A 72,089-nucleotide genomic window follows, 5' to 3' on the forward strand; every position below is an offset into this window, starting at 1 on the left:
TGTTGATGATCGAAGAAGCCATCGAGCCTATCGGTGACGACACAGAGGAACTCTCAATGAAAGCACCAATGTCGGTGTCAAAACCGGCGGATCTCGGGTAGGGGGTCCCAAACTGTGCGTCTAGGCGGATGGTAACAGGAGACAAGGGACACGATGTTTTACCCAGGTTCGGGCCCTCTTGATGGAGGTAAAACCCTACGTCCTGCTTGATTGATATTGACGATGTGGGTATTACAAGAGTAGATCTACCACGAGATCAAGGAGGCTAAACCCTAGAAGCTAGCCTATGGTATGATTGTTGTTCGTCCTATGGACTAAAGCCATCCGGTTTATATAGACACCGGAGAGGGCTAGGGTTACACAGAGTTGGTTACAATGGTAGGGGATCTACATATTCGTATTGCCAAGCTTGCCTTCCACGCCAAGGAAAGTCCCATCCGGACACGGGACGAAGTCTTCAATCTTGTATCTTCATAGTCTTGGAGTCCGGCCGATGATGATAGTTCGGCTATCCGGACACCCCCTAGTCCAGGACTCCCTCACTCTTCTTGGTATGAAATTGCCAACCTTCATTAAGTCTTGCTTTCCGAGAGCCCTCATTTCATAAAATTCCACTGGCCAGTTAATTCATTATGCTTATTTTTCAATTGAAGTTGCATCCGAACATGTTTCTCAACATGAAAAAGAAAGTCATATTGAGTTGTTAGAGAAATCAAGTTATAGCCAAAATAGTGTACCATCACATCGTTTTGATACTAAGCAGGAAAGTATAGGAATGCAATGAGGAAAGACAGATAAACACATCGCCTTGTTTAATACTTTCAAAGCATCAGTTAAATGACTATTCTGCTCCATTCGGAAATACGCAAAAGTATGTCCCTTATTTGAGATCTCTTAAGATCAGCTATTTGCTAATATGATAAAGGTGGATGCTATACTTGTCTGAAAACAGAAACTATGATGATTCACATTACTGGCTTGCTTTCCTTTGGCGGGAAAGCTAACAGGTGAACTTGCTCAACATAAAGTGGAAGGAAAGTGTAGTAGAGATATTACTCGCTGTCTGAGAAGATCTACTTGAGACCTCTGAACCAACTTCATTCCACAGGAACGAAAGCTGAATGAAAGTACTCAAGCTTCAAACTCCTTGCTAACCGATAAAAGGAATCAAGCTTCAAGGACTATATGATTAGCTCTTCCACATCCTCTCCACCGTTCATAAGGCTTTCAAGTAATATTGAGATATCTACAGAAAAGAGAAACAAACATTCTTAGTTGGTCCACTATTAGCGAGGCCTAAAGTCTTCACTTCATCAATCTAGGAATAACACTAAAGTACCACCCCTCACTACATTCTTGTTCACTGAACATAGATCTCTAAAGAACAGTGCACTGGTACACGATATGATCTGTCGTCATGACCCACGAACTGAGCTTCTCACTAATCGAAATGGTCCTCTCAGCATGTTTCAAAGGAAGAAAGAGATCGTTTTCTCAGGATATTAGTCACCCAAGCCATAGGAAAGAAAGCCACTGGAGTGCGACGCTCAAACATTGCTAGATGATGATAGAGAGCATATAGGGCATCCAACCATATTTGTCATTTGCTTGATATTTATACGGTACAAGAAGAATCTGTATTCGCAATGAGAAATAACATATGGAATCTGCCACCCAAAACAATAGGAATAGGCTTGCTTGTCCGCTCTTAGATCAGTTCATAGCTCAGGCTCTGGTTTCGAGCAGATGTGAATGAATTCATTTCTACTCTACTTCGGGGAATGGCCTGTCATTTGTACATTCATATTCGTATTGGATTGTTGGAAGGAAGAAGTTGGCATTCTCGTTCGAAGGAAAGGTACTTGTTCGAGGAAAGAAAGCGTATTAGTGCTCTGGGCTAATCGGTCGGGTAGAAGCTCGTAACAAGAGCAAGCATCGGAGAAAGTATATGTACTCGTTCTCGAGTCAGGAAAGCACTTGTTGGCATTGGCGTCGGAAAGTAAAAGCAAGCAAGTAGTTTCGGCATTGGCTGCTACTTCTTCCCCATGGGCCAGGTTCTGTTCTTGAAATAGCATAAGTGATCCTGCGAAACCGGCGATGCCAGACCAATCAAGCGTATCATGTCGACTTTCGAATCCGGGACTTGACTATCCTTAAGATAGCAGTTCCCTAGTCAGGAAAGCGGAGTCACTAGAACGATATGAGATACACGCACATCTCGATAAGCCAATCCCAATCCCTTCAACCCAACCTTTACCAAAAGGGGAAACTGTAACAACAATGACCCTGGCTCGGATTCCAATAGGGCTTTTGCTTCTTCTGCTTGGCAAGGTCAAGTATATACACAGTCTAAAGCCACAAGAGAAGGTATGATAGGACAAGTGCCGTTCGATGCGTTGTAACCATTTCCATGTTCTGGTCCGGGTTCTAGGTCTAAAAGAAGCATTGGCTGTGTTGATCTGTCTCCAGGTCGTCTATTTGAAAGGGAAAGCCCAGTGTGTTCGTTCCTCTACTATACGGAATCCTTGATATCTTGCCTTGGTTCCGACTCTAAACCGTTCTAAACAGATTCTTTCTGCATACTGATGTTGGCAGTTATGCCTAGGTGATAGATGTATGTTGCTGGATTGGAAAGCTATACGATCCCTTTTATTCAATTATGACCGCTGAGAGGACGGCGCAATAGTATCAATTACCTTTCCACAATTTTTGAACGGTAGGTTCGGAGGTAATCGTATAGATGATGAGTAAATATCCGAGAGTTGGCCAACAACTTGAAAGCTGTCATAATGGTCCCGTGGAGACCCGCCTGATAGAAACATGCTGAGAAATCAGTGTTCTAGCTGCCCGTATACCAATCTCCGTTCGAGTCGACATTCTTAGTCATCTATGAGTGCTTGGCTCTACCTTTTAAGCTAGTCTAACAACAGACTCTGCTATTACAGTTCCATCTAAAGATAGAGTATTCTTTGATCAGTTGAATCATAGTAGAAACTATCTAAAACCAGGATTCTATTAGAATAGGTTCTCAGTGCTCGTGAACGGCAGTACTATTGTTTATTTTACATGTGGTGGAGTGACACGAGATTGGGATCACCACAATGAACCGAAACAGATTCACCTTAGCTTTGAATGAGGGTCGTCTTATATACATAACGATTTGGAATTTCCTGAATAATAAAAGGGAGATTATTTTCTCTAAGGTGATAGGACTAACACAACCTCCATTAGCATGCCTCGGCAAAGCTTATTATGATATATTGTTAATGAAAATGTCAAAGTAGCACTCTCTTTCCTCTACTCGCCCCTGGCGCCACCGCTAACCACTATTATCATATATAACTAGATCACGTACAGAGTTTATTACACTTATAATTAGATCACGTACGCAGTTTACACTAGAATAAATCTACGGTTCTGTTCAGTATGAGCAATAGAAGTAGATGGACTTAGAGTAGAAACTTATGACTAGGTCCTATGACCAGAGTTATGTGGATGACTGTACAAGAAGGATACGATAAATGGGCGACGTTTTTCGACCCTGGAAGAACAAACTGACAACATCCGCTCCATCTTTGAGTGGGATCTGGATGGTATCGAACTAGACCTGCGAACGCGACGGATTGAGAAGTATCTAAATCAGATCCATAATCCTAATAGCCGCTTTTGGCTACTCGTAGTTGATCAACTAACCAAACTTTTCCCCTGAATCAAAAAAAGCAAGTGTAGGTAGTAAGTATCTAATCTAATATGTCCACGAACTCAGTAGAATCTCCGAAACCCACCTTAATCCATTTTATAAGGAATCTGTCTCCTTCCGTAATCCATTCCTCCATCCCACACTCTTCTTATAGTTATGAGTGAATCTGAATCAAAAAAATATATACTATACCGAAGACAAAGAGAAGACATCAGGGAGCGGAGAGAGAAGAGAGCGGTTGTTGGAACAGCAAGCCCTACTTCCTTCACTGGGACACTGGCACCAAACAAAAACAAAACTAGACTGCCCGAACAACAAGTCCTGCCCCTTCCTCCCGGATCTGCACGTTGAACAAACAAAGACACTCCCCCTCATCCGAAAAAAACGAGTATTATTTCTCAGCTGGCAACAAAGAAACGCCTAGCAGAAGAAAGTAGTTATTCTTGCATCTCTGCTACTAGGAAAGTAAGTCATTGACAAAGGACCCAACCCTTCTGAATTCGCTGAGCGAGACCTAAGATCGGAATGAACAGCAGTCGAAACCCTGAGCCCATCGTGTCTGCCAGCTATGCAATGGCTCTACTTGAGATTCCGTAGGGAGAGCAGTCGCTAACCTTTCCTTCGGTCAATCACGAGAAATTTGCGAATCGAATCCGTTGTCATTAGAGTGATCAACTATATACGCTAATTATTCAAACAGATGCTCTCCGGTGGAAATGAACCACGAGAGACTAAGCCCTGCCGATAGCAGTAGAAGCGTTAGCCACAGAGTGACTTTTTAATTGACACCCACTAGTGGTCAGTTTCTACTTCCAAGTTGACTGGACCAGGTACCACATTTACCATAGGATATGCTTATCTGACGAGGTCCCTCGAGTCATCTCTGCCACTTGGAATTGCTTATGAGCTGTTCTTAAATGCTCTTCTTGGTATGAAATTGCCTACCTTCCTTAAGTCTTGCTTTCCCGAGAGCCCTCATTTCATAAAATTCCACTGGCCAGTTAATTCATTATGCTTATTTTTCAATGAAAGTTGCATCCGAACATGTTTCTCCACATGAAAAAGAAAGTCATCTTGAGTCGTTAGAGAAATCAAGTTATAGCCAAAATAGTGTACCATCACATGGTTTTGATACTAAGCAGGAAAGTATAGGAATGCAATGAGGAAAGACAGATAAACACATCGCCTCGTTTAATACTCTCAAAGCATCAGTTGAATGACTATTCTGCTCCATTCGGAAATACGCAAAAGTATGTCCCTTATTTGAGATCTCTTAAGATCAGCTATTTGCTAATATAATAAAGGTGGACGTTGTACTTGTCTGAAAACAGAAACTACGATGATTCACATTACTCGCTTGCTGTCCTTTCGCGGGAAAGCAAACAGGTGAACTTGCTCAACATAAAGTGGAAGGAAAGTGTAGTAGAGATATTACTCACTGTCTGAGAAGATCTACTTGAGACCTCTGAACCAACTTCATTCCACAGGAACGAAAGCTGAATGAAAGTACTCATGCTTCAAACTCCTTGCTAGCCGATAAAAGGAATCAAGCTTCAAGGACTATATGACTAGCTCTTCCACATCCTCGCCACCATTCATAAGGCTTTCAAGGAATATTGAGATATCTACAGAAAAGAGAAACAAACATTCTTAGTTGGTCCACTGTTAGCGAGGCCTAAAGTCTTCACTTCATCAGTCTAGGAATAACACTAAAGTAGCACCCCTCACTACATTCTTGTTCACTGAACATAGATCTCTAAAGAACAGTGCACTGGTACACGATATGATCTGTCGTCATGACCCATGAACTGAGCTTCTCACTAATCGAAATGGTCCTCTCAGCATGTTTCAAGGGAAGCAAGAGATCGTTTTCTCAGGATATTAGTCACCCAATCTTCCCAATAGTATTCCTTAACTCATGAATTGATACACTTGTTCATTCTCTTTCTATTTCCACTGGTTTCTTTTGTTCACTTGCAATGCGGCATTTGAATCCATTTTACTCCACTTCTCTCTCTTTTCTTCCTGATGAGGGTGATGTACTCCGGGTACCTGATCATCATGACTGGAATTCCAGAGGATTCCTTGAGTACTCGTTACTTCGAGGTCAAATGGTGCGATGGTATTCATCCAAAATAGGAAACTGGTAGCGACTTGCATTTGATGGACTCTTCCTTCCTGTAGGAATAGGGGAGAGTGGTAACGTGAGCCACCTTTCCTTTATACAGCAGTAATAGCACATGCAAGTTCCTAGGGTCTATATAGCTAGTCAAGGATCATAAAACAATTAGCAAATCATCATGTGGAATGATGTAAACTAGACTTAAAAAGTGAAAGAAGCCCTCATACCCACTCCTCTTTCCCCACCAAACCAACGAGTAGTAGGTTGGTGTGCCTCGGTATCTCTATTTGCTAAGATGGATACCTACACCACTCAATAGTTCCAATTCATTGTTTTTTATCCCATAGGAAAGAAAATGCTTCCAGCAATTTTTTCCTTTCCTCCTCCGTCATACGACGGTCTTCACAATCTTCCATCGGAGGCTTTTCTCAGTTTTCCTCCTCCGTCATACGACGGTCTTCACAACCTTCCACCGGAGGCTTTTCTCTGTTTTCCTCCTCCATCATACGACGGTCTTCACAACCTTCCACTAGAGGCTTTTATCTGTTTTCCTCCTCTTTAGCCATTAGTTCTTTAGTCATATCTTTGATCTTCTTTAGGGGCAATTTAAACATGTTCGCATCCCGCGGGAAGCGGAAAGCCAGAAAGAGAATTTCCTCCGGTTTAAGAACCGAAAGGAGTTTATCCAGATTTGGTACCAAACCCGGGAAAAACCCTAAATGTTGTCTTAAAAACGCTATATAAGCAGGGTTATAGGAATCAATAGATTCCCCTCCCTCCGCTTCGGAGGAGCAACTTCTTCTATGGCTATGGACAAAACGAGAAAAGGATTCGGTGCGATGAGTCTCATCCGTGTAATATTTTGGAATTCCTCTTCCAACTCGTCCCGGAATGGGCGTTATGGCAAAGAACAAGAAGAAAAAGACAGAAGGAATTTGTCCAATAGTAACAAATGGTGCCTCCACAGGTTGACATCCGATCCAACCTAGTAGTAAGCAATCCGCCAAAAGCAACCAAAATATTCCTTGGTGAATCGGTCGAAAACTTGAACTACGCACATACATTTCTTTAAAAAAGGTAAAGCCAAGAGAGATATAAAAACTGGTGCTATTGCGGCTACACCTCCCGCTTTGTCAGGTATACTGCGAAGAATGGCATGGATCGGTAGGAAATACCATTCCGGCACAATATGAGGCGGGGTGGGCATCGGATTAGCAGGTATATAATTGTCGGGATGCCCCAAAACATTAGGAGCAAAAAAATCCAAATGGAAAAAAAGATAGCAGAAGCTACCCGACCTACAAGATCCTTTACATAAAAATAAGGGTAAGAAGCAATTTTATCCATCTCAGAATGTACACCCAATGGATTATTTGATCCATATTGATGCAATGCGGCCAGATGAAGAAGACTGGCGCCTACTAAAATAAGGGGGAGTAAATGATGGAGACTAAAAAAACGATTTAAGGTGGCATTGTCCACGGAGAAACCACCCCAAAGCCAAGTCACTATGGTATCTCCTACTACTGGTATGGCGCTAGCTAAGCTTGTAATTACTGTTGCTCCCCAAAAGCTCATCTGACCCCAAGGTGGTACGTATCCTATAAAAGCTGTCACAATCATTAATAGGAATATGACAACTCCGAGACACCGAACAAATTCCCTAGGACTGCTATAACTCGCATGATATAGACCACGAAAAATATGAAGGTGAACCACAATGAGAAACATACTTGCCCCATTAGCATGCATATAACGGAGCAACCAGCCCCCTTCAACATCTCTCATAATGTGTTCTACGCTGTTGAAAGCTAGATCCACATGAGGTGTGTGATGCATAGCTAAAAAACGCCAGTCACTATCTGAATGACTAAACAAATACCTGCTAACGAACCGAACCCCCACCAGTAACTAAGATTGCTCGGGGTTGGATAATCTATCAAATGCTGGTTATGTGTGGAGTATATAGGTTGTTTAAGAAGAGAGAATCGTTGGTTCCTTATAGTCATTTCTCTTTTCTATCGTTACAACTCCTCTTCCCCCTTATTTACCCCCTTGCCTTGATGGAAATTGGCTTCGCTGCGCCCTGAATAATCAAAAAGCTGCATGAGAAGATTCATCCCATTTTGGCGAGAGGGAGGCAACGAATCACCTGGGCTACGGATTTGTCGGTTAGTTGATTCTCGAAATAAGGTCTTTCAAAAAAAAACTGCCGCTTTCTCTGCCGGTTTCTTAAGGCTTCAAACGAACGACTAGTCATTAAGAAACCCATGAAATCCAAGTCTATTTTTGACCTTTCATGAAGAAGTTTTGCCTGCACGCAAACTACGTAGCCCTTTTCAAAAGAACGTCGATTTCCATCTCAACAAAGAAAGAACTCAAAATAAATGAAAGCAATATTGTTGTCCTATTACTCTTTTTTTCCTGGTGGAGCTTTGGAAAGGAGAGAATTTGAATAAAGTAACTCTTGGAAACTCTTATTGGATGAGAGAGAGTCAATATGATATTGGCGTGGGTTCTACCAACTAAACGAAGAAGTTTTTGATTGGATAAATAGCGTATGATGATAGACGCTTCTTCGGCACACAAGGAGACATACCTCCCGTAGCTGACCCCTGAATTCAAGGATACTGCCGGCTTTGTTACTAACGGATAGAAACCCCTTAATACAACATTTGTTTTTCATAAATGTCATAAGGTAGGTAGACCCGGTCTTGCGCTCGTCCAGTTAGGTGGCACATTGTGCTAAGTGCTCGAACCGTTGGCTGATCTCAGCTGTACCACCAGCAGGAAGATCGAATGGCTTAGCGCATCCTGCGCCTACTGGACCTGACTTCGTAGGATACTCTGATAGACTAGTCGAATGGCAATGGCCTAGTGGTTCTATCTGCTTGCCGATTCCTATTAAGAATACGAGAGTGACAAATGAGATGGAGATCTTGGCTATCATCAAACCATCCTCCCTCCGCTTATCTCTTTCCTTTCTATATGATAAGTCTACCCGCGCCTCAAGGGCCGGTCATTTACGCTCTCCACTGCATGAACAGCATTCCCAACAAGATCTGTACGGCTTCCGTTGTCTCCTTTTAGATTCCCGACTCTAGCTCATAGGTATCCATAAGAGCGACCAGCCCTGAATGCTTAAACCTATCAATCCTCTCCTAAATTTCTTTCTTTTTGTCGTTGGGCAAGGAGCAATCCATTCAGCACTTTCCGATGGGGACCAAAAGCCACTGGGGTACCAAGAAGTCAGATTCAGTTCAGTCCTGTTTTCAAGATCCGATTCAGTGTTTGGGGATGGCTTGGTCCAAGCCCACATCCATAGTAGATGGACTTGAGTAGGCAAGTATGCCACCAACTGATATGATTCATTATGACAATTATGATATGGACTGGACGGTTGTGCAACCGATTGTACTGACTCGCTTACCCCCGAGAACACCTAAGACATGGGGGTTATTTATGCGAGTAAGCCTAGCAAGGACCAAGATCTCGATCTAGCCTAGTTGGGGCTTTAGAGTCACATGACACAGTACCAAGAATGGGAGAACCAGTAACAATTGATACGGGTTTCCAACCAATGGATCTTCTTACCTTTGGACCGGAACCTTTAGCTGTTTCCTACTCGGTCTACAGCTTGGTTTGAAATGAGGGAGCCATACCGTGTGGTTGAAGCAGAGTACCGGTTTGTAGTGGATAGGGCACTATCTCTATTCGTAGCAGCATTGTGTATTGCTCTCACTAGGAAAGGGGGACATAACCCCTACTATAGAGCAGGAATGGAAGGGAATGAGCTCGGCTGCTTCTCCCCCACACTTCTTTATTTCTCCATGCCCCTAGTTAGTTAGTACTTTCGAGTTAAGAGCGAGAAAATGAACTATTTCATTTAATAAAAAAGTGCAACGGCTGTAGGGTGAAAAGGCCTCGGATTGCGTATAGCAAAGTTGAAGAAGGCATTCTAGGAGCTAAAGGCGTCTCACTCGTCTCTCATTCGCTCGATGCTTAAGTACAGGTTTGCTTCTACGTCTACAGTTGAACTTGAAGGCCTTGGATTCCGAAACCTGTAGAGCTTGCATGGTGAAGAACAAGTACGTACTTCATACGAAGAAATGGTAGTCGGACTCCTCTGGTTTTCTCCACAGTAGGAGTAAGCATAATCCTAAAGTCGGCCCAATGGGCTATATTTCTTTAGAGTACTCAAAAAGTATGCTTTTGTCGGAGGGAGATTGCCGGGTCTATGTAGAATAGAGAAGCAGCAAAAGAAAATAAATTGAGTAGCCAAAGGCCTCGTGCACAGTATGGAAGGAAGAGGAAAAATGCACGGTACGCAATGTATGATGATGAACGTATGGAGTTAGTTTGGTGGGTTGGTTGGGGAGTAGGGCCGGGGGGAGAAACTTGTCCCTTCTTGATGGCGAGTATATGCTTCGACCGATTCTTGTGCTCCCTATGCGCGTGTTCTTGATCACCGAACAAGTTACAAAATAAGTTTATGCGCTCCTATCCTTGTTCTTGTGAGTCCTTGTGAAGCTACATTGGTGATGGTTGGTGGTAGATGCGGATTACCAGCGAGCTCTGGATGCTACTCTTAGGGATATTATTACTGTGCTTTTTTGCTATGGTTAGTCATGATTACTGATCAGTTGAGCAGTTCTTTTGAATGTACCAATTTTATTTTTTCATTTATTTGTTTCCCCCCATTTGAAACAGGGCTCAAGTCGCTTCCTGAGATGCATTTCACACCTGACTCACCTCCCACGCCTAAAATGTCTCCAGGTAAACGTTTTTCTGCTTGTCTAGTAATTCGGTGAATCTGCGGCCACTAATGCCATTCAGAGACTCTTGGCCATTTCGGCTTTCGCACCATATGATCCCTGCTCATCTGCCCACAACAAAACGGAATTTTTTTATTTTCACTTGCGGTGTTCTCTCCATTTCTTGTTATATGCTGCTATAGGGCTATAGGAATACAGATTCAAACTTGATTGTATGATAAAACTGATTATTGATTCAATTCTTCTACTCGCAGCATCTGTTCTATTAACTTGTAACTGCCTACTAATTACAGTATCGAGTGTCCTGGTGATGCGGATGCTATATATATAGTCTTCTCAAACTCTGAGTGCACAGATCTGTTAAGTTGTAACTGTACCTTCTAGTTTTTTAATCTGAGCAATCGTTGATCATCTCATCCATTTGATCGTTTGAACACTGGAATTAATATCTTTGCGGAATCGTTGATCATACTTCGTGTGTACTAATTGAAATCAGTTGTGCATGTCCGTGCTGCTGCCGCCCCAGGACAAGTGAAGTGCCCCCGTCGACTATGGAGGAGCTTTCGACGTCCGTGCCGCGCGATCGGTCGGGATCGGTGGCCTTCAGTTCCTGCCGGATTTCCCTTGTGACGTTAGTCCTCGCAGCAGCAGCTGCAGCCTTGATCACGTTGCTGTTCTGATACATGCTTGTCTGACCTCGCTCTTGAACTTGTGCATGTCTGCTTCGTCTTTCTTGATCGGTTCCTCGTGTTGCATACAATGAAGTGGTGTCATGTGACGCTGGGCATAATCTCTGAAAACTCCTGACTGGTTCGGTGTGGTTTTGTTTATTCAACACCAATTGCCTTAGCTTTCTTTTTCTGAAGGAGACAGAGAAGAGAGTAGCTAGATTTCTTTTTCTATTTTGATTTACAAATGGTCCGGTTTTATTTCAAAATGGTCCGTACTTTTCGATCTTTGGGCTTATTAAGCTTAAGAATCTTACTTAATAGGAGAAAATAGCCTCCTAAACATATGGCTAGCAACTGGTTCACCAGGAGTACGCAAGAAAGGCAAAAGCACTACGAATTATTGATTTAGGAATGGGAATGGGCTAGAACCCTGGGTTCTTCCTTATATAATTAATGGTCTTTTCATTCTAATACTCTATCCGAGAGTTCTCAGTATTTAGCAAAGCTGTTCCTATCTAACGGATAAAAACAGGATCAAATGACAAAGACATTGTTTGTGGAGAAAGAGGTGGCTTTTCCCGGATGAAATGAAACATTTGATTTGTGTAACAGGAGAAAGATTTCCCACTCCTTAGCCATAAAGATATGTGGCCATGAAAAAGGGAGGGGATTCAGTGGAACAGGATTGGCCGGGCGGTAGAGTCGTGGAAACACTTGTTGATTCCTATTTTGGACCCTAGCTCCATGGAACAATATGCTACTGCGGAAACATGGAAGAATTGCAATCTTAGATCAAAACACTATGTGTGGAAAGCTTGATAAGGGTCAGTTACTTGTACATTTGATTAGTATGAGCCACTCACATCGTTTTTTAAGGATAGGTGGGAGTAGGACCCTACAATAAAGAGCAGATAGCCCACATGAATCATGGGAATAACAATACGAGGCCTTTGACGAGTAAAGGAGAAATGCAAGATTTGGATCCGCGATTTCAACAAGTAGTTCGTGCTTCGTCGGCAGGGGAGACTATAGGCCATGAAAACCCACCCCTGGTATCTCCACCTGTGGATTGAGAGTCAAAAAGTGTGAATTTCGTATGTCCCGCTGGCACACGATTTCGATTACTTTTCTGGTTTCCCGTTTCGGAGATCCGATAATGGAATGCTAAATCGATATCTGGGGTCGAGCCAGGGTACTTATCCTCCCGTCTATAAATCAATGACCAATAAAAGACCAAAGCGGTGATAAATCAAGGGGCGGACAGGAGCAGCATCGTAGCTAGGAACAGGTGCTGCACCGTAGCTAGTAGGAAGAAGTACAGCATAGCTACATTCCCCATAGGGTTGGCGCCCCTCTTCTCCAATACAAATTGAATCATAGCAAGGGCTAAGCTATCTTAAAACCTACTATCAATCTGTTTATAGAACTCAATACTACTATCCATGAGATCATCATAACAAAAACTAGAATTGCCCAGCGAAATAGGAATAGAAAGAAATCCAGGGTAACTTGTATCATGAGATGGGTCCATTCCAATTGGAATTCCGTACGGCTACAACTCTTTTTAAACGAGTCGAAGTCCAGTCTTGTCACTTTCCCATCATCCCTTTCCGCATCGTCCTTCTCTATTGGGGGCTCCCAACACCTCAGCCAATTCGTGCAGCATCTTATTCAGGATCTCGGTGCTCCCAAAAGTTGTGAGCGACTCCAGGAACAAGACTCTGCCACCTCTGTGCGTCACCGAATGAAGGAAGGAAAGAGCATGTCGTACATAAACCTGGATTTTTTCCATGTCGTCCGTATCTACGCACGGCACGATACATAAATCCTGCAACAGGAAGCACAATTTTGCTACTGGATCAACATCCACCGTCTTCTTCGGACTCAGACACAAGAACGAAACCGCCAAAAACATGAAACAGAACAAAGAGGAGTAGTACAGCAACTGAATCATAGTCTGACACCGTCGATGGTTGGCTGTCGTGAGGAGGGTGCATTGCAGCAGTTGCTGGTAGGATTTTGGTGTTGCTATGTTCTTGCCGCAGATGATGATATATGTAGATGGGTGAGGTTTTGGACTCGAGATATTGCTGGGAGATCACATTTGCCGTCGCATTCCAAACAATTCGTGAGCCGTTTAGCTGGTTTAGTGGACATTTGCCTTGTTGATCAACTGTTTGGTATACCCAGTTCTGTAGAATTGTTTTGTGCCTGGAACTCCGAACGACCCTTATACTGTTTTGCTTTCTGCTGCTTCTTGTTCTGCTTTGCCGAGAGAATTTCACCTCTGTGGAATGCCCTATAGCTATATTTAGCTATATTACTCCTCTAGCTATATTTAGCTAGTTCACCGCTGTATACGACCAAGGTTTACACCTGAGAGTCGTAGTAAATCCTTGCATTCGTGAAACTGACCAGATGAGAACGAAACTGGTGGGAACAATCAACTATACGGCAGCTGCGAAGTTCTAGTTGGCTTCTGAAAATCAACTATGCTGAAATAGATTCTCTTTTGAGAGCCCTACATATACCGATCAAACATTCCATTTCAGACTTGTCTGCTTTACTATCTAATAAGTTTGATAGAAATCAAGGCGGGTATAGCTTCCTTTGATCCATACCGTAATATTCAAGCTGACTTTGTCAACTTATTCCCCTTTTTTCAGGTTGAATTGACAACGCTGTACTTTCTTCAACCATAGGAATCAGAATTTCGTAGGTAGAGGGGGCCAAGGTGCCAGAAACATGGATTTCATGGAAACAAGGTAATCCGTAGTTGGTAGCAGATGTTCCGCGGGATCAGATATCCTCCGTCTTGTCTCTGCATTCGAGGAATGCTTGTAGCTGTGCTAGGCGTGAGAAGAACTCTACAATACGATTTCTACGATTGGTACCAGATTGGAATTCATTCTCGGAACTCTCCTCTAGAGAATGGCCTGGCTAAAGAGAGTGATAGATCCATCGTGTCGTGTGGAAACTAAAGCTAGGCGCCGCTATTCGTCCTCAGCCGTATTCTCATTCTGGGAAAAGGTATGGCTCGTTCTGGGAAACGATCAGTAGTAGTGGTGGATGGCAGGTATGGAAGGATCCCGGCAAGTTCCTATCTGAGATTACCACCGGCCCTGCCCTGAGCTGACTTCTTTGCTAGTAGTGAAGTGCGTTTTCACTTAGCTGGAAAAGTCCATAATCCGATTTGACCTCGGGAGCCTGTCCATGGATCTGATCAAAGCATGGGGAGTCCGCGGAGAAGAAAAACTCTATTTTGCTATGGGCCAAAACTAGTGTTTTTTCGGATTTCTAGTCTAGTTTAAGTGCAGGGCTAGAGAGTTCTCTTCCAGTATTCTTAGCTGACTGTCCGCTTGCTTGACTCGAACAAATAGCTTTTGTTTCCACAAGGCAGATCCCATTCCTCGAATGCAAAGGACAAGAAAGACGGATTCTGGCTGGAAGGAAGGGTTCTCGTATTGGTTCTTCTGGTGCGCTACTTCCTTGTGCTGTGCCAGATTGGAATTGGTATTGGAATCCTGGTTGGTAGAAGGAAGCTCGGGTATTGCTTATTGTTGAAAGCACTCGTTTGTTCCGGCTCGTGAGTTGAAAGCACTCGTTTGTTCCGGCTCGTGATGTGTCTGACGCATGCATAGAATCAAGATCTATTGAGACCAGGATGTTTGTTTCTTCCTCGAAACAAGAGATACGCTCTGGCTTATTTGCATTCGACCGGAGAACCTCACTTATCAACTGCCCTGGATTGGATCTACTTACGATTTGAGAAACTGGCTCCAGAACCCCTGTTTTTGATGCAGAATCGGTGGTTCCTTCTCTTTTTCGTGATTTCATCCATAAATCAATGGAAAGAGCACTTTATTCAGTGAATTGACACGTTCCTGATGCTTTTACAGTAGCAGCAGTCTCGGTAGCAGAAGTAGATCCGAGTGTAGATACCGGGATCATATCACCACTATTGACTATTTCAATTCATTCACATCTGCTCGTATCAATCAAAGTTTCCTATCAAGCAATCCCAGCAGCAATCAAGTTGGCACCCACTATATAAGATGCACTATTTCCTGATCTTGTCCCAAACCCAACTCGGCACTTTTAGACCTGGCCCTCCCTTCTCCGACAATATATGCAACCTTAAAGAAAAGAGACCACTCTCAGAACGACCCTTCGGAAAGCCCCACAACAAGCTATCCCAGAAGAAATTGTATAACTTGGCCAAAGTATTCACTTCCAGTTCCCTTTGCAATAAGATCACAGTAGATACTGTTTAGAAGGCTCACTCTCTCGTCTACAAAAAAGAGATGTGTGCTTACTTCTTGGAGATTGACTCCTGCCGGTAAGTGCACACCCTCAGTAGTATCTCTATAGACTTTATAGAGTATTTCCAATTGATAAATGATTTGTTCTTTCAGAACATCTTTGGATATATCAGTTACTTGTGTTTCAACATTAATAGCATTTATGTGATGGATCATCCGGCCAGCCCTAACGGCGACAAGAATAGCTATCGACAATGACAAACCCAATGAGACAATATACTCAAATAGAATCGTTTCCATAAAAATCTGCCATCATTTTTTTAGTCATACTTGTCCCTTAGCGGACTCACTCTTGTCTTGCTTCATCTAAGGAGTGATAAGTGCCAGGAGTCTGCCTCTAGCATCAATACATGTCCTAGTTACGAACAAAGAAGCGGTGCTGTCTCCTTAGCGTTAGCGGCCTTATGCCTATTTCAGTATACGCCCGTGTCAATATGTCTAGACTTACCTATACCCATGCTTCCTTCTTCTTTGACTAGCTTGCTTCCCCTATCAAATAGAACGGGAATGACTGCGTGCTTGGCCATCGTTAGTAAGCCCGCGTAGGGTAGGACCATCATCGAGCAAATGTTCCTTCAAAGGCGCGGAGCGTGCTATGGCAGATTTTCATCCCGCAAGAGGATGCGCCTAACTAAAACGCCGAAAGGCAGTGCAGCCCAATCCGTTGCTTTGCTTGTTGGGTCCACTTTTTGAAAGTTTCTTTGTTCGTAACATTAGTAGTTACTCACTGCATTAGTAGTTACTCACTGGGTGGGTGCACCAACGGCTTTCTAGGAATTTGAGTTGCTCAATACGGACGGAAAGATTCTTTCGTGAAATAAAAGAACGGCAGGTTGATGAGGGAAAGGAAACCAGATCTTTTTTCTATGGTATGGCCTGGGTGGCCTAAGCGAAATCCCGAGATATGAAGGAGCCGATCAATCTACCCGCCCGAGGTAAGCTTGCTCCTCACTTGAGTTGAAGCTGCCTCCGCTCCCTGCCGTCATACGGATTGATTTACTTTATCTTGACATACGCTACGCATATATTTGCTAGAGATATCAATCGAAATAAATAGGAGCTTTCTGAAAATAGAAATCGATATATCCATGGTATTGAATGGACAAGAATTGAATGGGATTGTGGCACCCAGTGATACACTACGCCATGTTACGAACAAAGAAATGATCAAGAATTTCATTATGGCATGGCGCTATAGGCCATCGATTCGGTTATAGGAGTAGACGCGGGCAATGGCAAAGAGGAACATTTGGATGGACGACCTCCAAGACACGAGTCACTACTTTAGAACTACGTTATTCCCTGGCGTCAGGTACACATCCGGGGTTGAAGAAGGGACGCATATCAAATAAATGCGATCTAGATCCCTTTAACAGATTAGCAGCATCTTCGCATTCCGAGCCGAGACTATTATGATTACCTACCGAATTGGAGGAATCAAAGATCCTTACTTGAGGAACTTAACTGGCACTCTACTGATTGGACTTTACCGACTTCAGAAACCAGACAAGATTCTATACCGAGCTGACCTATCAACCAGACGGACTTGAACAACTGACCTGTCTGCTATTGTTATTGCCGGGCCTCCAGACCATACCAATTCACCGAGTTAGAAACCGGACCAGAGCTATTAACCGACTTGACGTGCTTTCCTGACTGACAGACCGGACAGACCAATCCAACGAACTGACTTTGCTAGCTTATCGAGCCGAGGAGACAAGACGGATCCATATAAGGATACCAGCAACCCGAAGAGAAGAACCCCAGTTTATTAGAGAGATCCGTTCTATTTCACTAGTTGGGTTTCTGTCTCGGCCTGGCATCTTTGGACAAGAATAAGAAGTATAAGTAGCAGCTTCCTATTCCTTAGTACTTTCCTGTAGTGTAGTTTCTCAAACCAGTGCTTTTCCTGGAATGGATAGAATTCCTCAACTCTAGGAAAACCTGGTATGACAAATTCCGTATAATATGCAAAATTCCGTTTCCGTATAAAATAAATAAGTAGACTAGCTCTGGACCGGAAATCGAAACCCTGGAAACAAAAGACAGGACAGGTATGAATCACTAAACCTGAGAGCTTCCTTCTCTTCTCCCAAAGCCAACTCTGGATTTTCCTCCTTCCGGCAAAGTCAGAGTGATGCTATCTCTCCTCTCCCCGGCCCTCCGGGATGAAGAATGTCCAACATCCTCTTCTTGGATACCAGATTCCATCCTTATCCACCTGGCTAGAAGCTGGCTAGAAGATCGAATTTCTTGGAATGAGTATCTTTGAGGTGTTTACGTAACTCATCCAGTCCAGAAATAGCTTGACCTGTCCAATTTCGAACGAATCAAGATATCCTATCGTTCCGGTAGCTATAGTAGCTATCTGTTCTTCCACTGGGAGAAGGTTTGATTGGGATTGTTTAAGCAATTCCCGTCATAAAAACAATGGATTCTGGCTAGTTTTATCGAGAGCAGAGGCGAATAATAGGCTTGTCACTCTGCGAATTGAGCTAGTTCCTATTTGGATTTGCCAGCTACTTGTTTCATTGCGGCACATTTGAGCCGCTGATCCTACTCTGGAAAGTGAAATACCCACATGAATAGCAGGTCGAATTCCGGCATGGAATAGATCCGCAGATAAGAAGATTTGTCCATCTTGGAGATTACATTAGTAGGAATATAGGCGGAAACCACTCCAGTTGGGCATACTCTCTTCGCCTAAAAGAGAATTGCATTGAGTGGCTCTTTCTAAAAGGCGTGAATGCCAATCAAATCAACCCTATCCTTATGGAGAATAGAGATCCACCCACCCACCTTCTATATTCTCCCATCCCCGAGGGAAGACCACGCACGGCCGAGAAAGAAGTGTCTCGTATTCAGCAGCTCGCCTAAGTCCTAACGTTAGTGGAAAGAGTAAGATAAGAAAGCTTAAGCGTGGTAGCCCACAGACCAAATATGAGAAGTTATGTTTTGAAAGCTTCTTATTGAGTCTAGTACTATCCTTTGGAAATTCTTGGTCCTCAGATCTGATACCATAACCAGCATCTACATGCTCATGCTGCAAACTATCACATAGGTCCTATTTCAGGTTCATTTACTTTCTCAAATAAGTAACTTTGTCTAATGTTCCCCGAACGAGTAGTTAAAACAACCACCCCCTGATCCGAAAGGAATGGGTGTTCCTGAGGCTTATTCAAAGGGCTTTCTAGTGAGTTAATGGGGAATGAGGGTATCACCCATAACCAGTTTGAAGATGCAAAAATTCTGTTCTTGTCAAGGAGGGGGATTAGCTACACAACCAAGGAAGGCCTTTTTAGATTATTAATATTCTGACTGCTTTTCACTCTTGTCTAGATCTTGCTTTTGCTTAGAGGGCAGGCCGCAGGACAAAGCAAGAGCTTGAATGCGAGGGGCGCTGCGAATGTTTGCTTCGAAGGAGCCTGTGAGCCAGCGATAATTAGACCCGTTAGTTAGTAGGGACAACTTGAAGTAGGGACAACTTGAATACTCCGCCTGTGTCTAATCATCCACTCGACCAGCCAATGAAACGAATTGAGATGAAAGTGATCGAAAGTTATCTCCCGTAGAAGGAGCTATGTTTGCGAAGGATCGAAGAGAGCGTTGAGGGCGCTAGCAACAGCGTGTTTGTTTCAACACAAGAAGTGCCGATCCAAGCTTTAAGAACTCAATCGTCCGTCCGACCGAATCACTCGTTTATGGCTCTGATTCCAAGTCAGGGTTTAAAACAGCGGTGACCCAGCTAGTTGAAAAGTTTTTACTTGGAACACCAGACATGAGAGCCAGCTACAGAGACAGCTAATGATATCAAAGTTGACGAAACAAGAGAGTTTCATTCAATTCTTTTCAGAGTGTACGCCTATGATCAATAGTTCCTTATGTAAAGGATCTTTCCCTTCTCATATTCTATTCGAGAGTTCTCAGTATTTAGCAAAGCTGTTCCTATCTAACGGAGGGCTATTGGATCAAATGAAAAAACATTGTTGAGAAATAGTAGCCACCCGAAGTAGAGGGAATCCAACCTTGCCCAGTCGATGCTCAAGTGGCCCAAAGAAGCAATCTGAAAAGGGAAGAGCTTGTTCTGAAGGAACCGCACTCAAAGGGAATGTTTACTTTATCAAATCATTCTTACTCCTTGGTTACCCCTGATGAAACGAGCCTATTCATTTGACCATTCACTAGTTTGTAAACTGCGCCTACTTCATGCACAGAACTCCGCTCTACTGGAGGCTTGGCATGCTCGAAAAGAAAAAAAGCGGAGTCAATCTTTTCAAATTCCTTGCGAACAATACCGAAGACTTGCGGCGTGTAGTTGCTTGCGTGAGATTTCTCAAGATTGTAGAAAGGGGTTTTTAAAACAGGTTCCTTCCGTCTGAGAGGCTTTGCAATCCAACTCAGTCTCCTTTGTGTGCGCGCACACGCAAGCCAAGTTTCACTTTTAATACCCCTGCCTTCCCGACCACGGATAGGCTGCGGGGCTTTGCACTTCGGCCCCATTGTGTGAATACCACATCAAGGTGACAGGATTCGAACCTATGGCCCTCTGTACCCAAAACAGATGCGCTGACCAGACTGCGCTACACCTCGTCCCCCCCTCAGAACATATGGATCTACCCGATCGATAAAGAAAAGAACCGCAGCGCTGTCGCCCACCCCGCTTTGGGCACGGGGAGGCGAGAACCACCGCTTTTAGGAAAGAAGCCTACAATTTGATTCTCGTCTCGTTTCACTTGCATTTTATTTCGTTCAGTCTCGTTCTGAGAGTGGAATCGAACCACTCACTCCGTTTGGATTTCGAGTCCAAAGGGCCCAGCCAGCGAAAGAGGATTTACAGTCCCACGCAGCCTGCCAGAACCTTTTTCTTGCTTGATTTTTATACGATTTTTTGAGCAACTAGCGCGAAAGCCGTTGCGCGTTAGCGCATCCGTTTTCTTGCTTGATTTTTATACGATTTTCTGAAGTGATCTGTCCAACTAAGTAGAAAAGGACACTAGAGTGTGGCTACACGTGGTATAGGGCTGCTCGTCCCGCCTGGTGTTTAGAAATGACATCCAATCTTTCGGTACCTATCATATATTCTAGGTGGATAAACTTATTTTTGATCAGCATCAATGGGAGATCTGATGTTTTAGAATGACCTTCCCCCGATCAGAGAAGGGGCTTGGTCTGGAACGGATTGAGACGGAAAGCGGTAATCAATCGCCGCGTGGTGGAACGCTTGTTGGAGAAGGGTAAGCGCCTCCATGTCGTAGGGGTGGGTAGGCCAATAGAAGACTAGGGAACTTAGCCTAGCCACTCAGTTCTGCCCCGAGCCAAGTCTATTTAGTGTCAGCGAACACATACCACTATCTATATATAGGTTTTTCTTTTTCGTAGAGGTTGTCGCTTAGGTCCTTGGACCCTTCCTTCATGAAGCTTGAGGAAGCACTCACTTTTCTATCCACGGCATTCTTGGTTCTGCACTTAGTCTTGAACCTGTGTTGGTTTGGGACGTCAATCTCATTCGTCAGCGGTGTGTGCCGCGTACTATGATTGCTTTCTTCTTGCTGTCAAATCCCAGTCTATCTTTCACTGAGCTTCCTTCGCTTGGAATTCAAAGTCCAAAAAAAAGAAAGAAAGCGTACTGTGAGGTATGAATGATCAAATGTCTACGGGTGTCATTGAATATCATGGGGTACGAACTTCTAAGGTCATGGCGTAGGGTATTGGATAGGCTGGTCCGCTGGTCGAAGTCATTGCAGGGTGTGCTACGGACAGCTATTGTTCCTGGGCATTTCCTTTCTCTCGTCATCACGCCAACATACACAAGGCTTGCCTTCACAGGGCCCCACCTTGACTTGCCATCATGGCTACACTCTTTTCATCAAAGCAACTCTTCTTAAGAAGACCCCTTGGTCCCCACAACGAAGTTCCTCCATAGAGAACCCAACTGCACAGCACCATCGCAAAGGTTTCTTCGTAACTCGATTAGTCTCACTCAAGAGAACTCATCTACACGGAAGGTCTTTTAAGTGCCAGTTGTACCCGCACAGAAGTTCTGCGCCCTCAACTACACCAGGATGCCCCCTGCAGTAGCATCACAACTTTTCTCACCATGGACAGCTCGCCAGTCTTCTTGCATCAGCCACACCTAATTACAAATGACCTTGGCCTCTCCATGCTCGTCATTTACATTTAAACTGCACACCCCCTTGTTGAGGTCTTACTCCAAAGGTACGGCCTCTAGCACATGACCATTCCTCACTCAAGTCATCGACACCCTCGTCGATGTACGTGTTGAAAGAAGAAATTCCACTATCTCTCAAACGAAATGAGGTTTTTGAACTCCTATATAACAGAGTTTCATTGATGCCAAAGGGGGTTTTCCTCAAACGATTGGAACCAGAATAAAATAAAAAAAAGAATGAAAGAGTCAATCTATCTTAGTCAAGGCGCTCGCTCTGCCACAAAGGGAGGCACTGGCAAAATCTAAATAGAAAAGAGATGTTTCCAATTAAACCATAGATGTCCACTTCATACTTATAGTATTCTATTTCGGCTTGCTTGGGTTCATTCAAGGCATCTTCATATCTATTAAAGAAATCAATCAGCTCCTAATTAGGTCCCCCAAGGCGAGCGAAGTGACGTTTTTATTTCTCTTCCTCCGGTCAGAAAAAAAAAGATTTCTAGGACCGGATGCATAACAAGAAAAGACAGAATAGTAGTGGTGCCTGCGCGCAAACAATCTTAGAACTGAGCTCTTGTAAAGGTGGGCGTTCCTACGCTCAAAGCCCATATCTCAGATGCATGCCCATTGGAATAGCCCATCACCAGGATGAAATTATCCATTTAGCGCAGTTCCCCTTTCCTCTCTTCTTATATAAACTTCACATCCTAAACACCAAAAGGAAGGGAGAAGCGAACTCGACCTGGTGGTTTTTTATCATTTCATTGACCTTCGAACCGCTCTTGCCCTCCCCTTTCACTTTCTTTCCTAAATGTGTGACTGATACCAATCCCTATGTTGTACACTCTTCCACTAACTAGAGAGAACCATGCCTGAAGTAGAAAGAACCAATTACAAGTGTTCATAGTGGTCTAAGAAAATCAACCCTGACCGTGAAGGTTCCTAGTGTTGATACCAGTTGTTGGAGATAATGGAAGGAAGCAACAAAACAGAGAGAGGATCCAGTGTAATCTTAACTACATCTCAGCTCTTATACAAAAGCTTATGTTACAATACATGGTACCAGTCCAATTTATAGAAAATAGCAAACCGACACAAAGTCATTATCGACTCAAGTAACAACTATTTCTATTTTGTTCACAGCTCATTCCTAGCTAAGACATAACGGCGGGTAGGCAAACAACTTGATTCAGGTCAATACAATACTCTTCTTCGAACTTGCAAGCTTGGGACACAAGCGTAAACTGAAAAAGAAGTAAGACCAGGTACACTGCTAAACATAAGTATAAAGAGGTGGAAGGCTGGCTGTGCTTGTGCTCACCTACAGGTCTGTCCCAGCATACAGTATCGAAAAAGACTGTCTCTTATTTTTGATTTGTCTGAATCAGCGTATATTAACTAATACTACTTTATCCAGTCAATAATGAATTGAAAGGTCGTCTTTAATTCAAAAGTGCATAAGCAAGCAAGGAACGGAAGGCATGCTAACTACACTACTAGAGTCAAGAAAAAAAACGACACTACAAACCAAACTACTTGAGTAAGAATCAAAGCTTATTGAAGATGCTAGAAAATCTATGAACAAGTACCAGGTTAGTAATTCAATTGTGATATCTTCTGCAGCGTTTTCTCTCTGTTGCTATTCTCAGCACTTTGGAAAGTATCTATGCAAAGGAATTAGTATTAAGAATAGCTTGGTTTGGTGCAAATGTAATATAAAAAAGGCATTCCCCTATATGCTGTTAGATGTACTGCAAAAAGGTCAAGTTAAAGAAATATTAGGAAAATTGTTTCGGCTGTCTGTGCTATCATTTTTCTGGAAGCTTTTAAGCCTGTTGTCCAGATGCTGCTGCCTAAAAGTAGTTCTTTTAAATTGTTTTCTTGTGGTCTTGTTCTCTGTATTGTTTTTGGAAACAAAGTACTCTGTATTGTTCATGTGCTGAACTTCATAGTTGGAGGTAGCACAGCAGCAGCAGCTACTCTCACCAGGTGCCTTTCGCCAAGGATACCGTCAACCGATTAAACCTTTGCTAATGGTGGAATTGCCAAACCTTTGCCCATGCCGAAAAAGAAGCCAAGTCCGATTCAATAATTACCTTTCTTTTGTCTCTATCTTTGGACTGAATCAGAATCAGAAGAAAAGCAAGGCTATCCTTCGTTGCACACCTAATGGAAAGCACTGGCTAGATTTCCGATGAAGGAAGCCGTCTACTAACCGGAATACTACAGCAGAGGACAAAACTAGGGACTTCGAAAACGAGGATAGTTTGCCAGGTAGGGATACCGTTGTTCGAATTGAAAAAAGATACCTTTCCCCAGAGAGATAGGATTCGAAAACAAACCATTCATGAAACTCATGCAGGAGCATGCGGTGGTCACATTAATGGACATGCGCTAGCTAAGAGAACTTCTTAAGTTAGGGTACTATTCTATTGGCTGGCTTACTATGGGGAAGGGGAGAAGGCAAGCCGCGTATGGATTGATCCCTAATTCAGTTCTTTTTTCGTGGTTTTCTTTCCATCTCACAACTTCCATTTCTTGAGCCGACCTTGCCCGCAGGAGGTATGATTCCGATCTTTGAATCGAATTGGATTTTTTGTCTTAAAGTGAGGGCGATGAGTGGGGAAGGAAGCTGACGATTTTATTAGTGTGTAAGGTGGCCCCGAGAGCTGAACCAAAGCCGGCCGTTTCGAGACCAGGGAGCTTTAACAGTTTCTACTTAAACTATGTGTTCAGCTATGTGTTCAGATTATGCTATTTTATTAGTAGCTTTCGGTCTCGATTCGCCCTTACCTCGGAGGGATCAACTACTTCGCTTAGGCAAAAGATTGAAAAAGTCTGTATCTGTCTACATGTGCCTCCGTCTATGTTACCCCTTCCCCGGAAAGGAGATTATACGTTTAGTAAAAAAACGAGAATAAAAAATCAAAAAGAAAGAAGAGAAAGAACTGGGAGTTGGCGCCTACATAACAGGTAGCTTGCTTACCAAGCCGTCCTGGCAAGCTCCTACAGTTCTCTTATTACTCTTGACTTGACTTATTAATAAGAAAACTACTCACTAACAAAATGAAAGACGATCTAGAATCTACCCAAGAAGATAGAGAGTCCCACATACGAGAAAAGGTCACAAATGGAGTTGAACCAAGTAACATTGCAAAGGCATAATGATAGTAGGGTCGGGATATCCCCGCCCTCCGAACCGGACGTGAGGGTCTCCCCTCATCCGGCTCTCCGCAGGGGAATCTCCACTCACTGCTTCCCCTAATATCCTCCCTTTACCACATCATGGGGGTTTACAGGAGATCCCAGAGACTCGCTCGGAAAGGCTGCTATACCAAACATTATTACTTAACTACAAAGAAAGAAAAGACTATAGTAGTCACTAGACTGACTATAGTAGTCCGTCCGGCTGCTCTTGCTTAAATCATTACTCTTCATTCTCCCGTGCTCTAGCAATTGCGCTCCCTAGACCACTACCATTTAGTTAGGTAGGGACAATCAATCCATAGTTACGGGAATAACGGAATGCATGGGGATAAAAAAAAATAGAAAAATGCAGATTTTCTATGAAATCCTTTCTTTCCATAGATGTATCTGGTCTGAGACGGTACAGTACTCTACGAGAGGAATGCAATGGGATGGATGGTAGAGGGCTGCCTGCGCCCAAAAGCGATGATTCACTTGTCCCCTTGTCTATAGGGACCTTGTGGCATACAACCGCCACGACTCCTGCGTTATAGCCGCCCCTTTCTCTCTTTCTTTTGACTGCCTCGTGGACGGACGAAAGAAGGGAAGTTACAGAAGGGGGCAGTGAAGGCTCGCCAAGTAGACAGCAAGCCCCCACCCCGTCAGTCCTGTGTTGCCGTAGCGTGCCCTACTTCAATAAGGTATTACCTCGCCGATTTTAAAGGGGATGGGATTGGATTCATTCACTTGCATTCCTGCTAGCACTACAAAAAGCTCCGGTCTTAACGCCCCTACGGAAGCTGTGCAGCCTTTCCTCGGGTTCGTAGAGTCGGGTTTCCCGTTTACCCACAACGGAGGAGCCGCCCCCACCAACCAAAGCAGGTAGGCGGCCACGGTTCATAACGCACTCTTCGCACAACAGATCCACTTTGAAGTTGACTTATTCGCTCGGCCAATCGTCGGAATGTGTACGAGATACCATAAGGGCCCAATATCTCAATAGCACCCTTGTCTAAAGCTTCGAATGAGACTGAATATCCGAAACGCAGGAACGATCTGACTAGAAAGTCATTCAAAACTTGATCGAAGAACCAGCGTTTATTGAAGAAGCTATAGAGTCGATTACAAAAAGTACTAGTTTGAAAGGCTCGTTGGAATTGATCCGCTACGAGATTTACATTATACGCTAGAGAAGCACCTGAAGTACTAAACAGAATAGGTATTAGTTTTGTAATGGTTGGGGCAGCAAACTCGGATTCGGCAAGAATCTCATTTTTTGGTAGTACGAAGGGGGAATTGGCCCAAAAATTGGATAGGGGTAAAGACGCAGCCGGGTGCCGGCGGCTTATTCAAGTGCCCCCCGAACCGCGCGAAATGGTCGCCTATTACACGGCTCACAAACTCTGCCTGGGGTGGGGCTACCTATTATTCGTAGGCGGTACGTACGGCGCACGCAGGGCCTCGGTTTGCTGCGTGGACTGTCTATGCATTTCCTACAGAGTGTAATGGAACCCAGCTCAGCTCCGCCGAGCCAAAAGAAAAGAACAGAACAGCCGGAGGCGAAGAGTAGAGTATAGCCAAGGGGCTTTCGTCGTCCGTAAAGGACCTAACGGAAGACCGTGCTCCGAAGTGTGCACTTCGAGTTTTGTTTTAAGAACACTTGGCCTTACCCCTTCATTTTGAGCCATGTCTAGGTAGAATCGGCAAGATTGAACCGAGGCCCGCCCGGGCACCGCCGGGGGACAACCAGACCAACCAGTAGGCTTTCTTTCCGAAGTTTCCTCCCGGGGCCCTTAAATCATTGAATTCATAGGCATAGGGGCGTCCCAGGCAGTGGTTCATTCAATGAGAAAGAAAGACAGGAGGGCAGGATTCGTCGTGTCGGGCTAATTCATTCTGGGAAAAAAGGGGGAAGGGAGTCACCTGAGCTATGCGAAGGGAAGGAAGTCGTGGGCTGAGCCGGAGGTCACTTTTCCCGATCCATCCCGAAGGGTTTTTTCCCTCTCTCGCCCCATCATCGTACCGAGTCCTGCTATCGGCTCATCCCTATCTATTCATCTCTTTTTTTACAGAGATTTTTTGGATCTCTCTTGTTCATAGATCTTGAAAGCGGATCAATCGAAATTTCTCAAAGGATCTATCTATAGAAAGATCTAGATCTCTATCATCATCTATCTCTATATCTAGATATGGAAGAACCCTCAAAGCCAGTTGAGGGAGTCCTGGACTAGGGGGTGTCCGGATAGCCGGACTATCATCATCGGCCGGACTCCAAGACTATGAAGATACAAGATTGAAGACCTCGTCCCGTGTCCGGATGGGACTTTCCTTGGCGTTGAAGGCAAGCTTGGCGATACGGATATGTGTATCTCCTACCATTGTAACCAACTCTGTGTAACCCTAGCCCTCTCCGGTGTCTATATAAACCGGATGGCTTTAGTCCGTAGGACGAACAACAATCATACCATAGGCTAGCTTCTAGGGTTTAGCCTCCTTGATCTCGTGGTAGATCTACTCTTGTAACACCCACATCATCAATATCAATCAAGAAGGACGTAGGGTTTTACCTCCATCAAGAGGGCCCGAACCTGGGTAAAACATCGTGTCCCTTGTCTCCTGTTACCATCCACCTAGAAGCACAGTTCGGGACCCCCTACCCGAGATCCGCCGTTTTTGACACCGACATTGGTGCTTTCATTGAGAGTTCCTCTGTGCCGTCACAATTAGGAGGGATGCCTTTTCCCATCGTTAAAGATGGTGCCGTCATCAAGGGAGCTTTGGCCCCCGGCCAAACTATCCGGCTAGGCGGTTTTCTTATGACCGCCTGTTCGGCCGCCGCTCCGACAATGACCTCTCGAGTCATCAAAAGCGATCTTCACGTCAACTCGGAATTCGCCGAGCAGCTAGATCCAATGGAGCTCTCCTCCATAAATGAGCTCTTGGATCGCATTGCCGCCCTGGGAGTCTCCACAGACTACGATCAGATTGGGCTTAAAACCGATCTGAGAGAAATTAACTCTCCCCAGGCTACCCACCACGTTGTCGTGGTAGAGGAACAACGCAGCAACTCTTCCTCTATGTTAAAAACCAGTTATGTCCAGATTCCCGATCCCTTCATGCCAGATTCCCGCGGAAGGATGGATGTCAATCAAGTACTGAACCTAAAGTCAGGCATCAGACCAGATTTGTCGGATAACATCCAGTAATCCAAGCTTCCAAATCCGGAAACTTCTCGGCCTTTGAGCCTCAGACCGGGCGGGGTTCCGAATTTAATTCCACCCGCCCACCCAAACATAAGCAATCTATCTCAAATACGACAAGACCCCGATGAAACAGTACATCACTACTGGGCCAGATTCCTCCTGGTCGTGGACAGGATAAAAGACTGCCATGAGGAAAGTGCAATCTCAAGTTTCTGCAACAATTGCACGGACAAGGGAATCATGAAGGCCATAAGTCGTCACGAAGTTACACGCTTCGCCGATCTGGCAACCATTGTACAAAAATATTGTGCGATGGAGAGTGCCTGGAAAACCGAAACCAGGTTTTGGGACAATCCGGCCCTGAATACAACCCTAGTTCGAAATAAAAGGGTGCGTCATACTCAAGGACCTGGGTTAAAAACCAAAAAGCAGAAACCCCCTACAGGGCACGGAACCGTACTGGAGGGATGGCTCAACGGACCCTGTAAAATCCACAGTATGGAGGGCGCCACTCCAACACATATCCTTGGAGCATGTTGGATATTACGGCAGGTTGCCAAAAGTGGCGAAAGCTTCCTAGCCCCGGGCAACCAGCACAACAGTACCAGTACGGTATCAATAGTCTTCGAGACTTTCGCATCAAATAACATGCGGAAACGAACAATCCGCAGCCTCGCCAAAGTCTACCAAGTAGCAACAAAAAATCCATGGAGCGATACGGCTATCACCTTCAATGCCAGCGATGAACCTAAATTCCGAACAGCTCGAGCACCAGCCGCATTGGTCCTCAGTCCGATAGTGGACGGCTTTCGTCTTACCAAGGTACTCATGGATGGCGGCAGTGGATTAAACCTCATCTACGAGGAAACCCTCCAAAAAATGGAAATTGACTGGAGCCATATTGAGCGAAGCAGCACAACCTTCAGAGGAATAATCCCTAGTCAAGAAGTACGCTGCGCAGGAAAAATCACACTAGATGTAGTGTTCGGCTCGCCGGACAATTACAGGTCCGAAGAGGTCACGTTCCAAGTGGCCCCATTCGGCAGCGGATATCACGCCTTGTTAGGGAGAGAGGCATTCACAATCTTCCAAGCTATACCCCATTAAGGGTACATGAAGCTCAAAATGCCTGGGCCGAATGGAATAATCACTCTTGCCAGTGATCCAGATATAGCACTCCGCGCTGAAAATAAGACAGCCGCACTGGCCCTAGAGGCATTATCGGAAGCCCTAGCGGCAGAGGAACTCACTGCGCTGCGCTGCACGGTGGATAGGGACGATGTGATACTCGATAAGAGGTCTAAATCCACCTCTTTTAAACCAGCAGATGAAATAGTCAAATTCCAGGTCCATCCAACGGACCCTACAAAGACGGCCTCCATTGGGGCACAATTAAATCCTGATGTAGAATCCGCACTACGAGAATTCCTTCGGGAAAACTGGGACATTTTTGCCTGGCACCCTTCAGACATGCCAGGAATCCCACGCAGGCTGGCAGAACACAACCTAAATATCCTAAAAGGATTCAAGCCAGTCAAATAGGCTATTCGGCGATTTTCCGAACCCAAAAGATATAAAACATCCAGACTGGCTAGCCAACCTGGTAATGGTACCCAAAAAGGACAAATCCTGGCGCCTTTGTGTCGATTTGAAAGACCTTAACAAGGCATGTCCAAAGGACCCTTTCCCTCTCCCCCGTATCGACCAAATCATCGACGCCACTGCAGGACACGATTCATTGTGCTTCCTCGACGCATACTCCAGATACCATCAAATTAAGATGGCGGAAAAAGACCAGACCACAACGGCATTCATTACTCCGTACGGACCATTCTGCTTCAACACAATGCCCTTCGGACTCAAAAACGCCGGCGCAACATATCAGCACATGATTCAGACATGTTTGGCCACCCAGATAGGCAAAACAATGGAGGCGTACGTAGACGATGTGGTCGTTAAGACCAAACACGTCGAAACTCTAATAGACGATTTGAGCTTACATTCTCCAACCTCCGAGCATACGACATTAAGCTCAACCCGGAAAATTGTGTTTTCGGCGTACTAGCCGGTAAGCTCTTGGGCTTTATTGTATCCGGTAGAGGAATTGAAGCAAACCCATCCAAGATCCGGGCTCTGTCACAATTGGATATCCCAAAAGACCTCAAACAGATACAAAAATTGACGGGATGCGTGGCGGCTCTAAGCCGCTTTATCTCCCGTTTGGGAGAAAAGGCGCTGCCCCTCTATCGCCTCCTCCGGCGCACCGAACACTTTGAATGGATGGATGCTGCCACAGCCGGACTCGAAGAAATTAAGGCCATATTGGCAACAAATCCGGTGCTGGCTGCGCCCAACTTGGGCGAGCCCATGTTATTATATATCGCGGCAACACATCAAGTTGTCAGCGCCGTACTCGTCGTCGAACGAGAAACAGAAGGGCAAAAATTCCCTCTTCAAAAACCAGTGTACTACGTATCCACTGTCTTAACTCCATGCAAGTCCCGGTGCCCACATTATCAAAAGATAGCGTACGCGGTGTTCATGGCATCCCGGAAGCTGCGACACTACTTTCAAGAGTGTTCCATAACGGTGGCCTCTGAAGTACCTCTCAACGATATTATAAATAATCGCGATGCGACGGGCAGGATTGCAAAATGGGCCATTGACCTCTTACCATTTGACATAACCTACAAACCACGGCGAGCTATAAAGTCGCATGTTTTGGCTGACTTCATCGCCGAATGGACCGAAGCCGAACTCCCTAAAGAGTACAGTGCATACTCCAATTGGATCATGCATTTCGACGGCTCCAAAATGTTGGCTGGCTTGGGGGCTGGCGTCGTCTTGACGTCCCCAACCGGAGACACAGTCCAATACGTACTTCAAATAATGTACATGGACTCCAACAATGCAGCCGAATACGAGGCCCTTCTACATGGCCTCCGGATGGCAATCTCCATGGGTATTCAACGCCTAGAGGTGCGTAGGGATTCAAACCTCGCAATATCCCAAGTAAATGGAGACTTTGACGCCAAAGATCCAAAAATGGCAGCCTACCGTAACGCCGTCCTAAAAATGTCAGCCCGGTTCGAAGGACTCGAATTCCACCATGTAGCCCGGGATAATAACTAGGCAGCAGACGTGTTGGCACGCATCGGCGCAAAATGCGACGCCGTCCCTCCAAACATCTTCCTGGAACGGCTTTTTAATCCATCCGTATTATGGGAAGAGGAGTCCGGAAATAACAAGCCGGAACCAACTGCACCACCCAACACAGAACATTCTGACATAATTGGTGGCTCAGCCAATGAAATAACACCTTCAGCCCACGAAATAATGGCAGTAATTACCCCGTTGATAGAACCATTCCTAGCCTACTTAATCAGGCAGGAACTTCCCGAAGACCAAAATGAGGCCCGCTGCATAGTTCGGCGATCTAAAGCCTACAAGGTCCATGAGGGAGAACTTTATAAGAAAAGCACAACCGGAGTCCTTCAAAGGTGTATCTCCGAAGAGGAAGGGCGAAATCTCCTGGCTGAAATTCACGCCGGACTCGGCGGGCACCACGCTGCAGCCCGGGCCCTTGTAGGCAAGGCCTTTCGTACAGGATTCTATTGGCCGACAGCTCGGGCAGATGCTCAGGACTTAGTACAAAGATGCGTTGGTTGCCAGCTCTTTGCTAATCAAAGCCATATGCCACCCACTGCCCTCAAAACTATACCCATCACTTGGCCGTTCGCAGTCTGGGGGCTTGACATGGTTGGACCCCTTAAAGGGGGAACCCACAAGCACAAATATTTATTGGTCATGGTGGACAAATTCACCAAATGGATAGAGGCCAAGCCGGTTAAAACGGCAGAATTCGGACCTGTGATAGACTTCATATCCGGGGTAGTACACCGTTTTGGCGTCCCCCACAGCATATCACTGATAACGGCACGAATTTCACGGCCGACGAGGTTAAACTCTGGTGCAAAAACATGGGCATCAAGCTCGACTACGCTTCAGTCTACCACCCTCAAACTAACGGTCAAGTGGAACGAGCAAATGGTCTAATCATGAGCGGCATTAAACCCAGATTAGTGTGGTCCCTCACAGAATCTAACACGCACTGGGTAGAGGAGCTCGACTCCGTACTCTGGGGCTGCGGACCACGCCAAACCGCACTATCGGATTCACACCATTTTTTATGGTATACGGCGCCGAGGCAGTTTTGCCCTGCGATATAATTCATGACTCACCTCGCGTGCGCATGTACGAAGAAAGAGAAGCCGAGTTGGATCGGCAGGACAGTTTGGACGCCTTAGAGGAGGAGCGCGACGTGGCAAAATCCCGTTCCGCATTCTATCAGCAGCAGGCTCGAAGATATCAAAGCAGAGAAGTACGGGCCAAAACTTACAATGTTGGCGAGCTAGTTGTACGCCTGCCGGACAAGAAAAAGGACAAACTTAAGCCCAAGTGGAAAGGTCCCTTCATCATCGACCAAGTCCTTACCGGTGGTGCATACCGTCTACGTGACGCATCTAACAACCGACTCGAGCCAAACCCATGGAACGCAGCCCGTCTCCGAAGATTCTACGCCTAGCGCCGGACTCAGAGTTCGTCTCCTTCCTCAGTCCACCTTTCATATTTTTTCGTTGTCTTTGTTTTCCCTCCTTTTCGTCCCTCTTTCAGTACAAGCCTCTTGAGGGCTGATCTGCACTTTGTTCGCACTCACTCGATGTGCTACTCGCACTCGTTATACCTGGGGGCTTCTTTAACAGAAGCTTATCTATATGGGCTTCATGCCCAAAACATGTGTCATACTTCCGCATGTACCTTTTACTCACCATTATATGCATCGATATGACTTAAGTTTTGGCCAAGCTGGGTTGCCTGGCTCCTGTGCTTACCCCTACGTTCCCGTTTGTTCGGCTAGGCGCTAAAGGGAGCACCTCTGCGATTGTTACTGCCGGGTTAGCCGGATGTGTACCTCAGACTGGGTGAAGCCGAAGGCTAGCGTTCTTAAGGGAATATTTGGTCGGTGACCTGAAAGATGATTTATTAGTTATTTATTTATCTGCCCCCAGATGCTTTTTCTGCTCTTTTCGCAGTCCGGTCATGCACTTTAGGGCATGCCTCCCAGGGAAAGGAACCCCTAACGGAACTATTCTCCCTGGAAGATGTTTCTTACTAACCATGTAATATAACATAGCTAGTTGGGCACTTGTCTGATAAAGCACTTATGACCCCTACGCCTTGTCTCCATGCATGCCCCGGTTTTTTTAACCGTAAGGGTATTCGGACACACTTCGGACTATTGGGTCCCGAGGTTGAAGCAAAACGGTCCGCAAAGAAAAACGATCTACAATCTGGCTAGAAGGCATTTTACATGTGATTTTAAATTACATCGTCAAACTGACTGATTGTACTCCTCTTCAATCCCATCTAACAAGCTGTCTAATTTACAGTCTTGTTGGGAATATTTCACGGCCAACTCTACTTGGCCGTACATCAGACTCACAGGGATCTCCTTCCCATCAGGCCCCGCAGGTCCGACCTCGGCCATGTGGTTTGGATCAGACTTCGGGTACCGCGTCTTCACCATGGCCCAGGCCTCCCTGGCGCCTTGACGGCTGGCTGATATCTTCCACAGACGGAGACACCGCCGTACTCCCTGAAGCTTCTCAGCAAGCCCTCCAAGACCCTCTGGTAGGGAGACGGAAGGCCATAAGGCCTGAACGATGCTGCTCATCGCCTGCTGAACACGTTCGTGTAGTTGCAGCAGCTCGGGAAGAGGGTCTCCTGTGGAACCAGGCATCTCCTTCGCCGGACGACCCGTGAGCACACCTACAGACACATTTCTGTCAATCGACTTCCTCGCCAAACTCTTCTTTTCAAAAGAGTTTGCTCAAGCACTTACTATAAATGCCGCGACGAAGCTGCCGATTCTCCTTTACGAAGTTAGACAGCTGGACCCGAACATCTTTTAGTTCTTCGCCCAGCTGGGTGTTGGCATCTTGGAGTTTGTTCCTCTCCTGTTGCACCTTCATAAGCACCTTCTCGCCGGCCTTCAGCTGGCGCAGCAGATGTTGCTTGTCCGGATCTAGTCCGGCACCTTCTGCAATATTATTGTCAGACTATACACACGTCGCACTTCATAAACTATTTCTCTTTTCGAAATATGAATTACCAGAGGGGGTCTCTGTGGCTCCCCTGGCAGCGGCCAGTGCGGCCTCAAGTTGGGCCTTGCATTCTTGAAGCTCCTGGGACAGGTGGGTATTCTTCTCTGTTAGATCCTGCATAACAAATGATCCTTAAATCAGTTAGTTTAACTATTTTAAGTCTCAGGGGATACTGGCATATATAGCTATTAAAATTCCTCACCCGTATGTCTTTTACATACTGCTCCGTGGCTCTGGTTAAACCATCTTGAGCAGCACAGAGGTGCGCGTCTCCCACATTAAAGGCATTCAACGCCTCGGGGGAGAAACACGCGTGACGAAGAACTGTCCAACGGCGCCTGTAATTCATGGCGCTCTCCACCTCGGACCTGGTGGCGGACAACCTGTCGGCATCCTCCGTTGGAGGAGCATCTGGCTCGCGCCTTGCGCTCGCCTCCCTCTCCGGACCAGGCGTTGGAGCTTGGCTGGCGGAGGCTTGGTTGGAAACCTCTCCGGACTTAGTCTGGCGAGCGCTCTTTCTCCTGGAAGAATCACGAGCATTGATATACCTCCCAGCAGTCTTTCCCTTAAAGGACAATGGTGCACCATACCTTTGCGGCGACGTTTCGATTCGCGCCGCACTCCTCTTCCGCCTGCTGGGCCGCACTGACCTTGGTTGGTCGGTCGCCGCGGGCTCGGCTTCCCGCCAAAAAGGCACCTCCTGCAAAGCACCATTGGTACACGGTGGTCAGAAATAAGCATTAAAAAGGTGACGGTGTCAACTTCGGTCGTACTCACCTAGGAAGCCGGGGATAAACCGGGGTAGTCAGCCATAATGGCGACTAGAGCATTGTCTATGCTGAGCTGGTGGAACACCCCGTCGATCAGTTCCACCGTTATGTCCGGATCTTCTCCGGAGGCTGGATCAAGGGATCTTCCCGGATCCTCGGGTTGCAGAGTCGGGCTTTCTATGCCCTCCACATCCCGGCGCAGTTCCTGCATCGAAATCATAAAATAAGATACTTATCTTTGAAGGCATGGATCGGATATATAAACGTTCGCTTACCCAGCTCCGAGGGTTATTCATGGAGAATCCATTCAATGGACTCGTGCGGAGGAAGTCCTCCTTCTCCCCCTTGTACAAGCCGGACAGGATCTTCGCCAGATCGGCGGCGGATCCCGGCCCCTTGCGACCATGATGGGTGGCGTCATTCTCCCCGTTAAAATCCCACATAGGGTGGCCCCTATATTGGAGCGGCTGCACCCCTCGCATAATGCATGTGGCCATGACTCCAATCATGGTTAATCCGGAATGGGACAGTAACCGTATCCGGCCCATCAGGTAATGGACGCTCCTATCATCTTCGAGTTGAGGGCTCCGCGGGCGCCAACTCAGGCGTTTCTTCAAAGGAGCGTTGCTAAACTCCGGGAGGCCGATCCGAACTGGATCCGGCAGCGGGGCGTCTTCCATATAGAACCACTCCGAAGGCCAGTCTTCGGACGCCTTCTTTGGGGTTCCGGATAGATATCCGGTCCCGGCGATGCGCCATATTTCGGCTCCGCCCACTTGATATATCGACCCCTCGTGAGAACGGGGTACGAGGCAAAACAGTCTCTTCCACAGCACAAAATGGGGCTCGATGCCTAAGAACAGCTCGCAAACAGCTACAAATCCCGCGATGTGCAAAATGGAGGCAGGTGTGAGGTGGTGAAGTTGGAGTCCGTAGAACTCCAGGAGCCCCCGGAGAAACGGATGTATGGGAAATCCGAGTCCCCTTATTAGGTAAGGGACGAAGCATACCCGCTCTCCTTTGGAGGGATTGGGGACGCTCTCCGCCTACTTCCCTCCCTTGTAGGTGGCCAGTCCGGCTCGAACCGGAACCATAAAGGCTAGGGGAAGGTATCCCTCTGCTTGGAGCGTCACTAACTCGCTATGCGGGACTGAGCATCTCCTCCAATCTCCTGGCTGAGGACTGGGAGCGCGAGAAGAGGAGCCGCGTCGACTATCCAAGTTGGAATGGATTCTTGTCAAATGCGCTTCAATGAGTACTTGCGGAAGGAGGATGGTGTGATTCGAATCTGGATCCACACCTCTCTTATAGGCGGCTTACTCGCGCAGCTAGGGGGTAAAACGTAAAAATACCCTGGCTTTTCGCATTCATGCAACACGTGGAAGGGGGCCATTATTGGACGTGGAAGCTAAGGAGCGCAGCATTTATGAAGAAACCGAACACTATTCGGCTAACACATGGAACATGGAGAAGAACCCGCCTTGCAAACGCCGAAGACAACATATGCGCCGAACTCGTCGTCATTGAAGCCTGGTTCGGGGGCTACTGAGGGAGTCCTGGACTAGGGGGTGTCCGGATAGCCGGACTATCACCATCGGCCAGACTCCAAGACTATGAAGATACAAGATTGAAGACTTCGTCCCGTGTCCGGATGGGACTTTCCTTGGCGTAGAAGGCAAGCTTGGCGATACGGATATGTAGATCTCCTACCATTGTAACCGACTCTGTGTAACCCTAGGCCTCTCCGGTGTCTATATAAACTGGATGGCTTTAGTTCGTAGGACGAACAACAATCATACCATAGGCTAGCTTCTAGGGTTTAACCTCCTTGATCTCGTGGTAGATCTACTCTTGTAATACCCACATCATCAATATCAATCAAGCAGGACGTAAGGTTTTACCTCCATCAAGAGGGCCCGAACCTGGGTAAAACATCGTGTCCCTTGTCTCCTGTTACCATCCGCCTAGACGCACAGTTCGGGACCCCCTACCTGAGATCCGCCGGTTTTGACACCGACACCAGTCCCCAACGACGATGCCCTTTGGGCGAAAGGAAAGGGGCCGCCATTCTCTTTCTTTCCTCAATCGTTCCGATCATTTATCTCATTCCCTTTTGTTTGTTTTTTCGGGTTGGTTCGTTTCCTCCTCCTATCTACGCAATTCTCTGTCTTCGTTCGTGATCGTCTTAGGCGAAAGGATAGGTATAAATTTTGTGGAGGGGCGGCTGTGAAAGGGCGATTCCCCCTTTTCCATTGAAGTAGGGAAGGGGGTGATTGATCTTTTTTTTGAATCAGGCCTTACTGACCAAGTGGTGGTATAAGCTTCATTGCAGATGAAAAGAAGTCCTTGTGAGCGGAGCTACAAAAGGAAGTTCAAGCTCAAGAAATCCTCTCAATAGGGATTGGGCAAGCAAGTGGTTTGTTTATTTGATCTTACCCGGTTGTGAGATGGGACGTGAAGTCAACCAAGTACATGTGTGTTCATAGTGTCCCCAGCACCTTCCTCCTAGCTGAGTATGAATGCTGAAGTTAGCTGGAGTGTGGGGCGAGTGCGTGGTAGATGGAACTCCTATTTACCGCATTTCTTCTTGCACTTCCAACTTGAAGAGGAAGAAGCATCTCTCTTTGCATCTTCAATAGATAGGAAAAAGGATCTTGACCTGAAGCCTTCGACCAATGAAAGGGAGACTTGGTGAAGTCAGAGGTGGTTTTCCTTCCCTAGATTCATGGAAGGACTTTTTGAAGTTTGAGTGAGGAAGGAAAGCGGGAAAGGTCTGATACAAAGGAAAGGGTTGCGAGGCTTAACGATTTAGAATATAGCTGTTGAGGTGGCACCTGTTACCCCGGGGCAGGGGTATATGCCCGTAGCTTTCTTCTGTCACTTCTTTCGGATCAATGAAGTGGAAAAGTAATAGAGTAAGGGACCCTTGTTTACAAAGAAAGCTGTCACTCCAAGAACTCGAAGTCAAGCATCTTCGGGAATATCCAGATTAGTATTCAACTAGAGAAAGGATAGAAATCTCCTTTGCTGAGTTTTCTTCTCCAGCAGATGTAGCGGTAAAAGATTCTATTCTTTCCGCGGTCTAGTTACGTCTTTCCTCTCCCTATCTAAAGAGCTCTATTAACATAGACCCTCTCCTGACTCTCTATCATTTTAAGAAAGCAGCAAATCCTTCTCTCTATTCTACTATCCGATCTCGTCTGTTGAAAATCGATCTGAAATATGGTCATATCTTCGTTATCCCAATAGTAAACCTTCTTAGTTCTATTCGCATCTCGGAAGATGCAAAAGATCTGTTATTAGCTTATTTGTAAGCTGTCGAAGGTCCTTAAAAGCCTTGATTTGTGGCTTACGGCTTACTTGCCTTTTTCCTTAAAGCCTATATAGACAGACATAGACTGAGGGCATTCTGGGCATCCATGCTCCTGGCAATGGTAAGATCCGAGATGTCAGTTGCTTGGCTTCAAGCCTCAACCTTATTATTACTCCTACTAGGGTAATCAGGTTTAAGTTAAGCCCGAACAGCTTAGTTTTCCACTTCTCTTCTGACACAAGCTTCTTTGCCAAGCCTTCCCCATCAACTGGAAATCCAGTAAGAAAGGCAAGGGGCGCAACGGCAAGGCAATCTCAAATCATAATGGGAGTTTTATTTAGGTTTATTTAGATAGATTCACCTTTGGGGTTGTTACAGAATCGGTTCTTCAAGAAGGAGCTCTTTCTACAGTGGATGCATCGAATGCAAGCTATAAGGAAGAATAATTCTCTTAGCAGACAAGAATGAAATTCAATTAGTCCCACACTTCCCGGAGGAATCGAAGAGTACGCAAGCACATTCATTTAATGGGAAAGCTTTCCTTGGCTAGGCCCCTATGAAGAAAGATGCCAATTCCCAAAAGCAGTAACAATAGCAATAGCGGTAGGAGTAGCATTAGGAATTAAGACCGTCGGGCCTCATTCATCAAAGTAGCAGTCCTTAGGGGATGAAAAAGAGCCCAGATTCCCCGCAACAAGCTTGGAAAGGAAGAAGACACGAAGGGAGGAGTTCCGCTTAGCCTTTCATCCTCTTTGATAGAAGTAGCTCTTTTGTTTGCCAGAATGGCTTGTTAGCAAGAAAATGCCTTCTTAGGAAGTGAAGAAGAATACGCCTGCTTGAGAATGCCCTCTTGTTGTTCTCGAAAGATGGAGGGGGCAGATTTCACTAAGGAAAGGAACTGAACTAATGGACGAGGAGGAAGAGAATATAGAAAAATTGCCGACATTCAAGCATACTATAGATGTTACAGAATTGCTAAAGGGAAGTTCTAGTAGAAAGGACAACTAAGCGAAAGGCCTTCTTAGAAAGGCAGAGTGACAGGTAATGCCCTATTTCCTAACAGTGAAATCTAAGATCAGACAAGAAAGAAGCTAAAGGCTAGGCAAAGAAGACGAGGGAGAAATCGTAGGTGAAAACGTTGGGTTACCAACTCGGGTGGGTTCTCACACCAAAGTTCCTTTGCTTCGGGCAAGCCCAATTACAAACAAAAGAGAAGGTCGGTCCCGTACTCAGACCAAATCAGAAGGGCGGTACTCACTCGGATGGAAGAATCCCAGGTCGGTCCCGATACCCGAACAAAGGCTAGACCGAAGGTCCCGTCACATGGGTTAGGTGCTTAGCTGAAGGTGGAAGGCGAAGCCAAGGCAAGAGCAAGGGTTGAAAGACAATATAGAAGATCGGAACTCAATACGATTCAACCAATCCAAATTGCTTTGCTAAAGATACCCGTTCCGCTGTTCCTTTACCGGCAACAACTATTGAATAACAACCTTCGCTTTTCTTTCGCATCGGATCTCGGCATTAGCAAATCTAAAAATAGAGTAGATCCCGGGGCGTACCTAATGGTTTCATTGATTTTAATGGATTGATCCATTGTACTGTTGTAGGAATCCTCATCCGATGTATGAATCCCGTGGAGGAATTGGGGAAACAAATCCAATTATTTGATTTTGATAGGAGCAGTGCCGGTATTGAGGGTTTATCTATCTCTTCACTCATGAAGTTAATACAAGTGAGGATTGATTTCAGTTATTCATATAAGAAATAAGAGGAATAAATAATCTCGGGGAAGACAGGCTTTCTCGCTCTCGGCACATCTTCGCTAGGGATTCTTCTCTACCTTCTTGTGTTGAGATGCCATCAACTCTTTCCTGGGGAATCAGGTCAATACAATACTCTTGGAAAAGCAAGCTATAGCAGATCCTTGAGTATAGAGAAAAAGGAATGGAGTTTCATTAGCTCTCTGCGCACATCCAGTATAATACCTTTGCGAGCCCCTATGGAAAGGGGTGTCGTGTTCTCTTTACAATGGGGGTGATCCTGGTTTCCAAAAGCTGCTGGTTGGTTGTATCTTTTTCTATTGGCAATCCCCAATCCGTTTCTTGTTCGTTATGAACAAAAGAAGCCGATCCCAGTTTTGGTGTTTATCCAGCGGAGGCTCGTATCTCTTCCATGTGAGACCAGCAACCTCAGATCATCCTGGACTTATGTGCTGGAATAGCTTCGTTATGAGTTGAAGCAACCTCAGCTACTATTCCTACTAAGGAGGAGTCGCCTTTTTCAATTCCCTCCCTTTTGCAATCCCATGTTGATGTAAGGAAGCTGGTTTAGAGTATTGGCAAAAAAAATTACATGCAGGTCCAGATCTCCTTGAGTTCGTTGGTGGTTGACTACCGGGAAAGGGCAGAATAGCAACAGTGAGGAAGCATACCACCCAAAGCAAGACGTGAAAACCTTCTTCGTATCCAAAAGCCCCTTTTAGTCTGTCTGGCCTTAGTATTTATGGTACATAATCGCATATTCTCCCCCTTTCTCATATCTCCACGGAAGTAAGTACTGGTATGATCGGAACTAGTATTTAGATATATGTGACCCTCTAGCGGTTTGACTCCGTTGATGGTATACAGAACTTCCTTCCTGCGAAAGGTCGAGTTCGTAAATCAAGCTTGTAGAAAAAGCGAGTACCGGTATTTGATGGTGATGGTGAGGATGACTAACCTTGCTCTTGGAACCATGAATATTTTCTAGATACTACGGGCATATACCTTCTTCCGAAGGGTCCCCATCCTATCTTTTTCGCCTTCCGCTCTAGAATCGACTATTGGTGGGTTGTAACGTGAACCTATGGATCTCAATGAACAGCTTCGATACCACAAAAGGATGGGCAAGAAAGACAGCAGGTGTTGAGCCAAAGCCCTAGTTCATACACAATCATGATGTCGGTCAACCATCTGAACCGGGATTCCTGTTATTCATACGAAGGAACAAGAAAAGAAGAAGTATGGGATAAATGGTTTTTGAGTTGGGCATGATGAAAGCGGGTACAATGGCATTACTTAGAAGCTATTATGTCCTGTCTTGGCTTTAGCAATAAGCTTGTGCGACTGATGACTCCCTCCATCCCTGGCATCGCCAAGACTAATGGATAAGGTTTTGTCGCATCTTAATCGAACCGCATGCGGAGCTCAACTCCTAAGAAAATAATAAGAAATATCTAGTTTTGTTTCATAAGTGGCGAGCCAAGGAATAAGAATACCGCCCCCTAATCTGTATTTCAAAAGCGGATTTAGCGTTGTAAGAAATAGAATTATGCATAGATTGACTTGTAAAGAAAGACGAACCGAACAGTGCTAAGCAAAACTCTCTTATTTCTATGCTCGATTCAATCTCTACTCATCTGCTTTTAGTTCTACTTTCTGTATACGAAGTCCAAGCTTTTCGAGCTGCTCAGTTCTTGCTATGTCATTTCTTGGTTTTTAGTGCATTCACTCAATTCTCTGTGAAGTCCACGGACATGTTGTGGTTCATTGCAGAGAACAACCATCACATGGATCAAGCTATAAGGAATCACCCGCGAGCGAGGGAAAGTCTCAATTACAGTAGTTATGGAATACACCAATCATAACTCTGGTCTGGTCCCTAGTTCCCTAAGTAGTTAGTGAAACTTCCAGCTGGACTGACTGGATTTAGAGCTTAATGCTCCTATCTTTGAACTAGACTCTTAGCGATTATTTCATGAAGATAGCTACTTTAATTGATACAAGAATGCCTACTTTGGACTAATAGGATCTACTCCTACTTGAATGCCAATCCAATATCTTTCCCAATAGGAATTCCTAATCCCTAAATCCAAGCAAGGCATGATTGTTAGTCAGGATAACCAGCTTACGTACCGCATTAAGAAGTACTGACTATGCTTTTTTCCAAACTTTTCTTGCAGTACTTCAGTAAAGCTACCCCATTTTAATAACATAGGGATTCGAGATATCATCATTTTCACAGGTCCTTGTCAAGCTGCAGCAGAATCAGATTCGAGTATAGCATCATTTAGTTGGAGTTCTGAAATAATCTGGATCCCCTTTGCTATTTTAGCAATCTCTGCTGCTCAGTTTCATCCCTTTCTAAGGTAGAAAACCCATCCATATATGTACGAGTGAGAGATGTCTTCCGTCCCGGAGAACCGTCTTCTCTCCCTCCTTAGGAAAAGGAGATCTAGGTAGAGGAGGTAGAAAATAATAGATACCATCTATTCTATTAACTAGTCATCAAAAAGCAACCTATATAGAGGTCAAGTTTGATAGGGTGAAGTGGACTATTAGATCCCCGGCTTACCATTAGAAATAAAGTTTAGCCGCCGATGTCAATGTGTTAAGCACATAGGATATATTCGGCGAAAGTCAGTAAGAAGTAGAGTGAATTCTGAAACTCCAGCATTTAGGCCCGGATAGAATGGGTCCTCAAGCTTAGAATCATTTGGCCTAACCTTTAAGAAAAGTTAGCATCTTTTCATCCGGGTCGTACTAAAGGCACGTAGACCGAACACACGACACCTGTCCCAATGGCTGGTACACTGACGGTGGCTTATTGGTTCCTTCCTCCCTTCCATCCTCAAGTCTTACTTTCCTTGATGCCTTAGTTTACTTGATGCTCGATTCATTCCTCCCTATATTCAATCTCTCGTGCCATATTCTTTTTCAGGTTTGACATTACTTCCCTTTCCTATCTTTTTACTTTTCTCAAGGACATAAGATTCTTCAAAATCCCTTTCGCAGATCCCTTTGATTCCAGGTTCAGATCCATCTATCTCTTCTCTCCCTTTCTTTGAACCTTACTTCACAAAGTAGGACATGCCCCCGGGGATACTCATAATTATTATGAATAGGTTACTCTATCCAATTCCTCGGAATCATTCACTATCATAGTCAGTCTCACCTTCGCTCAGTTGAGGGATACTAACATCACCATCTGCACTGACGAATATCTGAGATTTTTCAGGGTTCACGTGCATGCCCCCGCCACCACGTTCGATCACGGAAATAAATCCACTTAGATTTACGTGCCTTAAGATGTCCAGAATTTGAGGACGGTCAAGATGATATGAATCATAGCATGTTGAAGCTAGAAGGACATTGGTGTCCCATCTTGTATAAAGAACACCTTCATACCAGCTGAGGACCTCCCGATCGAATTGATGTTGCAAAAAGAGATTTAGGAGCACGTCACTCAATTCACCTATCAATGGTATACAATTCGAATGAGGAATTTGGAGGTTAGTGTCGGCATTATATATCAGGAGAGATAGAAATTCCTTTAAGATGTGGGAAATCACACCCAGATTGTGTAGAAATTTTAATGTATTCCATAGACGTGGAGTAGAAACATAGTGGATACTATGACTCAAATCCACACATACTCTTTTATCTACACCCCTTTGACCATCCCAGAACTCCTCGTGGAAACTCACCATTTCATTCTAATGAGTTAATCTAGGCAGAAGATTGTTTCTTCTCCATATGAACTCCTGCATTAAGATATTCGCTAATGCTTTCAAAAGTAGTACATCTGCTGAAAGGGATGGGGCAGCCATACAAGGCCAATCACCAGCATGGATGAGTGGGCGCCTGGCACAACAATACCCAACCTCATCTTGCCTTTCCAGAGTGAAATGTTCCTGCAAAGTCATACCACCCCTACCATATTTATAGGTTTTGTATACCAATTTGGGATGAAATGAAGAATAACCTTCGTGTATATGCGACACCATGGTATCGATTGATGCAGGTAAGACGCCCCGCTGTCTCCACATATCATTCGAATTATAGAGTCTCCTAACCTCATTAATCAATTGAAGTTTCCAAAAACTACCATGAAATCTCCGGCGAAAAGTGACGTTGTGATTACTTCTAGATCCAATGAAAACTTTCGAGATAATACAAAAAGTGGTCATCATTTCTTCCTCTTGGTAAGTTGGCTGGTTTCTTCCCATTCTTTCTTCTTTCCACTAATATAATGGTTTCATTCTCCCATCGAGAGGTTATGATACTAGCAAGAGTCCTATTCTTCTCCTCTCGATCCTACCTTGGGTTATGTTTGACAGGGATGGTCAGTGAACTTCTATTGGTTTCAAAGGAGGATAGAGATCCATTGGGGAAGGCTCGAAAGGTTATTCGATATCAAAGGTTGACCCTCGACGCGCCGCAGCCACTATTTTTACTCCTTTTATGCAATTATGAATGAAACTTTCCCGATTCCAATGCAACTTATCCTTTTGGAGTTGACGTAACAAACTACGCGAGCCTCCCAATGAAGCCAACAGAAATCCTATCCGATACTAAAAATAAAAGGCAATTTAATTATGGTGGTATACCAGCCGCCAGTTCTGGAACTTCCAGTTCCAATCGGAGCATATAGATCCGTAAATGGATTTGTATGTATAGCCACTTCATTCGTGCTCCTCGTTTCTCGAATGGAAAAAAAGTATCTTCTTTCTGGGAACATGCTAAACCAGAAATTCTTATGTTCGTGATTCTTCATCCACCGATGCAAAAAATCTTCCAGTTTTCTATTCTCATATGAGGCAGGAAAGTTTATGGGCAACAGGTCGGCACGGAGTGATTCATCATGTTCAAACATGAACCTTTCGCTCGTTGGGGACGGTTTATAAATCATCAAATTCCCACAAATGGAATGAGAAGTGGGTCCATGTAAATGATCGAGACCTTGCAAAAAACAACGTTCCTTCCCCATATGGAGTTCGGGACGCAAGGGCAATCATTGAGTGAAATGTATCTTATTTGTATTAGTTGACCTAAGCCACACCATTATTGTAGGGGTGGGGCTCGTCCTCCGAACCGTACGTGGGACGAGTTTCTGACTCATACAGCTCGGGCCGAAGACCGGGGAAGTTGAGGAGAGATGGGGAGACCCAACTGCTGCCGGTCGGGACGGACGGGAAAGGGGGCGGGGATAAGCTTGTGAAGAAGCAAGCTTATTGCCCCACCCCCCAAAAACAAACCGACCCAGGAAGAAAACGTATGCGCTTTAGCAACAAAGCGCTCATCCTTTGCTTGCTGCTTCACGTTCTTTCTATTCCATCCCATCCATTCCGTGATAGGCGGCTAATAGAATCTAATATATGCAGTAGTCGTCGTCTGACCAATCGGCTCGGACACCAGACCACTTGTGCCCACCCATTCTGTCTCGCCCTAAATGGAATGACTCTCTTAGTTACGCTGTGCCCTGACCCGAGTCCCCACGTCCGCTTTTATCCGCCCGCAACCTGGCCAACACAACATTAGGGGCGTCCCCCCCCCCATTCTATGCTGACCCGGGCCGGGGCTCTCTTTTTGGGAAGCCCGTTCCCACCGTGCTCACAGCCCGGCTGGCCTGCTAGCGGTAGTGGGAATTCTCCCATTCCCTGGTCAAAAAAGGGTTGGTTGGATGCGGGATCTACTCCACGAGGAGCGGTACGGACGTAGATGATATCATCACGACCTCTCTTTGCGTACCGCTAGGGATGCTTAACGCCACTTCGCCAACTGGCATTACCTGCGCTTTCGTGTCTCTCAGTGTGGTCAGCACTGGGTGTTTCCGAGCAGCGAGGCTTACACCCATTCACATTAATTCATCCAAAGTTCCTTACCCTTATGAACGAATTTTGGAATAATCCATCTTCCTATCAAGGTTAAGGAGTCAACTGAGCATCTCAGGGATGGGATTGAATACCCAGATCGAATCAGAGTTCACGCCGCCCTCCCTGAACAAATAGAATAGGAGGCGTGGGCCACAGGTCGCACATAAGCCATTGGGTCGCACGACAGAAGAACACCCAACATAAAGATGCACACTCCTCCATGTGAAATAGAAAGATTCATCTTCACTTTTTTGTAGTAGTCGTGACCAACAGCCATCAGCAGTCGGCTCATTGGTAAGGCGAGAGCTTCAAGCCCGCTTTTTTGGTGGCACACCCGCCAAACAAGCACCACTCGACGAGGGGGGGGGGCAGGGAAAGCTACAGGCCCAAAACCTTCGACCCTTATTTCTATATGGGGGTGCCCGGGGCACCTCATCTTGTCATTTTGTTGCTCATTCCCCTTAGGCCGAAGTGTTTGGACATTACTTTGGAGCGCCCACTCATGCTTCGCTGACCTATCGCGTGGTAAAGAGAAGAGAGTACGAAAGAATTGTAAACAAAGCAGACCGCAGAAAGATTCTAAATATGACAAGTCCCCCATGGATTCGATAATAAGGAAATGAAGAACGGGAACAAAATGAAATAACGCATTTCTAGCGGATGAGCTTCTCTCCATTTTGTCTGGTAATAGAATAGGGCGGCTTGCTTTGACCAACACTCCACGTTTTGCTCTGTCCATGGAGCGTATGAATTTCCTTAAATGTAGATCGACCAAAAAAGGGAATAAAGGGATAGGAATAGGAATTATAGTACCATTGGAAGAAGAGGCACCAGTGGGAACATCTCTACCGACGAACCATTTCAATAGTACGGGTGCTGCCGTGCCACGGGGCACGACCATGGAAGTAATGAAAAATAAGAAGTTTTGTAGTTGGACCATCTGCTCTATCCGTTCGATTTGAGCTTCTCCAGAGAAGATGAGACGCTAAAAATGAAAGTGTTCACAACACATACCGAAAAAGGGTACCTATGTTGCCGACCATTAATGACTAGTTCGAAGACCAGGAGCAGGGGCACGTGCCAAGAAAGATTTGTTACTTTCCCTATGGTTTTCGAATATTTTCAATAAAACCTTCTCGTAGAAGTATTTTCACAAAGTTTTCTGTAATATTAGTAGATGCTATTCGAACCCTTCCTTTTATTAAGATTTGAATTCTTATTCTTATTATTATCTAATTATTCTTTTTTTCATGTATATGCGTCAGACACAATCTACTAATTGATCTATATTCTGATACCCTACTATATCATAGTCTCTACTACTAGTATTTTTAAGACCTCAGGAGCTCATGAGACTCTTTTAGTGAAATTCATAAGTCTCAATTCCCGAGTGATCGCACCAAAAACTCGAGTTCCTTTTGGATTTCCTTCTTGATCAATGACATCCGTCATCATATCGTATTATCATACCATTGTCACGTTTGAGTTCTTTACATGTACATACAATTACAGCTCGTCTTACTTTTGTCTGATCTTTCTAGAGGCATTTTGGGCACTGCTTCTTTGATTACAGCAACAATAACATCACCAGTATGAGCATACCAGTGATTACCAGCTCCTAAGATTCGAATACATATCAATTCGATAGCCCCACTCCGTTGTTATCCGCTACATTCAGAAGGGTCTGAGTGAGATGGATCTTGGAAGTCTGGTTTTTGATTGGATAGTGATCTCGGGCACGAGTGGTTGATCTTCGCGGGCCGTGAATAGCCATGGAAAGGAGTATTGATGTCAATATGTTCGATCGAGAAGATTGGACGATGAAAGAAGGATCCTTTGTGGTTTGAATAATAGGTTGTGGTCTCGATATTGGGCTATGGGCTGATTGCTTTCTGTATGAGCCTCTTGTGATTGGGCTCTCGTGGGCGGATTACCCAATGTGTACTCATCTTCCAACAAAGAGGAGAAGACATAACCAGAAGAATTGTGAGAAATAAGTTGATTTATCAAGTTGAGGCATTTCGATTTGGATTTCAAATAAGAAAGACAGAAAAAGACTCCTGCGCCCTCGAGAGCATTCTCTTTCACTTGCATTTCTTCCTGAAGTTGGCTCAAAGACCTGTCTAGCCTTGATTTTCCCAGTTATTACTCGAGCGCGCTGAGGCAACTCTGAACTAAGCTCAGGGGAGGGGTAGTAGGTATGCTAAACCCTCCGGCACCTTGAAGAACGATGGCACTAGATCGGGAAAGACGAATGACCAATGAGGACAGGACAATGGGGGAAGTTGATAATAGAGAATCATCCCTTCTTCTTTGCTTTCTTGCCTGAAAAAATCCAAAACGAACCATTGGAACCTCATGGGCTACCGAGTTAGGAGATTCATTTTCTTTATTACTTTTACTTTTTTTACTAAGTTATTCTAAAATATAAGAGCTAACCGACCATCCTGATTGAATGTTTGAGTACTCGAAGTCTCTCGTAAGTATGGAAAGAAAGTCTCTTCTTTCCACAACTCCTAAATTTCCCATCAGCCTATCCAATCTAATTCCAGACAGAGTGAGTAGACCTTACTTTAGTGTAGGTAGTGTCAGATAATTAGGAAGTCTTGATAGTCTTTCGTATAATCTCTTCTTCAATCCTAGGAGCAAAAAAGGAATGTCCTTTAGGGACCTTTGGATAAAAAGATTTCCGGCCTCTTACTTTTGTAGTTATGAATTGCGGAATAGAATCAATTATGAAATTCATAAGTATATATCCGTCATCCCTATTGGTATCAGTTTGGGCCACTACCCAGAACCCTGATAGAGCCCTATTTTTAAGAAGAAATTGATAGTCTTTTTTAGAACTAGAACTATGGTAAAATCCAGTATCGACAAGCCCAGTTATTTCCTTTGCTTATGCAGGGCAAGAATTTGTCGAGTTCAATCAGTACAATAAGAAATCCTAAGTATTTTTTTGGTCAGGCGACACCTAGATTTGAACTGGGGATAAAGGATTTGCAGTCCCCTGCCTTACCACTTGGCCATGCCGCCAAATCCGATCCAAAATTGAGCAAAATCTTATTCATCCACATTATTTTACTAATTTTTATTCGTAGGAGGGGATTATTAAACCCTTTTTGATTTTTTAGATCGTTGAATCCCTTTGTACTTATCCCTTTCCAATCCCTTTTAATAAATTCATTCCTGTTTTTATTGGACCCAGTTTTATTCTCTTCGATTGATTGTATCTCAAAACACACATTTCTTAAATACCTTCTCTTTCTATTGAAAAGAGAAAGGATTTCCAGTCACAGACTGCCAAATTTAGGAAAAAATGGAACCATTAACTATATTATTTGTTATTATTTGTTATTTTGATAAATTCTATTTGTTAGTAGTGAACGGTTCTAAAATGGGTATTGTATCCCAAATAGTGTTTCCTTAATGTCATAAAAAAATCAAATTGATTTACGGCTAATCAGTATCAATTAAAAAAAAGAGAATTATGATATTGATATAGTGTGACCTGACCCTTGTTGCTCCAAGTGAAATTCTTTCTAGGGTTCTTAAAGATATTCTCCATTTTTCCCTTTCCCTACAATAAAGTATAGTCTGAAGGCTAGCACGCACCATTCCTCGCTTATGATAATCTAAGGCCAAAAAGAAAGAAGGCTCACACCATAATAATACATACCCTTTTTCCTCGATCGTCAAGCTCTTGCGGAATTTGGACTTATTATTTTGACTTATGGCTCTGAGAAAAACCCTTTTCTAGATTAGGCTTTTAGATCTACGAATTACGGGAGAGATCTCCGAAAGTATAAGCGAGATGCTCTTACAATAGAAAGATAGTATAAGCTAGTTCTCACTAGCCGGGCCCTTACTCCTACTACTCACCAGCCGAGCCCTTACTCCCATCTACTACTTCTTATTAAAGCTGCAAGTGCAGAGGGGAATTTCGCAAGCTAGGAGGAATAGAAAATCCTAACTAAGAAACAATCAATCAATCCACTAAGTCTATTAAGTAAGAGCTATACGAAATACTCTGATTCAATCTACGAGTGACTCAATCCCAAAAGTCAATCCAGCCAGCCGATTTTCAACAACAAAGGAGTTCACCGTGGAAAGATGAAGTCTAATGACAAACACTGGTAATTCTCTCACTGGGCCAGCCACTAGAATCAGTCAATGAAAAAGCAAGCAAGGAGATGTCCTCACTGGACATTTATCCTATTTGTGAAATCCTTTCTATGTTTTTGAGACCCGAAAACCTGTCAAGTAAGTAGGGATTTCTTTCTCCCCATCCATGGTTTCTTTTACTTTTTGATAGGCGTCCGGTGCATGCATAAAACCATTCCTTCTTCTCCTCGGAACGTCAGGTCGGTCGGAAAGAACGTGCGGTGTAGCTGGCATCAGCATCTCTTGTTAGGTTCGCACACACAAGGGTGGTGGGTAGGTATCTTTACGTGTCCTGCGAGGCAAGGAATTCTTCGACCAATGATATCATGGTATCAGAGTCGCCGATCGAGATTTCTCATGGCTACCCATTATTTTCGCTTGAAAGATCTTCACATGTAGGCAGAGCCATCCCTTTTGAAAAGTGGATCTTTGGTCCATTCATTCTAAGTACTTTATTATTTATTCTGTAGAATAAGAAGGTTTCGCGGGCATGTGCTTCATGGTGACAAGTCGTAAAGCATGGATAGGTGGAAATGCGCTATAAAGATTCGGCATTGCTCGATCAAACAAAGGGAAAATCATCGAGAATCTAATCTTGCTCTGAATCAACTACCAAGGGTTCGCTGTCAAAGAAATTTGAGTTGGCCAACTCCGGTGCCTCCAAGTCAGAAGTATCTCCATTTGCAAGCTCTCATTGACATAATCCGGTGTAGGTGTAGGGAGCTGACTCTCATGTGGATCAAGAAATATCTCCCTAGTGCTCAGGACAGGCCGTGAGCATCTTATCTGCTTGGATCAGGTAACAGCTTCATTTCTTTTCAGAAGCTCAAACACAGTGTTTTCCAATATAGAAGTGGAGTAGTTCTTGTGCAATCTAGGCATAGGGCTACTAGAATCCATCACTAAAAGAGGAGTTTTTCGAGCTCTATCGACACAACAGGACTCTAGATATTGGCAACAAAAGCGCACTTACCCCTAAACTAGATTAGTCTTCTTCTTCCTATGATAAAGCAGGGGCTGAAAGGGACTCTTTAAAGTACTTCAACGTTATCACTGTACTTTCGTGTCAATCCAACTGAAGGAGGGAAATTGGGAGAATAAAGTCTTGCACGAGGGCGGCCTCTTTCCATGCCTTCAAATCCATTTGCCACACTTTCAGATCTCGGATATACAATGATGAATCCTAACGATCTACGATCATAGAACGCAGTAATATGAATGTCTCTCACGAGCCCCAAAGAGTCAATCAAGTACGCCTGCTTTGTTGGCACAGGGAAAGGTAGAACAACCTTCCGCGATGTCAACCGCTCACTAGGCTTCTTGCTGCGGTGAAGTTGCTTCATCACCCGGCTCAACATCAGCCTCATCCCCCCATTTTAAGCTTTGGTTATAGTATCCTTTAGTTCCACTTCTTCATGGATCTCTCCCGCAATCTTCTTTCCCCACTCCTCATCCATGTGAGGAGCTACCCGAGATCATCGAAACCCACCACACAAACCCTAACTGGCAAAACCAATCTATGAACACCAAGGGCGGGGAGAGGCGTCAGATGACAATTGAAGTAGGGGTCTGCCTCTTTCAAAGGGAAGCAAGAGTCTCATAGGGAAGGAGATCCTGCACAGACCAATCCCAATCAGGAAGAGAGTCTTGTTGTCAATGAAAGCAATTTTTCTATGTCACATATCTGCCTATCTCGTGTTGTGAGCTATAAAGTACCCACCAGGGGGGGTGGACTAAGAAAGAGGCAGGTAATTGGGTCCTTCCCATCCTTTGTGATGTCAGTCTCTTTGTCATTCTTTCACCCTTGCTGAGTAGCAAAGTGAGCATACTCAAGATCCAATTCATCAATCATTTGAGTTGGTACGACCATAGGAATCTAGACTCCGCTTGATTTGATCTTCAGTTTCGACCTTCATCAGTTAGGAAAAAAAGAAGGACCCACTTATTCCACTTGGAGAGACCGAACCAGGCAACAAAAAAAAGAAAAACTGAAGGAAGTTCTCTTTCCATTCCAACTAAACTGAGTGAAAAAAGGGGGAGAGCAAAACAGAAACACAGGAACAAAGAAACTATGTCCAAACCAACGAGTCCTTTGGTCGACTCTAAAGAATGTATCGGGAGTTGGGAGTTAGCCGTCTCATAGGAGTGATAGCTGGGTTTTTCAAGGAGTTTCTTCGTACGATTGAAAAAAAGAGTGCTCTAGGTCAGAGAAAACAAGAAGAAGATTGTTCACCAGTCTGTCTCCCAACTTCTTTAAAGCAGATACCTACCGTGATCTGGTCTTGGGACAGCATTGGCACCCCCGTTTACTGGATCTTCTAGGCACTCTAAAGCGCTTCCACGAGAGACAGATGGACTTTGAGTTATAGACGGAGAAGAGCCTTTAGAGGATCAAGAGTGATTCCTCAATAAAACAAATGGGATTTTGAGGGAGGGCTGAACACGATGTACTAAAGGGTTCGTTTTCACTGATCGGCGCCAGTCTTTCCTGCTGTGAATTTCCCAGGTCGGGAGGGGCCCTTTCCTTCTACCTTACTGAACGCATTCACCAAAGCTAAAGACCAATTCCTTCCTTTTAGGTGGTCTAGGTGGCTGGGAGACTATGCCCTTCTTTTTAGAGGCTCAAAGACGAGTTCTTTGAAGGAAGCAAAAGAACCCATGTGTCTCGGATGAAGTCTACCCTCTTTTTGTGCTGGGAAGAAGAATGAGATCCAACTCAAAGTCAAGGAAAGCGGCCTAGACCACTGACTTTTGATGGAAGGCTTCTGAATATGGATTGGTTTGATAAATCCAATTTTTCGGCGAATCAAATATTTTCTGAGAGCACTAGACCTTCTCTCTTTCAGGATTGATTCCCAGTCACTGCCTGATAGCAGGCTTGGCCCATGAGACCTATTGTCTTATTGTACTGGCTCACTTCAGTACTTTGGAGGATGGGTTTTCCCCCTTTTTGGTTCGCAAACGCTCTAACCCATCGAGAAGCTCCATCCAAATTGGAGTTGATGTGAGCACTTCCCCAGAGGCAGAGGCTTTTTCTACAAAAGGGTGGGAGCATAAAATTCAGGTGAGTCAATTGCGTGTGGCCTTCAAGTATTTCATATTGTAACAATATTAGATCGGCATCCAAACAAAGGTGCATGTACGGTTCCTAAGGGATACAATTTTGTCCTAATCATCGAGAAAGATGAAATAAGTTGATAGCACGATCTCGTACTAACACATACTCTCTAAATATTTCATAACTTGCATGCGGCCTTCAAGCCACAACCATGGTATGAGTTCTGATCTCAGACTTTGGTTTGCGGGCTGCTGGCCCCTTCGCGTCGACAAGGAAACTGTGGACGACAATGGGTTTAGAATTCGAATAAAACGAAGACCCTATCGAACAAATAGAGGAAAGGGCGGAAAGGGGAAAAAGTAAAGTCTAAGCGACATATGGCACGAAAAGGAAATCCAATTTCGGTAAGACTTGATCTGAATCGTAGTTCAGATCCAAGTCGGTTCAGTGAGGGCGACCGCGAAAGTCACCGAATGGGTTCGGTCCATCTTTTCCCGATCTTTGTTTGTCCCCCAAAAAAAGGCGTGAGAGGACGTTGCAGATGTCCGGGACGGACACGACTTCTTCTAACGCTAGAAGACCACAAGAAGAGACCCGGGACCAGAGCATGTCGTGAAAGAGGCACACGGGGCGGGCGTGCTTTGACCGTGTCTCCGGGGCCCAGTTGAATGTAGATATCTTGAACGCGAGGATAAGGATACCAGGCCGAGAAACCCGGGCAAGTACTCCCCTAATGTGTCGATCGCTAGCGCATCCAGGGCCCTGGCGCCCAGCTCTGCTGGAAAGGCCATCACTGATCTGAAAAGTGCGTCTGCGGTTCGGATAGACTAATTCTGCGAACGCCTAGCCCCAGGAATCAATAAAAAAACAAGTGCTAGCTTTCATTTTAGATCAGTGAATAAACCAAAAAAGAGACCTTTCTCGCTCGACGCCACACTATGCTCTGCTTCAACAAATGAGAGTTTTTGGTGGAACCGGTGAACCACGCGAGCTGGTTAGATGCGTGGGGCAGAGGGCTCGTAGTACCTGATAGCGCAGGTATGCAGTGGAAGGGAAGGAGCCTAAATGGACCCCCTTCTTTCTTTTTATTCAAAGACACAAAAGCAAGCACAAAAGAGATTGGACTCTCGGATGAGACTAAGAAGCTACCATTCCGATGCGCCCCTGACCCTATCTTGATTCAAACCGAAACCCTCTCTAAGGTGGAGCCTAGTTGAAGCGGTCATTCAAAGAATAAATGGGAATCCAAATCCACTTTTAGGATATAGATGAAATCTCTCTCAGTAAAGAGAGTTGTAGATTCGTAGAAGAGGATCAGAGTACGCGCGCTACAAAAGGCAGCTAGCCAATGAAAGTAAGTGGAAAGAATATAGTACTTCTGTACTGACCCCTCCGGGGCCCCCGGTTGTTTTGGCGCGCCCTACCCCAACGTTAGACTATTGCCTTTTTAGCCTACGCTTGTTGCTTGTAGCATGGATTCGATAGATCTATCGAATCCATGCTGCCCCCACCCCGAAGCGAGACTCTATCCAGATCTCAAGGAATAACGAGCTAGGCAGCCGGTGGGCAAAGAAAGGGGGCGGGGCGTTTACTTGAAAACGACTACTGCCTGCTGCAGCAGCGGGGGCCTTGTACGAAAGCAAACCTATGATTAAGTAGCAGTTGCTTTCGCTAATGGGCCCAATGAGGGGGCATTGTCCCTCAGTTCTTACCAACCTCAGGTGTGTACATCTAACTTATTATCTTCTTTTTTCATGCAAGCCTGACCTCACCTGTCCATTTCTTATTCATTCAGGGCGCCCCAGTGGACTTGGCGGTGCTCCTTTCTCAAACCAGAACAACTCTGAACGTTAGGGAAAATAAGGGAAGACCACCTGAGCGAACCGACAGAAGGGACTTTACTTATCCGAACCGGACGTTAGCAGCTTTAGCTAAGCCTATCACGAGCTGCGTTGCTGCTTCATCAGCGGGAGGAAGAACTCAAAGTATGGGGCAAAGGATCAAGCGCTTTGACTTTGCTTTGTCCCCCGGGATCCACCACAGGTTGGGTTTGAGAGCCGTGTGATGGGTGACTATCTAGCACGATTCAGAGAGCATGTGTATGTAGTATGCGCTGGTGAATGGAAACCCCCGCCGCCAAAAAGAAGCGGCTCTTCCCACGGCTCTATCACCATTGACTCTATTTATTATTATGGTAAATCATTGTATCAAGATGTCAATATTAGATCTTATTTTAGTTCGATACGTCCACCTACGAAACTCGCCCTTGGCTTTCGTCTCGGTAGGTGTATTATTCTACATTTTCCCAAAAGGACATTCATTCATTTTTTCTTCCCGGGCGATCACCACGACTAAAACGAAAACAAGACAAGAAATCAAGACCCGTACTACAGGAAAAGGGCTGGTGGCCGACATTTGGGAAAGTCAGGCCGATCGGGTGTCTTCATTCAAGCGAGGGTACAGAGGAAGAACGAAACAATGTGAGAGGCCAGGGGGCAGGGAAAAGAGTCGAGTCGATCGACCGGGAGAAGCAAAACGAAATCCGGATTTGGCCGAAAAAGATGCATCATTATGGATACCATGACCGATCACCATCGAGAAAGAAGAATTTTGATAAATCACTTCGGGTGAGCGGGGCCTTCAAGCGGCCTCAATACGCCGGGGTTGTAAATGACATACCTTTCCTTATGGGAAATGCCGCTTCCTTACTAAAAAGGAATAGAATCAAGTTATTTTTACCAAAGAAGTCCCGCTCTGACGGCCCGACGAGTCATCTACTAAAAAGGACCCTCCCCACTGTTCGTCCCTCCTAGAATTATTCGGTCATGCAATATTTTTTAATACTAAGAATAAAATGCATTTCGACCCCATCCTAGTTCTCAAACATTTCGTGGCGCCGGGTGTGGCTGAACCATCTACGATGGGGGAGCGAAGGGAGGAAGCTTAGATAAGAGAATACACTCTCGCATCGCTTTTTTAGAAAGCTCTACCAGCGAGAAAAAGTGTTTGGCCCGAGCCAAAAAGAGGTTGATCCACTTCATTCACCAAGCGAATGATCTTCGCTTCGCGGGAACAACAAAAACCACCATATCGCTCTTTCCTTTCTTTGGTGCTACCTTCTTTTTTCCAAGGGATGGGGTTGGGGTGTATAATAACCCTTTTTTTGAGTATGCCCGGAAACAACTCCTAGCTCAATTTAGGATCAAATGTAGGAACCTCATGGGTAAGGATAAGGTAATGGAATTGATAGAGAAATTCATAGACCTAGGTAGGATGGAAAATTGATAAAGGGAATAGAGATGATGATAGAGATCATACTGAGAAAGAGGATAATTCCGTACGGGTACAACTCTTATTTGAACGAAGTGCAAAAAATGCGATCTTTTTTGTCTAATAGAACAAACACTAATACCTCAATTGAGTCGGTAAAGATCAAATCTGTTTATCAAAGTGCTTCTCTGATTGCTCAAGACATCTCTTTTCAACTGAGGAACAATCCAATCTCATTTCGTTCCATTTTTAGTAAAATAGTGAAGGATATTCCATTAATAATGCCAAAAGGGGTGGAGGGGATACGTATTTGTTGTTCTGGTCGATTAGGGGGTGCGGAAATAGCTAGAACTGAATGCGGAAAGTATGGAAAAACATCTTGTAATGTATTTAACCAGAAAATCGATTATGCTCATGCGGAAGTATCTACTCGTAACGGAATTTCAGGTGTCAAAGTGCGGATCTCATATAGTCAAAATAAGAAGGGACGTGCTATGTCCGAAACGTACGAAATATAGTAAATATTTTAAATGCAGATGTAGTAGGGGTCATGAACCGGATGGTACACAACTTGGTTTTGGAGATATGGCACCAAAAGTTGTAGAGTTGGTCGTCTTTCATATCAAGTCATTGAAGCAGCGCGTCGGGCTACATTCGAACAATTCCATCATGCTATGAACGGACAATTCTGAAGAAATTGTAAGATATGGGTAAGAGTTATCGCAGATCTTCCTATTACAGGGAAACCCGCAGAATTTTGAATGGGAAGAGGAAAAGGAAATCCGACGGGTTGGATTGCTCGTGTGTCCACGGGACAAATCCCATTTGAAATGGATGGTGTGAGTTTGTCAAATGCTCGACAAGCCGCTAGATTAGCGGCGCATAAACCATGTTCGTCAACCAAGTTTGTTTAGTGGTCGTAAGGTAATTGGTTAGTGGGGAAAAACCAGGCCGGGACTCAAAAGAATTTGGCGAAGTGTTTGTTCCTAAACGAGGAAAGTGGAAAGACAAAGAGGGATAGGGAGCTCGCCTCCTTCTTTTTTGTAATTGCCTAAATTGTACGACGACCCTTCTTGTTCCAGGCATACGACCCTGAGACGTGATGGTGTCACTTTTCCGGCCCGATAAAGTGACAGTTATATAAATAAGAATAAGAAAGAGAAGCGTGATGTTGTCGTGTTGTCAGCAATCAAATTATCGTAAATAGATAGTACGGTTGCGTTGTTTCAATTTCTGTTCGTACTCCGATTGCTGTGGCTGCAGCTCGATCTTGGCAAATCTCTCAAATGGATGTCAAAAATGCTTTCCTTCATGGTGATCTACATGAGTTTTTTCCATATGCAGCCACCTCTGGGCATTGAAGTTCCTGATGGTCATGTTTGTCGCCTTCGAAAGGCCCTCTATGGGAAAAAAGCAACCACCTCGTGCTTGGTTTGAGCGGTTCAGCTCTGTGGTTCAAGCTGCTGGTTTCTCTTCTAGTGAGCATGACCCTGCACTTTTCACTCATACATCGGACCGCGGTCGTACCTTGCTTCTTCTCTATGTTGATGATATGTTGATCACTGGAGATGATCAGAAGTACATTGCTTTTGTTAATAAAAAGTTGAGTGAGCAATTCAAGATGTCAGATTGATTTTCTCTCCGTTATTTTCTGGGAATTGAGGTTGATCAAACTAATGATGGTTACTATCTTATCTCTCTCAGCATCGCTCTACTCAGGATTTGATCTCACGCTCAGGTCTTACTGATACACACACTGCCGCTACACCCATGGAGCTCCATCTCCAATTGCACCCTAGTGATGGTACTCCTCTTGAGGGATACCACTCGCTATCGTCATCTTGTAGGCAGCCTTGTGTACCTCACTGTGACCCGGCCTGATATTGCTCATGCAGTCCACATTGTCAGTCAGTTTGTCAGTGGTTACTTGAGGGAGATGCAAATACTTCATTCTTCCATAGTGTTGCCAATGGAAGACACATAAAATGTAATATTGCTTCTTTGGAACATGAAGGAAATGTTATACAAGATGAGAAAGAGTTGCAAGAACACATTTCTAGTTACTATAAGAGACTATTTGGTTCAGAGGATAGGGGGACATATCTCTTGGTGGAAGCCCCTTGGTCAACAGAGCACATGCGATCAGAACTAGACAATGAATAGTTGACTAAGCCTTTCACTTTGGAGGAAATAGAGTTAGTAGTTAAAGATATGAAAACCAATACAGCTCCTGGCCCAGATGGCTTACCAGTAATCTTTTAGAAACATTTTTGGGAGATGGTTAAAGAAATGGTCAAAAGAATGCTTGATAGCCCGCATGCTGAGGTGTTGCAACTTAGAAGACTTAATTATGGGGTGGTTACTCTGATTCCTAAAACGAAAGATGCTGCAACTATCAAGCAATATCGGCCAATTTGTTTATATTATGTTTGTTAGAAAATTGTGACTAAAGTACTGACAAATAGGCTTGAGAGAGTTGTAGATAAGGTGGTGAGTAAGAGTCAGACAACATTTATGAAAAACGGAAATATTTTAGATGGGGTGGTCACTATCCATGAGGTGTTTCATGAGCTTAGGAGGACTAAACAAGAGGGCGTCATACTAAAGCTAGACTTTGAAAAGCATATGACAGGGTGAATTGGGATTTTCTACAAGAGGTTTTGCTTAAAAAGGGTTTTCTTTAGTGAGAAGTGGAGAGGTTGGATTAAACAAGTGGTAGAAGGAGGTGCAGTGAGTACCAATATTAATGGAGAGGTTGGCCCATATTTTAAGAGCTACAAAGGATTTTTGCAGGGTGATCTCACCACTTCTTTTGAATTTGGTGGTGGTCACAGAAAAGGGGGTCACTCAAGTGTACGGCATTCTTTGTCCGTCCAGATCGCGGTACATGTTCCGACTGATCTGGATTGTAGAGGAACAAATTTCAGGCTACTTTAGATGGGGTGGGCTGCACCCATTCTCGGTAAGTACAAGGTGGGCACCCATTCTCGGTTAAGATGGGAAATCCTATAGGGGTACAAATGCTACATGAATAAAATCCGCTCTTGCTGTATTAGGAATTGAAAGTAAGTCAACTCCTTCCTATTAGAGCAACTTGTCGCAGCTATGACTACTCTTTCTATTTGAATTGAATGTCAGCGAATCACTTGTTTCGCTAATGTGACTAGTCTTGACTGCAGGTTTTTTTCTTTCTATAGAGAAGTGACTGCGCTAGAGATGCTTATTAAAGGATTGCTTGGTGGCTTACTTGCTTGACAGGCTTTCCTTGTTGATTGGCTTGGTCTGCTAGTACCCAGAAATCACTTCCTCTAAGTCTTAAATAGCAGAACCTACTCTTTCTTCAAAGAATGTAGCATACCTAAGAAATGATTTTTCTAACGAGTCAAATCTGTTGTGAAATAAGGAAATGTGCGGATCGATTCTTCTACCCTTCTCTTATTCGCATTTCCTTCTTAGTATTGAAAGAAAAGCTATTACTGCTGCATATCCCCTTTTTCCTCTAATTCGAGCGAGTAAAGGCGCAGCTTCCTCATCTTTGCTTTATAGTTTTATATAATATAGAATTGGATTTTTCTTTCCTTTAAGGAGCTCTAGCTATCTTGTTGATCCACCAGTTCATACTATTAATGAAAGCTCTTTCACCCTGCCCGCGGGTAATCCCTTACTGAGCCTACTCAAGCAATCTCCCATTAGCCGGTCTTTACTTTATGGTCAAGCGATTGTAAACTCCTTATTTAGGCTAGCGACTTTGCTGATTAACAAGATTATCGCATTGGAGCTGTGACAGTTATGTAAACTACTTCTCTAGCAAGTAATGAATCTGAGGTTAAAGCCAATGAGTACGCCGGATGTTGGATTTTCGCAGTGAGGGAAGGTTGGCTTGACAGGCTTCGTTCTGGATGTTGTAATCTCTTCTCATGGTCTTTGTTCGCTTTATTATCCCGTTGTGAGAATGGCTAGGACTGTGGATCCACACGCCCCCCCCTCTAGTCAGTACTTTCCGAGTAGTGCAAGGCTTCTTCGTTGGCAAATAAACGAATTAATGAACGAATTTCCTAATATGACGTGAACTTGAACTAGCATTAATCAAGTCCATGAGCTCATAAGAAGGAGTTCTTCACGTGAGAAAGTCCACGGCGTAGCTTAATTTATTAAAAAAGAAAGTATCCAATCGAATTTAGGAGCGCCATATGTTTCTATCTGAAACGGTAAAGCGAGGCTCGCTATAAGGGTCATAGCTAGTTCAGGATTGGTAGGAAAGTAATACAAATGATTGTAATTTGACAACCCCCAGGGGAGCTAGCCTTTGTGTTAAGATTAAAAAGAAGAGCCCTCTTTTCATACGACTCGGTGATTCCATTGCTCTATCCGGCCGCAAGATTCGATCGCGTACAGCACGAGCACAAGATGGGTTGGGGACTTAGAAATGAGCTATGCTCCAAGAATTTACCCCTGAACTACCTTTGCCCGCCTTTTCTTGTAGAATCCATTCCCCCTCTTTTATATATTTAGAATGCTTTTAGGGCTAGTGGAATGAGGCTGGAACCCATCAATATCGCTAAACCGGGAAAGTTGCTTGTGTTGGGTTCAAAGTTTCGCTCTACCAAGGAAAGATATAATATGCATCCAGCTTTAGCTGAATATCGTGAGTGTCCAGTGAAGTCTGCTAGCCATTGGCCTTACGTTCAGGATACTCCTTTCTGTCTTTGTGATGTTTGGTTATAAGAGAATGTTGCTCTTCAAAAAACATGTATAGTGGCCTTCGTCGATGGGACAAACGCTCCAGTGTATGCGTTACAAGGCAACTAGCATTTTGTCATGGAAGTTCGTGAAAGAATGTTCTTGTTTTTCGTTGGAAAAACCGACGCCGATGTCAAGATCAGTCTCCTTTCCTTTCAAAAGTGAGCGAGCAGAGCTGAAAAAGATGGACTTACCTGGAGATGAGATTTCTTTCTGCGGATATGAAGGATAGAAATATGCTATTTGCTGCTATTACAACGAATCAACCAATTCGTAGTAAGTGTTCCCGTCTTCCCGATCTACATGATTTTTTCCCAACCAACATCTCTCAGAACGTTGCTATAACGCCAAACTTGGATATAACGCCAACGCCTGAGCGAATTACCGGCGTCACAATAGTTTTACAAATAGAAGGGTATTTGGACCAAAATGAGTCCGAACAGGGAGCAGTCAATTTAGCTAGAACAGTATTGGGAGCCCGCCATCGAAATGGCGAAACTTGGCAGGGCATACCCTAATACCCTAATATTCGGGCGGGTGGTGGTATGGATAATTTAATCCAGAATCTGCCTGGTGCCTACCCTAATACCCCATTGGATCAACTTGCCATTATCCCAATAATTGATCTTCATGTGGGCAACTTTTATTTATCATTTACAAATGAAGTCTTGTATATGCTGCTCACTGTCCTTTTGGTTGTTTTTCTTTTTTTTGTTATTATGAAAAAGGGAGGTGGAAAGTCAGTGCCAAATGCATGGCAATCCTTGGTCGAGCTTATTTATGATTTCGTCCTGAACCTGGTAAACGAACAAATAGGTGGTCTTTCCAGAAATGTGAAACAAAAGTTTTTCCCTCGCATCTCGGTCACTTTTACTTTTTCGTTATTTCGTAATCCCCAGGGTATGATACCCTTTAGCTTCACAGTGACAAGTCATTTTCTCATTACTTTGGCTCTTTCATTTTCCATTTTTATAGGCATTCCGATCGTTGGATTTCAAAGACATGGGCTTCATTTTTTAGCTTCTTATTACCTGTGGGAGTCCCACTGCCGTTAGCACCTTTCTTAGTACTCCTTGAGCTAATCTCTTATTGTTTTCGTGCATTAAGCTTAGGAATACGTTTATTTGCTAATATGATGGCCGGTCATAGTTTAGTAAAGATTTTAAGTGGGTTTGCTTGGACTATGCTATTTCTGGATAATATTTTCTATTTCATAGGAGATCTTGGTCCCTTATTTATAGTTCTAGCATTAACCGGTCTGGAATTAGGTGTAGCGATATCACAAGCTCATGTTTCTACGATCTCAATTTGTATTTACTTGAATGATGCTACAAATCTCCATCAAAATGAGTCATTTCATAATTGAATAAAAACGAGGAGCCGAAGATTCTAGCGGGCTACAGCTGCGCTTTTGCAGCACTGAACATTGTTCTGGGTACTCAAGATATTGCGTTTGTGTTTGGAGAGGTGTAGATTGTAGATTCCAGCCGAGAAGACCAGGAAAAGATAAGGATAAAGAATGTCATATATCTCAGGAGCTAGATCACTTCCCGATGAACAAGTAAGAATTGCCTCAACAAAAATGGATGGAATTGGACCGAAAAAAGCCATTCAGCTTCGTTATCGATTAGGTATCAGTGGGAACATGAATATGAATGAGTTAACTAAGTATCAGATCGACCAAATTGAACAAATGATAGCTCAAGATCATGTTGTTCATTGGGAATTGAAGAGGGGAGAACGAGCAGACATTGAACGATTAATTTATATTTCTCATTATCGTGGAATTCGTCATCAAGATGGATCGCCCTTATGCGGTCAACGAACTCATACTAATGCAAGGACTGCTCGCAAGCAAATTCGGAAATGAAAGAAGGCTACCGAAAGAACAAGCAACGGATTTCACGCTCATCCCTTGCTAAAGCGCATACGTTTTTTTGCTCCTTGGTACTTGTCTGATCAATCACGCTATTCATTAGTTCACTTGATTTTTCGTTCGATGTCTTGAACCGCTTACTAATCACGTATACATGTAGTAGGCCCCCTTCACCACTCCATGTCTGGCCTGTCTTGGTCTCGCTCACTTTGCCCGCCTATCGTATCAGCTCGGCTTCGTCCGTCAAGCGACAGCTTCTGCCTCTGACGGCTTCACTATCGCTCATGACTGGTAGTAGTTGTCTCTATGTAGTAGTCGGCCTTTGTTTAGCTTCACCAGAAGCGACTAGTCGCTTCCCGAATGCCTCTTTCTTGTACTAATTAATGTGTATGGTCTATTCTTTCCAATGCCTCCTTCCTTGCCGCCAGCGCACGCGAGATGGAGAGTAAGCAAGCTACCTTGCTTGCATTGCATTCGTTAAACGGTAGCTTCCGCGCCCTTCCTGCCTGCTTCAATTGATGTGAATGATCGTGTCTTCGACATCAATTTCAGTCTGATTAGATATGTCATTGAAACAAATCTGTTTTGTCTCTGTTTTCTTTTCGGATGATGAGGATGATCCAGCCGATCCTAACATAATTTTGGAGGAGCCGGACGACGAAGCCTCAAAATCAGATAAAGATGTCTCCGACGCGACCGGACTTCCACTAGATTTTTATAGGGGTCAGGAGGGAAAAGATATGTTGTTTTCTATCAGTCCCAAGCGGATACTCCCCAGCTTCCACGGTCCGCTTACCGAGGAAGAGATGCGGGAGGACCCAGGGCCAGAGCAAGTTGGGTTGGGGTATAGAGCCGTAAGCGCTCGTACGGTTCATAGTTGGGTATGATATTCTCGTGGATTGTTGGGAACGTCCTCTATATTCGAAATATGCCTTTCTAGGAGCATTACGATCTGCAGCTCAAATGGTCCCTTATGAAGTCTCTATTGGTCTTATTCTTATTGTGCGCCTTGTGAGCACGTTTGGATCCGCGAATGCAATCGCTCGGATCTTCCCCTGACCCAACCCGGGAACGGACCGGAGGGAACCACAACATGAGGAATGTCCGTGTCTCGTCGCAAGGCTCATTTTGAGTTCTGGGTCATAGGACGGGCAGTGTAGTCCGGGGAACAAGGGTCCTGGTACTACCCAGGTGCGAAGAACCCCGGAGGCGACTGCAATGAGCAAAAATGTCACTCACCGGCCTAAACAACGAGCAAACACTCGAACGTGAGAGCAAGGGAGCACCCAACTAATGGATGAGCTCCAAGGAGGGAGGAGAGAGGGAGGCAAGAACCATGTTCTCAGAGAAGTTGCGGTACGAATCCACTCTGACAAAATAAAATAACAAACTAAGCCGTGCCATAAGGGGGGCATTCTCCACACTGGACGGGGCCAAGGCCTTCATGTATGGGTGACAGATCGTCCATAGGAGTACTCCGGGATATACACCAGGGCAACTAATGTCGAGCATACGATGATGCCGCCCGTTTTCATTTCGTGAAAGTCCCCGACAGAGGAAAGGGCTGTAGGTGATGGCGCGTTTTGCTTCTTAGGGCGATGAAATCGTTCCTATGGGATCGTGCGTGGCAGCTAGTATAGATGATGATGAAAGTCGGGCCGCTTGAACCGGGACCTATTCTCATAATAGGCACCAAGCAAAGCTAAATAGGAAAGGGGGCGACTGATGACTACCTTTTTCGTCAGAAATCAAAAAGGGTGGAATGTGGAGCTAATATGGCTGGCTACAAGTATAGCCAAAGAAAGATGAGACGAGACGGACTGTCAGAGGACGCAGCGGGACTACCAGGGGAAAGCCCGCCCCCGCTAGCTAACATAGATATCTATTCTCAGTGCGCATATTCAAGATTTAGAATCTCTTTCCGACCAGGCCAGGCCGAATTGGGCCACCACTTGGGATGGGAATGGCTCAGCCCACATGCATCATTTGATGAAAGCACTCCAGTCCAGTTGCCTCCGATCAGTGGCTTGTCAACCACCGGACCGTAGCTCCTCACCAAATGCCCCTGCGTTGGGGCAACACAGCACATGACTAGTTCCCTCAAGGACCACACCCTATCGAGAGTAGGATGCCGGCCGAGATGGAGCGCCAACCTAGACTTTCCTTGGGCTTGCCTTGCCCCAACATCTAAATAAAGGGCGGGCGCCAAAAAGGAAGCAGTGATGCCTTTTCGACGAAAGCTTAGCTTGGTAGGCGCAGCTTACTCACCCTACTCCCTTATACAATGCAATTCTCTGAACACGAAAGTTTGCAGTTCAGCCCTCTTCTCCCATGCAGAGTCGCAGGCAGCACCTCGGATAAAAGCACGGACGAGCCACATGCAGGGAAACTTGCACGTGTGGTTCTGGGCGGGGACCCTGGTATACTGTACTAATATGTGTAGGTCCCTGTAATTCGAGTGAGATTGCCATGGCGCAAAAGCATATATGGTCTGGTATTCCCTTGTTCCCTGTATTGGTTATGTTCCTTATTCCTCGTCTAGAAAAAACTAATCGAGCTCCGTCTGATCTCCCAGAAGAGGAAGCTGAATTAGTTGCAGGCTATAATGTAGAATATGTGCAGGATGCGATCCTTAATAGTTCACTATTGGCGGAAGCCAATGTCTGGGGGACTCATTCTGACTTAAACAAGGGGTGGGTCTTTACCAACTTCCATATCCAAGATTTAGGGACAAAAAAGAGGGGCAGGGCACTCTTCATTCTTCATTCGAAACTCATGAATGTGGGGTCGGAGGTTTTTGCCTTGTTATCAAAAAGGGGAGTTGGGTAAAGCAAACTCCCTCATTGGAAGAGCACGGGGCTTAGTCAAGTAGAACCGGGTTGTGCTGCTTGATGCTCCGATCGAAAACAAATCAGTGGGGCCATGCCGGTACAATAGAATATGCGTTAGAAAGGTCAATCCCTCCCCCCCCCTTTTGATTTTATTAATGAAAAACCGGGCCGAACTTCTAAAAAGCAGCCCACCCGCTTCCATAGAACAATATCGCGACAACGTAGACCTAAGTGGATTTATTGGATCCTGGGGAACCATCACAAGTACGGCCGGCCCATAGAACGAGAATGTCGTGTCATCCAGCAGAGCTTAGAAGAAGGTGACTCGGAGCCTAAGGAAGGTGACTCGCGCAGACAGCTGACTCCTTTTAAATAGAAAGGAATAGCCAAACCTACTCAGCTGGCTGGTCAATCTCAGTGATCTTATTGGCCGGCAAAGCGAAGACGGACGACCACAGTCCCGACCTTACCAGCACCGTAGGTTTACTAATCAATGAAGCCCCTCAACCTACTATATTTTCTTACAAACTCAACCAATCCTAACCAAACCCCATGCTCACGACATGTTCTTGATATTGATTGAGTTGGAGGGAGTCAGAGACTACCACGGAATCCTTCCATAGTGACGCCGGTGACCTTCGTCACCAAAGCGTCACGACAGTTTCCAAGACCCCTCATATAATCTCCGGCGGGGATCAGTCGGAGCACGTAGGAATGCCAACCACTACATAAGCCACGTCTGGTTGAGGCGAGCAGCAAGCTGGGGAGAGTATTTTGAAGTACCAGAACGTTGGGGTGGGACACTATTACTTAAACTAGGGTTGCTTCTTAGCGCTAATCTTGCGTTTTTCAGCAGTTAGTTGTAGCGCGCCTTCCCTCCTTCTCTCATTTCGGAAAGATTTGGGAGTATTTTCTTATGCTGACCTGGTCGAGAGAGTACGAAACATCGGTGTAAAAGATTGAGTGGGATGGTTATAGTAAGGGGCGAACCAAGTGCTTGCGCGAAGAAGCGAATCAATCAGAATGGATACAAGGAAAGGAATCGAGGCCCGGCCTGGTAGCGATGCCTCTCACGCGGATGGGAGTTACTTTTCTTTATCACCGTAAGCGTTACGAGATGGACCCGCATTACCCTTTGCTTTTCTTTTGCAACTAAGCTTAAAAGAAACATAGTAGTCTTTCAAGCCATTAGGAAACTCATTAAGTGCTCTGTTGAGTGAATGCCAGTTGAGAAGCTTAGGTCATACATTTCCAGCTAATTAGAATACAACCATGAAGGTGGGGTTCGAATGCCATACAACTATTTATTCTGGTAAGTAGGATTGGAATGTAGTCCCTTTTTATTGGATTCGCCGCTCTGTTAAGTGAAATTCAAAGTAGGTGTGGGTCTAGGTAGAGGAAGTCATAATCAAGTATCAAGTATTGTTATAAATATCTTATATAGTAGTTGCCAAACTCACAAGCATCACACACTTCGATCTACTTTATTGAATAACTTAGCTAGATAGAACCGACTCAAGCTTTTAAATGAAAGAAGCAATAATGGCATAATTTCTGTCTCAAGACCTCTTGTAGCTACAGGCAATGCAGCACCTCCTTGATCAACATACAACACATCCCATTATGCCTTGCTCCAGTCGCAGTATAAAGAGAGACTAGAACCTACCGGGGAGCCCTCGGCAGAGTCCCTATCGTTGTTGCAACAATTACACACAGAGTTCCGGAATTTCACATTTGTGAGAAGAAAGGGTATGTGTGTTTGAAAGGAGTGGTGCAAGAACGTATTCTAAGCCTCAGTCAACACAACTTGTTTCGCCTTTTCCGAACAGCATTCTTATCAGGACCCTCCTTTATATAAACCACTCATAGATATATACCTGCCTGTGGCCTCAGATGAATACATCGATAGATAAGAAGGGAAATGCATCATCTAGAATGGCTTACTAAGGTTTAGGGACGTTTGTGTGATGGATCGTACGCTTACTCATGACGACTTGGCTATTCAATAAAGGACGGAGTCAACGTGAGCCTTAGGGTCCAAAAATATTCCATTGGTGTCAGCTATTAGCGATTATTTAAAGTCGTAATGGTATAAATTATTGGTCAATTCCACTGATTCTTCTTTCCCGTTCCTTCTCTGGTTGTCGGTGTACTAGAGTAGGGGTACCCTAGTATCCCGAACTTGTGCACGGGCAGTTGCAGCACCCCGCGGCAAGGCTTGCCGGGTGACCGGCAAGGTCCTCCATGGTTCCTTTGGAGCCATTCAAGAACAAAGTATTCAAGCCAAGGAGACAAGGCCCCGGCAAGAGGAGCTTGCCGGGAGGGCCAACCAAGGCACCTCAAGGAACTTGCCGCGACGCGCCACGCGTCCCAGCGAGGCCCGGTGAGCGACAAGCTTTCGGACGCGACAAGACAACGACCGCGGCAAGGCGCTTGCCGCGGCAGGCTACCACTCTGTACCTGCGCTCCAGCACATCCACCAACGTGTCGCCCTGAGGCCTTTCCAGGTGCGCGTGGCAGGAGGCTGTGCAGCCAGTGGTGCACGGTGGCAAGCAACGCTGACAAGATTGCCATCGTGGCAAGCGGTGGCGTCCCTGACGGTCCCTTTTTGCACTATTTGGGCGATGTAGACGGGCATTTAATGCCTTTGTCCCCTGCCGTCAGGGTTAGGTATGATACACTGTACAGGTTGTTGTACCAACCGCAACTCCTTTTCCATTTTTACCCTTGTCTTCGTTGCCACCTGTCGGTGACCCCTTGAGCATATAAAAGGAGGCCCATGCGCAACGTAGAGAAGGGTTAGAAGGCAGAAAACACTCACGCTCGGTCTTGTTAGCAGCTAGAGTGTACTGTAGCACTTAGCGCTCCCGAGCAAGAACTCAATACACTCAGACATGCAGCAGTAGGAGTGTTATCTCTCCGGAGAGCTCGAAGCTGGGTAAACCGCTCGTGTGCTTCGCCTCGATCCGCTCTTCGTGCGACCTCCGCCCCCCGCCGAACCGAAAGGGGCTCGGTCCGCCGGTCCCATAGGTGTTCGTGGATCAGCCTCCCCGACATCTTTAGCGCACCAGGTTGGGGGCGTCGAGGTTGTGTGAACCTGATCCGGCGTTCACAGGAGCTAGATCTTCATCTTCTTCATCGACATGCCACCGAAGAAGAAGGCTTCAGCGGCAACTGTTCCGTCCTCATCGATCCCACCACCACCGGAGCAAACGGGGGGTGGGGTAGATGCCGGCGGAAGAACGAACATCGACGTGGGAGCTCACGGTGATGCCAGGTCCAAGGGCAAGGCTGCGCAGACCTCGGCGTCCATACATGCACCGCGCCCATCTCAGCAGGTGCAGGACCGACAGCGTCATGGTATTCGCAGTGCCATACGTTTGTTGGACCAAGATCGAGATGGTGGATCTCGGGGTGCTCGAGACCATCATGCACGCCAACATGCTGGCACGAGCGAGGCATGGTCGCCTGGACGGGATACTGCTCCTTCTAACATAGTTAGAAGTCCGAGCATATCCCGCTCCTCGCACCGTTCGCCACTGCCGCCCACCACTCCAGCAGAAGCTTTGGCGCGAGCTCAACTGCTCCTGGATTACCCTCCAACGGCAGACAAAATCGATGAATGGAGGGCCACCATTCAGAGTCTCATCGGCTTCGCCAATGGCGACACTCCGCGGCAGGCCTGCCAGGCACGAGCCGATGGCGACGAAACCGGTGGGGGTGCAACCACCAAGCACTCTCCACCCCAAAGGCCAAGATCGCCGACTCGCCGGATCCACCTCGACAGCGACTCCACCACATCGTCAGATCCACGAGCTCATCACGATCAGTGCCAAGTTCTTCACGAACGACAGCAAGAAGACGCTCGAACTCGCATCGAGCGCCGAAGAGAAGCGCGACATCAATAGGACCAACGCGCCGGGCCCTCTGTCGACATGCATGCACCAGGGGAACCAGGCAACTTGCCGTACGCGGTAGGTTGCCCTGCGTTCACTTGTGAGCTGCGGCAAGTCCAGTGGCCCAACACGAAGAATTTCAAGCCAGACGTACCAGAGAAGTATGACGGCAAGTCGCATCCGTCGGAGTTCCTCAGCATCTACACCATCGCGGTGCAAGCTGCCGGGGGGCGGGACGACAGGATCCTTGCCAACTACTTCCCGCTGGTGCTCAAGCCCAATGTCAGATCCTGGCTCATGCACTTGCCGAACAACTCCATATCCTCCTGGGCAGACCTATGCCATCAGTTTGTCGGCGCCTTTACAGGCGGCCACAAGCCTCCTGGCCAGGAGAGCGATCTTCATCTGCTCGCCCAGAAGGAAGGAGAGCCCCTGCGCAAGTACATTCAGAGATTCAGCCGCGTACAGCACAACATTCCAGATGTCCACCCTGCCGTAGTAATCAGCGCGTTCCATCAGAACGTGCGAAACCGCAGGATGCGGGAGGAAATGGCGATGTGCAAGATCAGAGACGTCAGTGAGCTATATGCCCTGGCCGACAAGTGTGCACGTGCTGAGGAAGGGAGGAAACTCCCCGGGGAGAATACAGAAGCAGGAGGATCTGACAGTGAGGAGGCCGCCCCGGCAAAGAAAACCCGGCGGTGGAACAACAGGAAGAAGAAAGGCAAAGATGTGCTAGTCGTTGAGCAGTCCGGCAACGGAGGTGGCGCCAAGAAAGCCAAAGCTGGTAGCTCCGGCGGCATCAACTACCAGGCTGTGGCGGTCGCCGACAAGCAGGACGGCACCAACAAGCAGTACTGCAAGATCCACCGCACCAAGGGCCATGACCTCCAGAGCTGCAAGAAGGTCGAGCAGTTTGTCGAGCAGCAAAAGGCTGAATACGAGCGACGCGACAAGGAGAAGGCCCGGGAAGGTGCTGGAGGAGCCGGCAAGAAACGCCCCGGCCGAGGAGGATGCCGCGGCAAGGCCAAGCAGCGGCAAGGAGATAGACCTCCCCGCGGCCGCGACAAGGATGAAGATGACGACGACGATGAAGATATGGATGATGACGAGACCGATGAGCAGGAGTTCCAGAAAGCCACAGAGGTCCTGTGCGTTGACAGCGGTGCTTCTCTGCATACTTCCCACCGCCATCTCAAGAAGTGGATGCGGGAAGTCAATGCGGCAGAACCACCCATCGAGTCACGCATGCCTCTAAAATGGTCCAGCACACCTATCATCTTTGATATTGAGGACCACCCTGATCGCATAACTGCGGTCAGGTGCTTGCCGATGTTGGTTTCACCAACTATCCGCAACCTCAAGGTCACTAAGATGCTAGTTGACGGCGGGGCCGGCTTGAACCTTATCTCCTCCGTGGTACTCCAGAAACTCCAGATCCCTGATGGCGAGCTCGAAGAGACCGGCACATTCCAAGGAATCAATCCGGGAAGGAGCGAGCCGAAGGGAAAGATCACGTTGCCAGTGACATTTGGCAGCGAGTTGAACTTCAGGACTGAGAGGGTCACTTTTGACATTGCTGACTTTCCATTGCCTTACAATGGAATACTCGGCCGTCCAGCACTCGCCAAATTCATGGCAGCCTCTCACTATGCATACAACATGCTGAAGATGCCAGGCCCGATAACTGTCATCTCTGTCCATGGCGACAAGAAGGATGCCCTTATCTGCACCGACAAGATCTACCGGGAAGCAGCAGCCACAACAGATCGCAAATCACATGCCGTTGAAGCTCCCGGGGTGAAGAGGAAGACCAAGTCCGGCAAGAGTTCTGATGCCCACTCCGGCAAGCGCACCTCTTCGGAGTGCTGCACTACCGTCGAGGAGGCACCATCCAGCTCCACCGGCAAGTGTAAGAAGACAATGGCAGCTCCACCAGAGACACGGAAGGTGCCCGCCAAGGAGGATGGCACTGGTGGTACGTTCACCATCAGTGCCACTCTCGACCCTAAATAGGAAAGCGCGCTTGTTGCTTTCCTGCGGGCGAACATCGACGTATTTGCGTGGCAACCGTCTGACATCCCTGGTGTTCCTAGGAAAGTAATCGAGCACCATCTTGCCGTCTATCCTCATGCGCGGCCCGTCAAGCAGAAAGTTAGGAAGCAGGCGGTGGAGCGCCAAGAATTCATCGCAGAAGAAATCAAGAAATTGGAAGCAGAAGGCCTTGTC

At 45.5% G+C, this 72,089-nt stretch overlaps 2 non-coding genes and 1 pseudogene across 2 annotated transcripts; 1 reads left to right on the top strand and 2 right to left on the bottom strand.

Moving 5' to 3' along the window:
* Positions 1-20,105: 20,105 nt before the first annotated feature.
* On the bottom strand, positions 20,106-20,180 carry TRNAP-UGG (transfer RNA proline (anticodon UGG)). The gene has a single exon. It is a non-coding gene; the product is annotated as a tRNA-Pro (tRNA).
* A 28,810-nt stretch (positions 20,181-48,990) lies between these two features.
* On the bottom strand, positions 48,991-49,061 carry TRNAC-GCA (transfer RNA cysteine (anticodon GCA)). Its single transcript has one exon. It is a non-coding gene; the product is annotated as a tRNA-Cys (tRNA).
* A 4,397-nt stretch (positions 49,062-53,458) lies between these two features.
* LOC123160307 (ribosomal protein S3, mitochondrial-like) lies at positions 53,459-57,058 on the top strand (annotated as a pseudogene).
* Positions 57,059-72,089: the final 15,031 nt, after the last annotated feature.

Source organism: Triticum aestivum, chromosome 7B (genome assembly GCF_018294505.1).
Source record: "Triticum aestivum cultivar Chinese Spring chromosome 7B, IWGSC CS RefSeq v2.1, whole genome shotgun sequence".
In the NCBI taxonomy this organism is placed as follows: domain Eukaryota; kingdom Viridiplantae; phylum Streptophyta; class Magnoliopsida; order Poales; family Poaceae; genus Triticum; species Triticum aestivum.